Here is a 72,089-nt window from a genome sequence, read left to right on the forward strand (position 1 = left end):
AAACATGTATAGTGGCTTAGAATGCGTGGACTGACCATCACAGCCAGACGAACATGACCACAAATTTCCAGTCGATCCCCCAACCCTAGATAATCCTCCAACTCTTGATGACCCTGTTATTCTTGGCAACTCACAGAGCGAAAATAGCCCTGATAACGAACTTCCATATTTGTCCGTGATTTCCTGGAACATCGTAGGGCTACGACCAAAAGTTGAGGATGGGAGTATCATGCATCCTGTGGACAGACACCAAATAGTCTGCTTACAGGAGACATGGTCGCCAACAGAACTCCACCTGTTGGGGTACAAGACGTATTTCTCCCCAGCACTAGTGGGACAAAAGGGTAGGCCAAAGGGAGGACTAATCATTTATATAGCCAATACCATTCAAAATATAAAAATAAACATCATTGAGCTGGAACATAATTACCAGATCATCTGTCTTTCCTTACCCAAAAATGAATCTGTTGTCCTCGTTAATTTTTACAACAACCTCGAGGAATCACAGCTTCAGAAAGTTTTGGTGCACTTGCATGAGAAATTAACCACTCTAAGGCAGAAACAAGGAGCAAAGGGCTCAGTATCTATAATATTTATTTATTTATTTATTTATGATTCTTGTAGAGCGCACAGCTACCCCCGTCGGGGGTGTCCCGGCGCTAAAACCGTCAGCAGAAAAGAAAGAAGGGCCTGTCTAAATAGAAGAGAATAGCCAAGTTTTCAAGCGTGCAGGGGATTTCAACCTCCATCACTGTACCCAGCCAGAGCAAAAATGTGCAGGAATGATGACAGAGGAAGGTAACCCCATTACTCACTTTCTCCACAATAATATCGGAGGAATAATAAATGACATTCTATCAGATCTGGATCTCCAAGTGGCAAATACTCCAGACGATAAAACTAATTCTTTAGAACCGACATATGTAGGAAGGGGATTTAGCACTACAATCGACTATATTATAATATCGGCTAGCTTACAAACTAGAGTCAGTCAGTTTGAAGTTCTGCCCAACACCTTGAGTGATCATTCCATCCTTAAATTGGAAATGCTCCTAAACCATCAACAATCACTACCTCTGACGTTAGCTAGTGCATTGACCCAGGAAAATATAAATCTGGGCCAAATAAATGGGTATACAATAAAGTGGGGAAAAATTAACCCAGGAGAACTCACCAAAGATCTGATAAAACTGGCATATCCCCAAATCAAGAAGTGTCTAGACTTACAGACAGAAGATGAGGAACTTCTTACCAACTTTGCCCAAATCATGGAAGAAATCAAATCTCTACTCACAGCAAAACATAAACCAGGCCCTCGACAAATCAAAGGATGGTTTAATCATGAATGCACCCAGGCTCACTCAAATCTCAAAATAGCATTAAATAAAGATGAAAGGGACCCCCACGTTATATCCGCACTAAGAAAGGAATACCTTGTCACCAGGAAAAAGAGAAAGGCAGAGTTAAAGCAAGCTTTGTGGGATGAACTTCACTCTAGTGCCCAGGAAAAAAACAGCCAGGCATTTTGGAGAGTAGTGAGAGCCCCATTTCTAGCTGATGATAAAATCCCAAAAATTGAAGTTGCTATTGACGAGTTAGAATAGGTATCACACTTTTCAAAAAATTTCCAAAAACAACTAACAGAACAAGAAAATGAAGATAGAAATTTAGTAGTTCCATCCTACCCTATCCAAATAGACTTTGAAATCTCCGAGGTCCTTCTGGCCCTGAAATTAAGCAAAAACGGAAAAGCTCCAGGACCGGATGGAGTTCCGGTAGATTTTTTTAAATATGACACAGATCTCTGGGCTCCTATCATCACCAGGGTATGCACGGCTGCGGCAAAGAAAGGAATCATGGAGTCTTGGACAAGGTCTGTGATGGTACCGATTTTCAAGAAGGGCAATCGCCAGGACCCTGCCTGCTACCGCCCAATATCTTTACTGGACTCATTGGGAAAGATAGCAGGCAGGGTGATCCTGGAGCGACTTCAAAAATGGGTGGAGCAGAGAGGCATCCTGTCCGAGCTGCAATTTGGCTTCCGGGAGGGGTTCGGTACTGTGGAACAAGCCCTAAACCTCTCGATTATCATTGGTAAATACGTACATGCAAAGAAGGACAAATTATATATGATCTACGTGGACTTGTCCTCCGCATTTGACTGCGTTTCTCATACCAAATTGTGGTCCCTCCTGTCACAAATGGGAGTTGATTTACCACTTCTGAACTTTTTGAGAGAAATGTACTCCAAACCTTCTGCCAGAGTCCGCTACGGTATGAACGGTGAGCTGTCAGCGCCCCTTAGAGTGGAGCGTGGAGTCAGACAAGGATGTGTCCTGGCCCCTTTCCTCTTCTCCCTCTATACTAACAACTTGGAGGTCGAGCTTTTGAAGGGTGCCCAGGACCTCCCACAGGCAAAACAACGCCCGATTCCCGCTCTACTCTATGCGGACGATGCTGTCCTGCTGGCGCGGACTCCCCGCGAACTTCAGAGGATACTCAACAGATATTCTCATTTCATGGGTACTCTAGACCTTCATATAAATGTGAAAAAAACCTTTGTGATGACGGCAGGGGCCGGGAGAAAACACCCTAAAGACATAACCCTCAAGAATCAAAAAATAGAATTTGCAACCGAATATTGTTACTTGGGTATTACAATAGACAACAAACTGTCCTGGAAAATGGCAGTGGAAGCAAGGAAACATTGCTTTAAGAGAGCGATAGCAGCCTTGGTGTCTTTTTCGCAAAAATTGGGAAAACGACCGCCCCTAGAATTACTAGCCATTTACAGAGCTAAGTGCCAATCAACAGCACTATATGGAGCTAGCGTATGGGGTCATATGGATGTTTCTTCCCTCCAAGTGGCAGAAAATAATTTTCTGAGGTTCCTCTTAATGGCACCAAGTCAAAGGGAAATCCCTGGGGTATGCTCGTTTGCTTAATATTTATCAACCACGGTAGTTACACTCAAGTATTGGTCCAGCAGGTTGCTGTACTCTATTATACTATAGTGTCAAAATAATAATAATTTCCACAGAGAAATAAAGTTTGTTCACACTCTATTAAAATAAAAGGCGATATTTATTTTTCCATACAACAATACACAAAAAATATAATGTTTAAAATTTCAAAGCAATGTTCTTTGAAAGATAAAAAGACATACAATCAATATCTCACGTGTTCAGTAATAAAAAATGCAAAACAGAATGGTACATATATCCCACATTTGTAATTCATCAACAGTAAAAAAAGATATCACAAAAATACATTATAAAATCAAAACTCCTGTTATAACTATGGCTCATGGATATTTTTGCCACTCTAGATTACTGGATCCAATAGCCTAAGATTACTTCCACTTTTGTACACCACTGTGGCCAAACAATTTTTATATATACATCCAGTGTGTACTAGGCTTCCCTTGGATTCACTGATTTACAGAATGCGTCGACGCGTTTCGGTGCAGTACATCTGATATTGTGGCACCTTCCTCAGGACTTCTTGTTAGGGGTTTCCTGTGTCAAGAAGATTTCGAGTTTTTAGTTGCTCAATCTTTAAATAGGAGTAATTCTCCCCTTCGCTAGATCTGGTAAAGGATACAATCAAGGTCTGCCTTCTAGTCTCTGCAGTCTCTTGTTGCTGTAGTCTTATTTTCTTTTGCAAGACTCCTTATGTGGGGATTTCTTTTTGTAGTTTTACTCCGTCTTTTTATCATTTGAGTGGGTGTATCTTAGAGTATTATAAAACTCTCTCCGAACGGGCATACGGTATCTATGGACCTCACGGGAACCGGATATGTTCTGCGTGTTTCCGGTATCGCGTCTCTGCCTCGTTCGAATCGCTTGCCTCGTTCCTCTTAATGGCCCCAAAGCGATCCTCTACGTATGCATGCCATGTTGAACTAGGCGTCCCCTACATTGAGGATTTGGCAAGAATACAACCGCTACTCCTATGGCGCCGTATTTGGACTTCAGAAAAAAACGCCCTTACAAAGACAATAGTGGCAGATGCCATGACACTAGATCATGCCCTAAAAATAAAATGGCTAGCTTACATCAGGAACTTATTTATTGATCTTGGAACCGAAAAATACTATTCTACTCCTGAAAAAATCAGTGAACTCTCAAAAAAAGAACTACAAACACTAGCCCTGGGGCACTTGCAAAATCTGAGACTACAAATCGAAGCGGGCAAACTGTCTGTCCAACATGCTGTACTGGTTCAATCCACTTTTTCTATTCAGCCTTACTTGAATCTTGAAATCAGTGCTTTTGATCGATTTCTTTTGGTAAGATTCAGATTAAACCTATTTCACAGGCTAGTAGCATTCCCAGTAGTAAATGCATGGGACACGACCCTACCCCTGTGACCCTGCGATGAAAAGTCATTACAAACTACTTTACATACAGTCCTGTTTTGTAAATTTTACCATGAACATCGCAAACTTTGGCTATTGACGCTGCTAAAATCTTGGGGATTCAGGCAGTGTCGTCCTGCTATGTTGAGCTTACAACTTTTGGATACTGAAACCACCTGTTACCATGTTCTAAATTTTTTAAAATGCATATATAGACACAGAAAAAATCTGTAAGGTAAGTTTCTTTTAACTCACAGTATTTGCAAATTGTTTTATGAAAACTGAGCAATATCTATGAAATTAATTTGCATTTTAAATTTATGTCTTTTTATCTTTTATTGTGTATTGATACTGCTTTTATGGATTTCTAATACTGAAATTCCGAATAAAGAATTTATATATATTTCGTTGTTAAAATGGTTCGAATGAGGTGAAATGTTTGCCCAGACAGTTCTACAATGTGTAATACTATCAAAAAGTGCTGCATTATACCGCATAATTTGCCTTTTCTTGCCACATAATTTAGTCAACCCTGTCTCATAGTTTGGTGTTCCCATGCCACATGATGCCAGCGGCCCTCCCTTCAGCTCAGGTGGATAACCTTAAGCCTGGCATGCATCTGGCCTTTCTGGACCTACATTGGACACTACTGAACGAAAGCGCCACTAAAGCTCATCGCGTTCTCAGTCTCCCAAAAGCCTCTTACAGTGAGCCGTTAATTAACCTTGAGAGACGTGCAATTATGTCATTCAAATTTACTATTTATCCAAACAGTATTGCGATAGAGAATCATTTACTAACAGTAATGTAAAAAAAGAGTCTCTTATTGGTTCTGCGTCACACGCTGGCAGAAAAAGAGAGTAATTAACAATATAATGGTAATTTTGCCTGCTGTAATACCTTGGTGACGAGTGGGAGCGGGAATCAACGCTCAACTAAACTGTAAATTAGATGAGGGTAAGAGCGTCTCTGGTGCTTTATGCACAGGTTCAAAATAAAAATTTAGCTCAAATTCGACTAAAATACTTCCCTGCTGTCTAAAAATATCTGCGCCACAGCTCCACTTAGCAGTGTCATTACTTAAGATGGCGCCTGGTGTCAAATGCATTTCATTTCTCGAGCTTGTATATTCTTGGCTCAGCCAGGTATCCTCCAAGCACTGCCTGGTAATAACAGGACAGAGAAAAAAATGGGAATCGTAAAGCGTGGAGAGAGAGAGAGAGAGAGCTGAGATGTGATAGGACCCAAACAGGCGAGACAGGAAAGAGACAGGGCAGAGAGAATGATGCTATAGGGGAAGTTTATGAAACTGATATTATGAAACAGAACCAATCAGTCGTATCCAGGTGAAGAGTGTTGTAAAACCGCTGCAGTCGATGTTGCTGCTACAGACTCCAAAACAACCTTTCCTCCCAAAAATGGTAATACATTAAAATAGCATTGAAATAACTGAAATAGGAGAAATGCAGCAAACCTGATTACGGTTAAAACCTCCACTTCATGTTTCACTCAGTATTGGCACTAACTAGTGAAAAGCCTTTAAGTAAATTGTGACTATTACTGTAATAGTCACAATTTACTTAAAGAGGTGCTGTAATAGCATTACAACACATCTTCCTGAAAATGTAAAGCCAAAAATCTCTCCAATGTGGGCGAAATTATTTGTTTTACTGCCCCATGTATTTCTGGACGCCTTTATGTAGGTAGGGATTTTTAATAAGTGTGGGCGTAAAATCCATTCCGCTCGCGGAATTTGCTGATTTTTGGCAATTTCGCGTTCCGCGAATAGCGCAAATTTGTCCTAAAATCCGCAATTCGCAAGCTGGCGGACTTTTTTGCTTGGTCGTGCTTGAAAAATACAATATCGCGTGCACGGCGTTGATTTACCGTGATTCTGAGTTCGCCGAGTTGTTTTTCTCCCGGTTTGCGTGTGCTGCGCCATTTTGGATTTTGCTGCGTGATCGCGCGAGAGTTTTTCGACCGCGAGTATGTCATCGCAGCCCGCCATCTTGCACAGCGAGATTTTGACAACGCTAGTACGTCAGAAGGGTCCGCGATCACACATCGCTGGAGAGAACAATTGCGAACACGTAGATGCGGCGCACAGCTGACTTCCATCGGGAGATTTGAACAGCTGGTTCTGCACAAGAAATGCACCGCAGGCAGCATAAACCTTCTGAAAATGATGATTTTGATCAGAATAACTCCTCAGATTGACATTTGGCTGCACTTTTTTGTTCAAGGAGTCCATTTTTGGGGGGGGGGGAAGGAAGTGCCCCAAAGTCTCCAACTTCCTGTTCCTGTCCAGCAGGCTCCTCCCAGTGCTTTGTCCATGTCCTGGTCACTTTTCATTTGGATCTGGAGCTGGAAGGATTACTTTTTGTGGCTGCTGCTGGATATTTGTATTTGAGGACTTTTTGGGCTTTGGAGTTTGGATCACTTTTGGATTTGAGATTTTACAAGTAAGTTTGTGTTGTTTGCTTGGGGCACTGCAGTTGCTGCAACTACAATTTTAAAACTTTTTCACAACTTAAAAAAAAATATATTGTGGGTAGCCACAGTATCCAGTAGGCCCAGGGGTAGTCATGGGTGCATGATACAACTGTTTCTGTGAGTTTTGTTGAACTTAAATCTCATTTATGTCATGGAATTTTAGCTCACTGTTATATGAGGATTTTTTTATTTTAATTTTGGGGTGTCTGTAAAGCCACACTAGCCAGTAGGCCCAGGGGTAGTGAGTGGTACATGGACCAAGTCTTTCTGTGGGGTGTCTTGAATTTAAACATCATTGAGGGCTTGGATGGCATTGGATTGTGGTTATTTGTATGTGTTTTTCAACTTTTTGGGGTATTGTTGGGGCCTGGCCATGTGGGTGGGGGCCATTTTGAGGCCTGGTCCAAGCAGGGCCTGGCCATGTGGTGGGGGCCAAGGGGGCATTTTGAAGCCAGGCAGTGTGCTCAGGCCTGCACCCAGTTTGCCTTGCTTTCATCCATTATGCCCAGGGGTACTCAGTGGTGCATGGACCAAGTCTTTCTGTGGGGTGTCTTGAATTTAAACATCATTGAGGGCATGGATGGTATTGGATTGGGGTGATTTTTGTGTGTTTTTCTACTTTTTGGGGTGTTGATGGGGCCTGGCCATGTGGGTGGGGGCCATTTTGAGGCCTGGTCCATGCAGGGCCTGGCCATGTGGTGGGGTCAAGGGGTCATTTTGAAGCCAGGCAGTGTGCTCAGGCCTGCACCCAGTTTGCCTTGCTGGCATCCATTATTCCCTGGGGTACTCAGTGGTGCATGGACCAAGTCTTTCTGTGGGGTGTCTTGAATTTAAACATCATCGAGGGCATGGATGGTATTGGATTGGGGTGATTTTTGTGTGTTTTTCGACTTTTTGGGGTGTTGTTGGGGCCTGGCCATGTGGGTGGCGGCCATTTTGAGGCCTGGTCCAGGCAGGGCCTGGTCATGTGGTGGGGATCAAGGGGCCATTTTGAAGCCAGGCAGTGTGCTCAGGCCTGCACCCAGTTTGCCTTGCTTTCATCCATTATGCCCAGGGGTACTCAGTGGTGCATGGACCAAGTCTTTCTGTGGGGTGTCTTGAATTTAAACATCATTGAGGGCATGGATGGTATTGGATTTGGGTGATTTCTGTGTGTTTTTTGACTTTTTGGGGTGTGGTTGGGACCTGGCCATGTGAGTGGGGGCCATTTTGAGGCCTGGTACAGGCAGGGCATGACCATGTGGTGGGGGTCAAGACTCAAGGGGCCATTTTGAAGCCAGGCAGTGTGCTCAGGTCTGCACCCAGTTTGCCTTGCTTTCATCCATTATGCCCAGGGGTACTCAGTGGTGCATGGACCAAGTCTTTCTGTGGGGTGTCTTGAATTTAAACATCTTTGAGGGCTTGGATGGCATTGGATTGTGGTTATTTGTATGTGTTTTTCAACTTTTTGGGGTATTGTTGGGGCCTGGCCATGTGGGTGGGGGCCATTTTGAGGCCTGGTCCAAGCAGGGCCTGGCCATGTGGTGGGGGTCAAGACTCAAGGGGCCATTTTGAAGCCAGGCAGTGTGCTCAGGTCTGCACCCAGTTTGCCTTGCTTTCATCCATTATGCCCAGGGGTACTCAGTGGTGCATGGACCAAGTCTTTCTGTGGGGTGTCTTGAATTTAAACATCATTGAGGGCATGGATGGCATTGGGTCGTTGTGATTTTTATGTGTTTTTTTACTTTTTGGGGTGTTGTTGGGGCCTAGCCATGTGGGTGGGGGCCATTTTGAGGCCTGGTACAGGCAGGGCCTGGCCATGTGGTGGGGGTCAAGGCTCAAGTGGCCATTTTGAAGCCAGGCAGTGTGCTCAGGTCGGCACCCAGTTTGCCTTGCTTTCATCCATTATGCCCAGGGGTACTCAGTGGTGCATGGACCAAGTCTTTCTGTGGGGTGTCTTGAATTTAAACATCATTGAGGGCTTGGATGGCATTGGATTGTGGTTATTTGTATGTGTTTTTCAACTTTTTGGGGTATTGTTGGGGCCTGGCCATGTGGGTGGGGGCCATTTTGAGGCCTGGACCAAGCAGGGCCTGGCCATGTGGTGGGGGCCAAGGGGCCATTTTGAAGCCAGGCAGTGTGCTCAGGCCTGCACCCAGTTTGCCTTGCTTTCATCCATTATGCCCAGGGGTACTCAGTGGTGCATGGACCAAGTCTTTCTGTGGGGTGTCTTGAATTTAAACATCATTGAGGGCATGGATGGTATTGGATTGGGGTGATTTTTGTGTGTTTTTCGACTTTTTGGGGTGTTGATGGGGCCTGGCCATGTGGGTGGGGGCCATTTTGAGGCCTGGTCCATGCAGGGCCTGGCCATGTGGTGGGGTCAAGGGGTCATTTTGAAGCCAGGCAGTGTGCTCAGGCCTGCACCCAGTTTGCCTTGCTGGCATCCATTATTCCCTGGGGTACTCAGTGGTGCAAGGACCAAGTCTTACTGTGGGGTGTCTTGAATTTAAACATCATCGAGGGCATGGATGGTATTGGATTGGGGTGATTTTTGTGTTTTTTTCGACTTTTTGGGGTGTTGTTGGGGCCTGGCCATGTGGGTGGCGGCCATTTTGAGGCCTGGTCCAGGCAGGGCCTGGTCATGTGGTGGGGATCAAGGGGCCATTTTGAAGCCAGGCAGTGTGCTCGGGCCTGCACCCAGTTTGCCTTGCTTTCATCCATTATGCCCAGGGGTACTCAGTGGTGCATGGACCAAGTCTTTCTGTGGGGTGTCTTGAATTTAAACATCATTGAGGGCATGGATGGTATTGGATCTGGGTGATTTCTGTGTGTTTTTTGACTTTTTGGGGTGTGGTTGGGACCTGGCCATGTGAGTGGGGGCCATTTTGAGGCCTGGTACAGGCAGGGCATGACCACGTGGTGGGGGTCAAGACTCAAGGGGCCATTTTGAAGCCAGGCAGTGTGCTCAGGTCTGCACCCAGTTTGCCTTGCTTTCATCCATTATGCCCAGGGGTACTCAGTGGTGCATGGACCAAGTCTTTCTGTGGGGTGTCTTGAATTTAAACATCATTGAGGGCATGGATGGCATTGGATCGTTGTGATTTTTATGTGTTTTTTGACTTTTTGGGGTGTTGTTGGGGCCTGGCCATGTGGGTGGGGGCCATTTTGAGGCCTGGTCCAGGCAGGGCCTGGCCATGTGGTGGGGGGTCAAGGCTCCATTTTGAAGCCAGGCAGTGTGCTCAGGCCTGCACCCAGTTTGCCTTGCTTTCATCCATTATGCCCAGGGGTGCATAATGGATGCATGGACCAAGTCTTTCTGTGTGGTCTCTCTTCTATTAATTTAAACATCCATTTTGGATTAGAATTGCAAATTTTATTTTGTGTCTTTCCGTTTTTGGGTGTGTTATTGTAATAATAATAAATGCAATGCCTAGTTGCAAATATTAATTGAAGCACGACATATGCAACATTTATTTAACTGGTGTTCCTTTGGCTTCCTTTCCTTTTATGTGCACAAGAGAATCACATCAGTCATCGTTCATCATCATTCGTGCCAGGAAGAAGTCCTGCAGCGGTGTGCAGCACAACGTCACGTGACGTCACGTGTGGCCACAGACAACTCTGCAACTCGTGCAACTGCGGCCAGCTGTTCTGACATCTGAAGAAGATGGGCCCAAAGAAAGGTGGCCATAGCTCCTCTAGCAAAAAATTTGCCAGTGCCACTGCCAGTAAGAAGGAGCAGAAGAAGCAAGTGGCGCCACTTACCAAGGAGACTGGTGAGCCTACAGACACATTTTTTGGGGAAAAAAAACTACGCCTGCAGCAGCAGCGGTGTCCGCCGGGGACCAAGCTGGGAGCAGCACCTCCGCTTCATTGGGCTCAGTGCCACCACGCCGAGTTAGGTCCAAGGCCATGAATGCTGCAGAGGCAGCCTCTTTAGTTTCTCAATCAACATCGATCAGTGATGTTGGCTCATCGCAAGAAAGTAGCATCCAATCAACGCAGGGTGTAACTCATCTGACGTGTGTTCAACAACCACAGCCGCAACGACAACCACAGGTGCAAGTAGTACAAGCACAAGTACATGCGCAAAGAGAGGCGCAAGGAGAGGCGCAAGGAGAGTCGCAAGAAGAGGCGCAAGGAGAGGCGCATGGAGAGGCGCAAGGAGAGGCGCATGGAGAGGCGCAACTAGAGGCGCATGGAGCACCACAACTGCCCACAATGCTTGTTCCTCCCGAAGTAGGGGAATATCAGGAAATCGAGATTTGAGCGGAGGTATCATACGAGGAAGCCACTCCTCCTGATGATGATCCATTGTCTTCCAGATCCCCAGCAAGAAAAAGGTCAAGGAGGGCTACTACTACAAGTTCTTCTTCAAGCGCCCTTCCTTCTGATGATCTTGATGTTGATTGGAACCCACCAATGCAGTCTGAGAGTGAGGCACGCCATGAGCCGACAAAGGTAGCTAAGCCTAAAAGGAAGGTTCCCGCAAGGCTTTCACTCATGGCTGATGATGACGACGAACAAGAAGTGGTGTATTCTGCTGATGATGAACAGTCTGACGACGACCCAGTCATCACAGTCGTCACTCCAGCCTCTGCGGGCATGCAGCAGACAGACATTTTGACCCTATCTCGAATTGCTGCTGAGCGTGATGTGGGCGGCGTGGCACTGGTACCACCACCAGTTAACTACTACACCAACACGATCTACAGCTTCCATACTTTCTCATCAGAAGTGCCAGCAGGGACCTCCATCCAGCTCGACCTCCATTACCTCAAGTAATGGTGCTGTAAGTGCACAACAGAGTCAAATTCACCCACGCCCATCCTCCACTTCATCTGGCATTGAAAGTAGCACCTCCACCACCAGCAGACATCACCAGTCCCCAGTTTGGGACTTCTTTAGTGTTAGCAAAAAGGCGGAAAACATGGTCGTTTGTTCGATTTGTAAAACTGTAGTTAGTCGGGGTAAGCTTGGTACCAACTATGGTACCGGAGGCCAGAGAGGTCATCACCAAAAACACCACACTATCATTTGGGAGGCGCACATAAGGAAGATCCGGGAAGCCAAAAGTACAACAAATCCAAATGTATCCATTCATATTGCATCTGATGATGACGAGGGGCTGACCGTGCAGGGGGGAAGTGAAGAAGCGACAGACATTTTTTCTGATATACCCAGTACCCCTGGCAGCAGCACTGCAGTGGTAGCGTCTATACCCTCTACCCCAGCAACATGTGTGAGGCACACTAAGAGTCTGGGAGAGACACCAATGCGTAAAAGTACATCAATGATCCTAACTGGGTTGAAGAAGTCTGGATCATCATCATCACATATGAAAACGGTCCAGACCACCATTAAAAGCATGTTTTGGTCGGAGGCGCCATTTGAACGCAACCACCCAACGGCACGTCTGTATAACGCAAAGCTGGCTAAAATGCTAGCGCTGGACCTTCTACCTTTTTCTTTTGTGGAAGGGGTGGGTTTTCTAGAATTTGTCGCAACAGTCTGCCCTAAATGGATGGTTCCTAGCCGTTCCTATTTTGCCAGAGTTGCGTTTCCAGCACTACATGAAGATGTGCTGGAAGTGATTGGGTCAGCTTTGCAGAAGAATGCTGTTCACACTATCCACCTGACAACAGACATGTGGACCAGTTGCCAAGCCGTGGATTACATGTGCAGCACTGCACACTGGGTCTCTTTTGCAGGGGTTAAAGAGTAGCTATCTGCAGGTGTTGACCTTGCCACAATTTTTCAAGCGAGTCGGAAACATGCAACAGTAGCCATGTTTGCCATGGAGAAATCTCATACTGCATTATACATTTTGGATGAGTTTAAGAGTAAGGTCTCTAAATGGCTGGTGCCAAGAAGTCGCATGATTGGTTATGCTTCCACGGATAATGGCAGTAATATAGTTAAGGCCATGCAAGATGGTGGCTACTTCAGAGTGAAGTGTTTGGCGCACTGCATTAACATTATTGTTCAAGATTTCTTGAAAAGAGAAGACACAGTCAGCAAGTTACTGACCACCTGCCGAAGAATCTGCACACATTTCAGCCATTCTTTTAAGGCCCGGAAGGAGATGAGGATCATTCAACGTAGCCGTGGAGTGCCAGTCAAAGGACTAATCCAGGAGGTGGCAACACGTTGGAACTCAACCTTCTACATGCTTGAACGTCTGTTTGAGCAGTACTTGGTAATCAATGAGTATGTCAATAGCATTAACATATGGTCTGCTGCTGTGAAAGACTTAGGCTAGAGCCTGAGGAATGGGACCTAGTTAAAAGCCTGACAGGCATGCTTCGTCCTTTTGAGGTCTTCACCCGTGAAGACAGCAGGGAGGACCGTAGTTTGGGCAAAGCTATCCCATTGTTGTTCATGCTAGAGCAGCAACTGAAGGCGGTGTCTTCAACGTTCCAAGCTGATGTTCACAAACAAGATGCATATCGGTTGCCGGAGAGCTTATTAAGCTGCCTACTTGTCAATGAAAGGCTTAAAAAAATACATTCAGAACAACATTATATTTGTGCCACTATTCTGGATCCACGGTACAAAAAGGCACTGCCCAGCAAAGTATTCATTCTTTTTGATGAAGAAGATGTTTCAAAGTACAAACATTGGCTAGATGTGTCAGCCACTCGGTTCGAAAAAGAGCGGCAGGAAATTGAAGGAAACGCCTCAAGTACTACTGAAGCAGCAGGCCATCCGGCGTCAAGGTCCACTTCTGTGGCCAAAGGCAGTCACTTTCCCTCATAGCCGTTACCGACAGCAGCAACAGTATCCTCGTTATCATCACCTGCACCAGGCCCAGCCCTAATATTGTCGGAAGCGGATTGGATAACTCAGCAAGGGTTTGCTCGCTCCAGTGTTGATGCAAAGGCAACACATAGTACGCAAAGTGGAGCACCACCCAGGGAGGCCCTTGAGTGGATGGTGCAGGCCTATCTGGATGACCCAACATAGGTCTACATTGATCGTGACCCATTGGTGTATTGGTATGGGAAAAGGCCTCACTGGCTACTGCTCAGCAGGCTGGCTATAAATTATTTGTCTTGCCCACTCGCAAGCGTGTCTTCGGAACGGGTTTTCAGTGCTGCTGGTGCCATTGTCACTTCAAAAAGGTCCCGCCTCTCGCCCAAAAATGTGGAGAGGTTAACAATGATCAAGATGAATCAGCACTTCATACCACCAGATTACAAAATACGTGAATCCATGCAGGAAGAAGAGGACACCAACTTAGGTGACCGAAGCTCTTCTCTTTTAGCTGACCTACCCCATGTTCAAGAATTCACAGGGTTTGAGGACAAGCTCTACTTCCCTGACAACTAGGATTGAAAAACTTACTTTTTGTTTTCTTCCGTCCTTTTTTACTTTTATTTCTGTGTGCCTTTCTTTGATTTGGAACTTTTAGCACAACAAAACTTTAATCACAACAAATCCATCAGCAGCACTGTCTTCGTCTTATGTTCCATATTGAAGGTGCCGCTGTCTGCATTCCTGAAGTTCACAAGTTCACAACTCAGTCATGCTCCTCTATCCTCCTCCTCCAGATTCCCCCTATCCATTTCCCTCAAGGCAGATGGCCGGATTCTGCAGAATCTAGAAACTGTCGCTTCAGTCCGTACACGAGTTTGATCAAAAGAAGTGGGTCTGGAATGACTCACTATGCTGACTGCACCTTCTGAAATTGACACAAGAGGCTGCCCTGTGGCCCTCCACTTAAGAATAAGATGATGACAAGTGCAACAGGTAATCAATGATGAGATGGCATGCAGTGGTGACACTGGATGTCTGGCTCTGATGAAAGCAATTGTTGTTTGTTTGTTGTGCATGGAGTGAATTCTATCTATGTGTTCTGTTATTATTATTTAATCTTTTACACACTAAATGTAACTCAAGTGTACTCTGTTACCTTGTTTACTACAAATTGTACTTGTACTGCAGGGGCCAGCCACTACGTTGCATTTTTTAATATGAAAAATGTCCTTGGACTCAGTGTGTAGACAACATTGATTTTGCCAATAACATACCATGATGATGATGATGAATCTTGATGATTAAAGTTACATAATATCTTTATTCTTTACACAGTCACTCACTGGGATGGATGGATCATCATCATTGTCGGTTTACTAAAGAAATATGGCAGTTTCGTGAGTGGCAAGACAAACAACAGGTAAACAAGTCAACAACAACCACAGCAGACCTACATGTCTGTCTAGTCGTGGTATGGGAGTGGTCGAGCCAGTGTAGTATATGCCAGAGACCAGACAGCAGTTCATGTAAAATTTTGGCTATGTGGCTTGCTGCATAAAATTAGATATGCTTTGTCGGGGGCGTGGCTAACCGAGCAGCGAAATGGCCGCTCTGTGAGCGAGCTCCGCCGGCTGCACACTAAAAATCCTGAAATGATCCTGTCTGACGCTGTTGAGGGACCCTGAATCGCGGATGGCCGAGCGCTGAACGACCTGGGGCACACTCGGTCGTATTTCTGTGCCATACTGACACCGGGCGCATGAGTTCTGGCGCTGACGACCTGGCCGACACAACCCACCAACTGCTGCGGAACCCGAGGCGGCGGCTGCTGCTCACCGGGCCCCGGGGATTATCGGGCCTATTCGGCTGTTCTATAACTGAACTGTAGGAGCCCCCGCGCCACTTGCTGAATCACCGCCGAGCTGAGGTTGCGGTGTCCGAGCCCAGCGGAGGGGATAGAAGCTGACCTTGAGCCTGCGAGCCGAACGGACGCCGACTCGAGGGTGCGGCCGCCATCTTGGTGAAGCGGTGCGGTGCGGAGCGCCGCCGCCTAAACACTCGGCTGGGTCGGTGAGGGACTGGGACCTGCTTAGCGATCCTCAGCACTGCTGCAGCCTGCTGGCCACGCGAAGAGTCGCCACACCCCTGGTGAGTGCACCCTAAGATCGGCTTCAGGGAAGATTAGGGGGACGCAGGCCCAGACTAAACGGGGCTCGGCTGGTGACCGTCGATGGGGGATTCGCCATTTACCCTGACCTGAGAACCACCGGCTAGAGCCGCACCCTCGCAATAGACATGTTGATGGGGATCGCCTGATCTGACACATAACGTATCCCCCCAAGTACACTTAGTTGGACCTTGTTCTGAGCTGGGCTCTCCGTGGTGGCAGACTTCACGGCACGCAGGAGGGGGTGAAAATACGCAACGATCGAGGTGGTGGACCCCCTAGTCCAAGATGGGAGGCAACAGAGATGCGAGACAGCCCAAGCTCACTTTTGAGCAAAAACAGAAGGCCAAACAGTCTCCGGCTGATCAGGAGGCAGCGACACCCCCTTCCACCAGTCCTACACCGGACATAGATTTTGGCGCCTTAATTATGGAGGTCCGTTCTAGCCTCAAAAGCATCGACTCCAAGTTAGATGCCATGGCCTCACAGCTGGAAGCGGTAAAGGCTAAGGTGGACACACATGAGACGCGCCTGGACCGACTTGAAAACAGGCAAACGAAATGCAGTGAGTTCCAGCAACAGACTAAACAACACATAACTAATATTGAGCGCGAACTGGAATTCATGCGAGCCAAGACAGATGATTTAGAGGCTCGTTCCCGCAGATCCAACATTAGAATCACAGGCATTCCGGAGACGGATAACACTGGGAAGATGGAGGTATTTGTAACGGATCTCCTGCATGAACTATTTGACCCCGACCTTTCCCAGGTGTTCACGGTAGAGAGGGCGCATAGAACCCTGGGCAAGAAACCACCGACGGGGGCCCCTCCTAGACCTATCTTGGCGAAATTGCTAAATTACCAAGATCGAGACCGTATCCTGAGACTGGCCCGGGAGAAAGGCAAGATCACCCACAAGGGGAACCATCTCTCATTCTATCCTGACTTCACCCCTATGGTCCAGGCGGCCAGGAAGGAGTTTATGCCGGCCAAGAAACTGCTGATGCAAGCTGGAGTTTCATACTCCTTATTATACCCGGCCAAATTGAAAGTACTACACGAGCAGGAAGTGCACTTCTTCACGGACGCGAAATCTGCCCTGAAGTTCGCCAAACACATTTGTGGGTCTGGTGCTCGCCGCAAGTCGCCTAGACTGGAGGAGGGCGCTGACCAGATGAGCGACAATGATTAAATATGTCGAAAATAGCTGGCCGAGTGCCCCCTTATATGGATCCTGTGTGGGCGACCCTAACCTCATCACGTAAGTTGGACACTGGAGTAGTTCGCTGCCAGTAGCCTGACCTATTTGCCCTGTCTGGGGAACGACCTGGAACCGAGTGAGACCCCGGGTCTAAGTCACTACTGTTTCCTATATTGGTTCATTAAGGGCACCTTCGCGAGACGGGCTATCTCTCGAGGGCTGCGGAACTCCTTGGATGTGCAGCCACCCCGAGCAATCGGGGGTGTAAGCCGGGAGCACCTCGCCCCCATGGGGTACCTCCCGTTGTTCTTGTTTCTACTTGACTGGAGTGCTGGTCTAGGCACGACAAGGGTTTTATCGCAACCTGATTGGGGGGTTGGCGTGGGTGGGGGGTGGAGAGGGTGGTTGGGTGTTTGGTTTTTTGTTTTGTACTGGTGCACAATAGACTATGACTTTGCTGGTGTGGTGCGCAAGGGGCCATTAGATGTATGGTGCGAGGGCTTTCCGAAAATGTTGGGGTTAGGGGCACTCAGATACTTCGACCAAGTTGCTGGAATGGGGGGGGTTAAGCTATGGACCTGGAACATTCGAGGGCTTGGGGACTACAAAAAAGCTAAATTGATGCATGGCGTACTGACCAGACACAATGTGGACATATGTTTCTTGCAAGAAACTCATATAAACGCGACTCCGTCGCCCAGGCTGAAGAACTCTAGATGGTCGCAGGTGTACTCCGCCATTTATTCTAATTATGCTAGGGGAGTAGCTGTCCTTATACGCAGAGGGCTGGATTGGAGGGAACATAAATGTGTGCTTGATAAGGAGGGCCGCTTTGTCATTTTGCATGGATCACTACAGGGTAAACCACTGGTTCTGGCTGCTATATATGGTCCGAATGTAGATGACCCGGACTTTTTTCGCGATGTCTGGGCACAAATTACACTGTTAGACTGTAGCTCGGTTGTGATTGGAGGGGATTTTAATGTTGTGTTAAATGATGAGCTAGACAGAAAAGGTGTGGCCAGGCCCACGCACGTCAGAGCAAGACAGGCAATACTTGATGTGATGGATGAGGGATTGCTGTCCGATGTGTGGAGAGTTAGACACCCGGGAGATAAAATGGGTACTTGTATCACATGCCATCATGCTGCTTGGTCCAGATTGGACTTTTGGTTGGTAACACCTGAGGTGGCAACATGGGTGGAAAGGGTCGACATCCAAGCTAGGTCGCTTTCAGACCATGCCCCCTGTGCACTAGAGCTGAAGGTTCCTGGCAGCACGAACAGGGCGTTTTCTTGGCGCTTGCTCCCGCATGCCCTTACAGACCAGGTGTTCACCGAGGAAATACGCACTGACATTGTGAATTACTTTAAAGATAACGAAGGATCAGCCTCCACGGAGGCTATTGTGTGGGACGCCTTTAAGGCAGTGATACGGGGACAGTGTATAGCCAGACAAGCGGGGGTACTACACGACATCCGCCGTTCTCTGTCACAGTTAGAGCAAGAGCTGAGGGAGTTAGACCTAGCCTTCTGCCGAGACCCGACACTAGAGCTAGCCAGTAGCCTTAAAGCCAAACTGCTCATATTCAATGAGGAGGCGCAACGAGAAGTAAAATGTCTGGGTAAACAAGCTGAAGCCCGCAGATACGGGGAAGGAGACAGGCCGAGCAGAACTCTGGCCAGGTTGATCGCCCCTCGATCGCAAGCACATCACATACACACTATCCACGACAGCGCAGGCACCCTGGTGGTGGGCCAAGAGGCAGTCTTAAAGGCCTTCACTGATTTTTACTCATCCCTCTACAAGGCTAAACAGACGGAAGTCCCTGATTCCCTAGATAGCTTTCTTGATTCTATTGCCCTAGTTTGGTTCAATGATAACCACAGGAAATACATGGACCGCCCCGTTAATGCTCAAGATATAGCACAGGTTATTAAGAGCATGCCATCGAACAAAGCCCCTGGCCCGGATGGGCTGACGACTTCCTTTTACAAGACTTATGTGGAGGAATTGGCCCCGAAGCTGCACTCGCTGTTTGCTGAGGCCCTCGAGCTGAATTCACTACCTGACTCGATGCGCGAAGCTCTAATCATCACCCTACTGAAGCCCGACAAAGACAGCATGGCACTTGACTCCTACCGTCCCCTCTCCCTCATAAACGTTGACGCTAAGATCTTTGCTAAGGTCATCGCAGACAAGCTACAACCGTTCTTACCCATCATAGCTCTCCCTGACCAGTCCGGGTTTATCCCGGGCCGCGCGACTTCCCACAACCTCAGAACTCTTTTCTCCGTCTTACACTATCTACACCTGTCTGTTCAAGCTGCGGTGGTGTTCCTCGATGCCACCAAAGCCTTTGACTCCTTGGAGTGGCCCTACTTTTTCAAAATCTTAGGAAGGATGGGGTTTAGTCATAACTTCATCACGCTCATAAAACTGCTATATGATGCACCCAGAGCGCGGGTGAGTGTGAATGGCCTGGTGTCCGAACCCTTTAACATCTCCAGGGGGACTAGACAAGGGTGCCCACTGTCTCCACTCCTTTTCGCTATTGCCATGGAGCCGCTCGCGGCCAGAGTTCGTCAACATCACACGGCGAGGGGGATAGGATTCAGCTCCCGGAGTCTGCTGATCTCCTTATATGCAGACGATGTTACTCTGTACGTTAAAGATCCCGCTGACAACATGAACCCACTGCTCTGAGAATTTGTGCGTTTCGAGGGTCTGGCTGGCATATCAATCAACTGGTCAAAATCTGTAGCATTCCCCCTAACTGACGCAACTACACAACCTCCCTCGGACTATCCCCTGAGGTGGGAACCTGATGCGGTGAAATACCTGGGAATCTGGGTGAGTCGGGACATGCAGGAATTATGGTCCCTGAATTTCGGGAGAGTGGTTGACTGGCTTGAAAACAAAGTAGAGATCTGGAACAGGCTCCCCCTCTCCCTGGTTGCACGGATCGCCTTGGCAAAGATGGTAGTACTCCCCAAATTTCTATATTTATTTGTCAATGTTCCGATACCCATGACTGCACATTTCCATGCACGTGTGAGATCACTGCTTTTGAACCTGGTGTGGGCCGGGGGTCAAGCTAGATCTTCCTGGGCCCTGCTAACCCTCCCGCTACGGCAGGGTGGCCTAGGAGCGCCAGATCTAAAACTATACTCGTTGTGCGCACAGGCGCAGTTCCTACATTTCTGGGTCTTCCCCACCCCATACCAGCCACACGTGGTGGTGGAACTGGCCGCTGTCGCCCCATCGCCTCTACAGGTGGCGCTATATGGCAGGGTTACACGCCCATCGAAAGACATAGACACAGTGGAAATGATCCGCTGGTCTTGGCGCGAACTGCGGAACCGGGCGAAACTTCCCTTGCTCTACGCGCCATCAATCCCATTACGTGGTAACCCGATGCTACCGTGCCTGTGCACCAGAGGTGACACCATCCTGCTCCGAGGGAAACGCGTAACGACATTTGCTGATCTCTATCCCGATGGGAAATTCGCTGAGTTGCAAGTGCGAGAGGACGGCCAACCTGACTCCTTCTCGGATGCACTGCTACACCACTCCCTTCGGGAGTCATGTAAAAAGCTATGGCCCCAATTCCCTGAGGAACCGCCACAACTAGATGCACTCCATAATCTGCTGTCAAGACCGTCCCCCGCGAAGCTAGTCTCTAGACTCTATAACTGCATGCAAGAGCAGGCCCCGATCACTGTGCCAGCGGCCAAACAGGCTTGGTCTGCCGACCTGGCCGACCCCCTCACTGACGACACATGGGACTACTGCTGTGCACAACTCTCAGCACTGTCTCCGAATTATAGGTTAAGACTGGTCCACTTTAAGTTCCTGCACAGATACTACCGCACACCGACACTGTTACATCGCATGGGCATCAGGGCGGATGCATCGTGCTGGAAATGTAGTGGGGCGGATGCATCCTTCCTGCATGTGGCATGGGACTGCCCTAAATTGCATGAGTACTGGTCGGCCGTCTTCACTGCAATTAACCAAATACTACACAGAACTGACGAGCCCACTCCGCTCATAGGCCTGTTAGGTTATGTGAGGGACACTGAGCCTTGTGACCGGAAACTGCACGCGCTACTACTCCTTTATGTGAAACGTCAGGTGGCAATAAACTGGGGCCGCAGGACCTTACCTGCGTTCGAGGCGTGGATTAAAGACGTGACTTATGGTCAAACGCAACTAACGCATTACTGGGAGTCGATGCCCACCGCTACCAGGCCTAAAGACATTTGGGAACCGTTCCTCCAGTGGGCCAGAGTGAGAACGGGCTCTGCTACCTCTGAGGGTTCCCCTGACGTGGGCGTATCTGACGACATGGGTTGAGGTCCCTGGACTGCGTACACTCTTTCTCCGGTGGGTTGCTTGCTATTTGAGCGAATGCGCCTCGGAGCTGCGAAACGCCCTACCCCTACCCTGGCTGTAAGCCACCAAGCGCCTGCCCGACCTAACATTATGCCCCATTCAATGATTACGCGACCCACTGTCTGATCTGTCCCCCCCCCCGCCTTACAGGAGATACCTGGAGTGCTCCTGACACTGCCCCTGCCACAGGTTTACATCCTTACACGACTGCCTGCGCCTCGCACTCACGGCCCCGCGTTTGCCAGTTACGATATGTAGTTATTGATTCCGCTAAGCACCACGAACGTTCTTTGTTACCCTCAAGTTGTTGTGGGGGGTTGGGTGAAAAGGTGCCCGCAGATTTGTCTATGCTGAACTGATGTTTAAATAAGCCATGGCCACCGTGCTCGTCACTAAGATGAGGCGATGCCCAGTGATTGTGAGATCTTGACTGTTTGCGGCACCAACTACGAAAAATGTGAGACTATGTGCTTTGCTTCCGTTGCACTGTATGTTTAACTACCTTTAAACTGTTTACAGGCATCCCCAGTTACGACATCACCAGATACGCTGGAAAATCCCTTGCAGTGGACCTGTAATTGATTAACACTTATACGCATCGCGGCCTGCCTCCGGGTTGTTGGCATGACGCAGTGTAACATTTCTTTAAGAGCAATAAATGTCTTCCACCAAAAAAAAAAAAAAAAAAAAAGATATGCTTTGTCTGTCTGTGTCAAAGAGGTATGCTACATCATCAGGTTGGTTCACTCAGTGGTGCTTGCCTTGACCGTCTGGATGGCCCTGGCCTGTTGTGTGCAATTACTATCCTTGAAAAGGAGACGAGTACGCACTTTAGAAATGATGCCTGTATGTAATACTGTCGCCTCTGAAAGTGTTATTTTTGCACTACACACCGTACCTTATATTTTTTTCTCAGTGCTGTTTTAATATCCCTTCCTGTTTTTCCATCAACAATTATAGGCCGGCTTTTACCTTGTGCCATGGGAACAACATCAATCCGCAATTCCTCATCCGGCAGGCAGGCAGTGGACAGTGTGTCTGGTCACCAAGATTGATTGACGGAGCGTCAGATGGATGGAGGAGTACCGCGAAGAAGAAGAATGGCTGGATGCATGCAACTTCCTAAATTGAACAGGAAAACAACAACATACAGTTACAGTATCCTCTTCACTTCTCCTTATCTTTTAAATAACCTATTGTTGTGAACTTCTATGAGTGCGACTCTCTGCTTCAAATTCATACCTACAGCTATTTCATAACTTTCTTTGCTATTTTTAAAACTAATGTAATGTACTACTAAGTAATTCTCTCTGAGTGAAATTGCGTGATTACAGCAGCCCTGTACTGTCTAATAGTTTAGTACTACTTAGTAAGTTGTAGTTAGTACTACTTTTCAGTAACTGAACCATCCATTTAGCAAACAACTTCATGCATGCACTTCATTTATGTCCCTTAAAAGATTTATGGATATCTTCGTATCCAAAGATTTGTTTTTCTTCATTTGTTGTTTGTCCATTCTGTGTTTTTTTTCCCTCTCGCTTCACAAAACCTTCCCAAAAATCCCCATTCCCATCCAATTTTCAAACCCTAACCCTCTTCCCCTGGGCTGTGTGGTTTTCATTGAGGTGTGACTAAATGACAACAATAATTCCACACATTTGCTGGGGAGGATAAGGTCAAAGCAACTGAAAATAAATTTCAAGGATGGTGAAGGAATCCGAGGATATGTTCTTACTGTGTACTGTACTATCTATCGTACTGTTCTAATGCTACGCTCAGGCCACTCAATGTTTCATTTCCTTCTTTTTCATATGCTGCTACTGCCAGTGTGTACCACTACTGCTACCAGCACAACGATGACATTTCATCCGTCCAGGATTCCATTCCATACCCAACCTTAATCGGCATTTGCCATGCAGCCAGCACTGTGCTTAGTCCTATTCTCAAGCACGAATCACAGGTAAGATAAGCATTTTGGGGAGGTAGAATAATGGGCTAGGACTCGGAGGAGAGGAGAGACTGACAGTAGTACTAGTAAAGTACTAGTAGACCAATTGAATTCACTAACTCTGTTAGTGGCACTTTTGTAAATTTTTTGGACCTTTTAGATAATTCATGCTGGTAAGTTTGAGGAAACCAAACATTTCAATGTCCTGCAAAAAGTCCCTCAGAATCCCCAACTCCCAATTCCCACCCCCCAACAGTCTTTAAAAAAGGGGCAAGGGACACAGTCTCTTCCGGTGGTGTGCTGTGGACAATTGGTCCCTCAGCTCTCTGCGGAGGTCCTGGAGCTGGTGCTTCTGCTTCTCCACCGTGCGCTCCAGGTAGTCCACTCAGCGGTGTAGCCGGCGAAGGTGTGCCATTCAGGCTCTGCGGGCGGGCACCTGCTGGTTTTGTTGCAGATGAGCGGCGGCGGCGGGAGGCTGCTGGCTGGTGGACCTGGGGCATTGGAGGAGGATGCAGCTGTTGTCGCCTCCTCCTCCTGTTCCCGAGCCTACAGCCAGCGATATTTAGCACAAATGGCCTCCAGTTTCCGGGCCCTGGCCCGGACAGCCATCTTCTTTCGGGTGAGCTTTTGTGGAGCATCTATATGAAGAAAGAAAGAGAAATACTGTAACCAAAACTCTTTAACAATTACACGAAATAATTCAACAGAAAGTTGTCTCACAGTAACATTAGCAACTTGCAAGCACAGTTTAACATTTTGGCATATATCTTTCCGCCGTCTTTGTAGGCCTGTAACATTAGTTGGAGTTTCAGGAATTCTACTAGCAGCACTATGGACTCACTACATAGTCAGAGAGTCAGAGAGTACACCAGTCTTCTTCTTTTTTTCTCTAGTTTTGCAAAAGAAATTACTTGTACGCGAACTTGTGGTAGCCGGCATAATACCAGCTCAGTCAGCTTGCACCCAAGAAAAACAGACACAAGCCATGATGACGTAGACTCGCATTACTTTAAGCAGTACATGCAGGTGGGGATAGGGAAGCTCTTACTTTTCTATAGGTGTGGCACTGGCCATACTTGGTTACATCAAGGGCTACTGCTCAATGTAATTTATATTTCGCACTGCCCCCCCCCCCCGGGCCTTCAGTACTACAAAAGGAAAATTAAGATTATTAATTTCTGATCATGTATCCAGCCGATCACATAATCTTTGCTTATATGATGGATGACTTTAGGTGTTTTGTTGTGATGGATTGAGTGAAAAACAGCGATAGTCCACCCATGATTGACACAGCTGAAAGAAAATTATTAACATAGGGAGTGAGTGTGCAACCCATAATTGCCAGAGGAAGGGAATTGACTGGATATAATGTCAACTATACATGAATAAATATACAATATATGCTGTGCTTGCAAAGTAAACTACTGTACTGTTAGTCAAGGGAGAATTCCTGAACAATCACAACTTCTAGTATTTGGATTTCCTCTGCTTTGCTACTCTGGCACGGACATGCTGTTCAAACAAAGTAACACTCTTCATTCACTGAGCGTCTGCTCTACATACACCTCTGCTATCTATGAATAAGAAGATACCATCCAGGCTTCCAAATTAAACGTCTATCATTCTTCTTAATGTCTCAACTGTACCAACCTTACTTTTTCTCAACAACCAACTAACCCCCTTTTCATTTTATTTGGTAAACCACCGTCTTGACTTGCATTTCAGTTTCACCCAAATGATATATTGCAATGCACACCACACATGCATTTTCTAATTCACCCACACAGGCAGTTATCTTTTCTTTCTCCTCCAACCATCCTTGCTTCAAGCAGCCATGCGTCTGATTCCTTCCTATCAGCCACCTCTGCATGCATTCAAAAACACGTATCATTCTTTACAGTCATAAATATTACGACTCGCTCGTCCTTCCTTACACCCTTCTTTCCCTTTTAGTTCATCACATCCCTCAAGTTCATCTGATCTGACTTGGCTTCATTATAAAAGTTTCACAGCTGAGTTGAAGTCAAATAGAGGGGGTCATTGCTTACTCGAGAACTACCACCGCTAATGCTATGGCTAAGTCAAGGGTGATTGGCAAAAATGTATTTCTAAATTAGTAACTGTTCAAGTACAGTGAACTTCTACTAGTGTACTGTCTACTGTACAGTACATCCTACACCCCTTTTCGAGTCATCCTACTCTAAAATGTCAATAAGTAAGGAGTATAATAACTTACCACCGTCCGCCGCTGCTGGGCCATCCCCCTCAGCTCCTCCTGATGGCACTTGTGGCACTGCCGCATACACCCCTGGAGGGGACCCCTCCGCGCTGCTGGCCCCGGCACTGGTGGTGGGAAGTGCCGCATCCGATGTTGTGATGACGCCTAGAAAAAACATGTCATATTTTTAGATGCCATACACCACTCCCTATTTCGTCTCGTAATGGAGGAGAAAATGTTATACATAAACTCTTTTTAATTATTGGAACTGAAAAAAAGTCACGGTTTTGGGGAGGGTGTTAACTTATATGCTTAGCCATGACATGCAACACTTTTTGGTACAACTGATAAATGCTTGCTTTTTAACGTGCAACATTTTTCTAATTACAGACAGAACCACCTACTCCTCATCACCACCAGGAGGACTTGAAGTTCCAACAAGGTGAGGGCTCCCGAGTCCCGCACAGTTACTATTAATAATTAGATGTGTTAAGTTGAAGTATATACTGGGGAAGGGTGTTTAAACTTTAACGTCATCTATCACCACTGCTCGATGGGAATACTGCGCTATTAAAACTAAATTCTTTTTTTTATTTCTTATTTGAAAATAAAACTTTAAAACTAAAAAACACTGTGTGGTTTTTGTTCACGAGTGAGTGAGCGGAAGGGTTTGCAGTTGCACTACTGCACTTTGCAAGCATGCTTCCGTGACTCTGATAGGTCGGGACTCGGTAGTCTTCTTCTGCACTTCTGGGTCGTATAATCATTGGTCAGACACACTAGATAGTCGGTCAGGGGATTGGGGGTTCAACTCTTGTTCTGACTGAGGTATGTGGAAAGTCGAACTGCACCTATCATCAACAATGTCCTATTTCTCTTGTCCATACTTCTGTATGTGCAGAATAGTCCCTGAAACACTAGCGGTATGGTATGTGCTACTATCAAATCAAAAAGACAACTACTAGCTTATTCTTGGTGGACATTGACATTTTGTTGTTGGAAATTGTCAAAGCACTAACATTAATAGGACTGGAATAGACAGCAAGGGCAACCCAGAGGACTGCACTCAGTGCCTCTAGAGCTATTGCTGGATCAGAGTTTTGTTTAACACCGTTTGCCGACTGGGCAAGCTTAGCTACCTACACAGACCGACTCATAATAATAGTAAATAGTAGTAGCACAGAGAGTGATGGTAGAGGCAGGATAAGAATGTAGAAACAGTCTACAAGAAGATCAAAGACTATTTTGTAAAAAATAGAATTAGGAAACAGTTTGGAATGAATAGGAGCTGTAAAAGTTAGGGAAGTATAATTATTAATATTAACAACAGAACAACTTACGGGGGCCAGCAGAAGAGCCTTCAGAGGACCGATCCTGCCCACCTTGTTCCACCGGAATCTCAGGTGTGGTCGTCTTGCCCCTGGGAGGTGCTGATGATCATGAAATAAACACAAACATGGATGATTGTTTTTTTGAAATATTTGATTTCTTTGACCACAATCTAAAATTATCTCGGGGAAACAAATTACCAACAATTGTTGCACTACATGTATATTGATTGACCTATCTGATCTGGTCAACTAGGATAGATAGTACAGTATTGCTGGCTTTGCAGACCGTCTACTTGGAAAGTTATGTAAATCACTAACTAACAACAAAAAAGTACTACTACGACTGCAGCAATCAGCAGCATGCGACGTGACAGACACAGTCCGTCATCATGTTTGCAGACCACTAAAAAATGTCCTACTACTAAATAACAAGTCATAATATACTCAACCTATCAATCCACCACTATCTCTTCTTAGTGGCAGCAGGAGTACAAAGGAAGGACGAGACTTGAGTCTCTAGTCTCTCTAGCATTACGCAGTACTGCTCAAATAAGCACTAAGTTGCAAACAAGTAAGCATAGTAGCAACGCCACTGAGCAGGCGAGCACATGCAACCGCAGAAGCTATTTAAACATTAATTTACCTGCAATGTAATGGAAACGGCAGCATTCTTGCTCTTCGAGAAAAACATATATTAGCAATATAACACAGAGCAGAAGAAAACGAAGTAGTTATTAAATAGCTACTCATCAAGGCCAGGGATCTCCACGCCTAGCAGGTCGAGCTGGTCCTGCTCCCGGTCAAGGAGGTCAGCCCACCGGTGCGTCGCCTGATGGTAGGTGTGCCGGACCCCCGACTCCCTACACATGGCCCGGCACACCTTATCCCACAGCTGGCGACACGCCCGGAGGCCATACCCTGAACCGGGCCTGCCACGGTCTTCGGGAGGTGGCGCTGAACATAAAAGATAAGTGCGGCCACCTCCACCGCGCTGAAGATCTCCCTGGCTACTACTTGCTCCCCCCTTAATCGCCCGCAAGGGATCCGGGTACGGGGTGCGGGACCCTTCCCCTTGTTCTTCCCGGCTCCCTTTGCCATGGTCCTGGACAGGAATGGAAATAATAGAAAGAGAATAGAGAAAAAGTAAATAAAAGAAAAGAGTTAAAAAGTAGTTTAAAAGTAACCAAAAGAAGAAAAAACACAAAATATAGATGTAGAAAAAGAGAGGGATAGATAATGGGCAAAAAAGATCAAAAAAAGTTCAAAGAAACAAAGGATTGCAAAGATTAGGGGAGGATTGAAAAAGCATGCCCAGAACCATAGCAATGAATGAAAAACAAGATGGCCGCGCCCATTGAGGACCAAGTGGGTAAGTTTGCGCAATATTTCCCCCGCGAGCACGCAAAAACGCACGCGACCTTGTAATCTTGCCCCGTGCACAGCACAAGAATGCAACTAGCGCCCGGAAACGGAAATACGCAACGCAAACAAGATGGCCGTGCCCATGTACGACCGCATGGGTAAATTAGCGGTCAGCGCGCTGAAAGCGGCCTGCGAACACGCAAAGCGTCCAACGAACACGCAAAAAAAATTGGGCGAATTCGCAAATTTCGCCCATACTTAATTTTTAACCAACAGCCACTAAGATATCAATTCAACAAAATGGCACGGGTTGACAGTGTGACATCATACACCCTTTGTCCATATAATGACATCACAAAAAGTGATATCAACTACTTGTGACACAAATGATATCACAGGAAAGCTATGCTTTTTCACCCTGATGCCATCACAGGAATTGACATCTTGCAGCATTTACAAAAACAACTATTAGGGGGCAGATTTATTTCAGATCACAAAAGTGACAAATTGAGGCATTTGGTGGATTTTCAAGACTTGCGTCCTGGCCAATACATTCAGTGCTTTTGGCAAAATAGCCCCTAGGAAGTAGAAATGTCAAACAAGTAAATTCTTTGACAATGTGATATAAGACAGTGAATCGATGGCTGCATTGTAAGGTGGTGCACATATGAAGTGTGACAGACTAAACAAGCTTATCCATAATTGTATTGGAAACAGGTAAACATATGCCGCAGGCAAGTACTTTGTTTTGAAAAAGAAATAATGCATTCTAATTAGTGCAGTGAGCAGATTTTATCCTTGCCTTCTAGGAGGCTGTGGGTATTGATCCTGGAGCACTACCTCTCTGATGACACCTCCACTGGCTTCATTGATCTGAACCTCAGTGTTGCAGGTTCGTTAGTTTTCCCTCAAAGTTTCTGCTACAGGCCAGGCCAATGACTATGATGCAACACTGGCTGCATTGAGCCAGGAGTTGGTGGTTCAATCCAATCCTGACTATAGGCCTGATTTAGATTCCAGCCGACGGGTTACTCCATCACAACGGTGACGGATATCCCGTCCGCAGAAATTGAAATCCCGTAGTCTAGTATGGGATTTATATTTCAGTGGATGGGATATCCGTCACTGTTGTGAGAGAGTAACCCGTCCACCGAAATCTAAATCAGGCCCTATGAGTGATTAATCCTGAAGTTGGCAACTCATGTGGCTTAAAACCAATTAATATCTGTCTGTATATGTGTGATATTTGTATAGCACAAATATAATGAAAGAGTGTAGTGCATTACAAGATCTTATAAATGTGGATACAGTCTCTGAAAGATGAGAGAAGTAGCTTTAATCTGTGAGTGGAAAAGCACTGTTTCTTTTTCGAGATGTTTTTTTCTTTTAAGAAATGTTTCTTTAGATATTTCCTAAATTGGAGCAAGGTTGGGGTGGTCTTGATGGACAGAGGGATATTGCTCCAGATCCTATCTACACAAATGAAGGCAATCTGCTTGTCATCCATGCATGCTGAGCTGGTGAGCACTGGCCAAATCACCAACCAGCAAGAGGACACACCCTTAAATCTCCAAGGGATTCAGCTCTATGAAGCTCATACATCTCATACCAAGGGAGTTGCATTGGCCTTTGCAGAACAAGCTCAGGATTGGTAACCGGCGTGAATTTTTATAGGTTCAGCCGTCACACATGGTGGTGCCTTCCAGTGAGAGAAGTGACTACCCCCCGGCTAAAGAGCCATGCCACAAAGACATTGTGCCTCAGCCTAATATTGTGAGAGATCCCTCCTTTGTGCTGTGGTACCAGAATATTAATTCCAGAATATCATCTGACATAAATATCATGTCCTAAATATATTTTACAAAAGCGTCACTCCATCAGAGTTTATTAAAGAAAATCAACACCCAATGGGGTGATATTTTTGTAAACAATATTTACTCAGTCTTTCTTATATGGTTTTCTGGCATCCAACTTCCCTTGTGTTCCATTCTGCCCAGCAAAAGGGAAGAAAAGCTCTGCCCTTGGGAAACCTTACCATTTTTCTTGGTGCCAATCCTCACAGACCTACCTATCATTCCCCAGACCAGGTGTGTGTCTTGTGAGCAGACACAGCCTGAAGGTGATAAGTAAAGATGAAACCAAGGTTGCTAGGGATGAGTTAGATCTTGAGTTGGAGGAAACCTGGACATGATCACATATTTGCTGCCGGAGCCGACAGCGCAAAAGCCAACAACTCAATGAAAATGCAGAGTCGGCCAGTCACCACTCTGATTGATAGCAATGCCTCTGTACGTGTCACAGCAAAGAAGGATTTCAGATCATAGCCAGGATTAAGTTCACATCACTTAGAACAGGACAGACTTTGACACAATAAATTGAATTGCTGCTGGCATGCTGACGGTGTACTTGTGCTTCTCCTCTGTCCTCTTACCTTCCACGCTAGTGTTTAACTGTTTAAGTGGTAGTGTTTTACTCAACAGTCATGCTTGTTGGCTGCAGCCGGAAGAGGCTCCGACTGCCTTCAGGATTGTTAGTCCTTATTTTTAAAAAGAGCATACCAGACAGCTCAAGCTTATGGTTGCAAAAGATATATTGTGGGCTTACCCAAATCATACAGGGGCTTCCAGCCCACCCTTTGCTTATCACTGGTTCCCTTTACTCTCACTCTCATTTGCCTGCTTCTTACTCAATGGCTTTTGATGCCCCAGCTTGTCAATCTCTTGTTTGTCCCACCAGTGGAGCATAGCCTCTTTACTATTGCTGCTGCCGTTCCTGGTTTTTCTTTTTGCTGCCACAAACAATGACATACAGAGGCTCAGGGAAATCGCATACTCTTGGGAAGCCAAGGTGTTGTCTGGCCGGGTAGCGCACCCATGGACTTTCTGTGGCAGTGAAGTAGTTGCTCAGGAAGAGTGAAAGAGTAGAGTAGTGACACATGCAAGGAGAAAGCACAGCATTGAGCCACATGAAGAAAGCCCTGTCACCTGTAATTGTTCATATTTAAATAATTTTAACATGTTGCGTGCGTCGGACAGCCACTCATTAATATGCCCTCACCGCAGCGAAATTTGCGCCACGGTCAACGGGTTAAGACCTTTGAGGCCTTTGAAGCTTAATGTGAATAAAGAAGACAGTAAACGCTTTGCTTTAGACAAAATTAGGGTGAGCGGATGAAAACAGGAGGCGAGCAGTGCCAAAAGGATCATTTTCCATGCTTTCAACTTAATGGTGGTACTGTGTCTGGATGGCAGATGACATTATCTCCGTCACCCAAGGGACATCCGCCTGCCATATTTAGAGTTGTCCAAGGGCCTGCAGACAACTCTGTACATTGACAGGAACAGCAGTCATTTCAGTTTCTGTGTATATATGTGACCCTGAGGAATTATAAACATGAATACAAATGGAAAGCTTCATGCAACAAAGAGGAAAAAATAGATGAAAAAATAAGGTAAAAGAACAAGTAATGGAAGATGAACAACAATTAAGGAGAGACCAGGATGAAGAATCAGAAGGCTCAAACTAAATTTTTAATTTTATAAAGCAAACTTTGAAGAGAGGACTGCAAGTCAGGGGAGGCATCTTTGGAGTCAAGAAAGGGGAAGAGGAGATGGCCCCTTCACCCAATAATCACCAGTTAGTGTGCCTACTACACCCGCTGCAAGGGCGAAGCCCAATCCAAGGGAGGGTCCGTCTTTGGTCGTCAAATACTCATAAGAGTCCTGGCTGGGCCACATCTCTTGACTTGATATTATAAACTTAAGGTACTGTTGGAGATATTTGTTTTCTTTCTTCATCCTCTGTTGTGAATTGCAGCTAGTGTGCTTTGTAGTTTGGCTTGGGAAAGAAAGATGAAAGCGTCATCTGAGATTACGGCTCCCAGAGGGTGTTTTCTAGGGGACAATATTTTGATACCTTTGAAATTTGAGCCCCTAATATCCTGTAGTAGTAGGAGTGTATCTAATGTCAAGCTAAATTCATAATCTATTTCATTCTTGAATAGTACATTATGGGCAAAAAGAAACTAACAAGCACCAGACTGTAAAACCTAAAAGCCGCACCCTGGACTAATTTTTAGCTCCGGCTGTAGGGATCATCACAAAAGAGATTGACCTTGCAGAAAGGTGCCTGTCATTGGATTTGAACATGCCCCTAGTTGTTTTACCATGGAGAGGATTCAACAAACAGGCTTTGGGTGTCAATCGTACTGGCAGCCCACCACACGAGTCTAACTCAGCTGTCCTAGACTGTTCTCATCTCAGCCAGGCTGGCCCCTTTCCCAACAAGAATCAAAAGGCTAGGTCAACCTGAAGCCCTGAGTGATCTATCAGCTAATGAACCTTTAAATGTTCTGCAGGGCAATACCGTAGGGACAATAAGGGCAGATATGGATGGCTCCAACTGGGATACATTTTTCTCGACTTGCATGATCATGATTGAGTCTTATGTCAGGCCATTGGTGGAGCGCTTAGATGCCCTGGAAAAAAGAAATTGCAAATGTGACACCATCACAAAGAGGTGGTTAACCATTGCACAAGGAAGATGCTGCCTTTTCCAATGATGTCAGCCATTGACCCCAACAATGGCACCTTGGTCCTCAAAAGCCCTCCACTTCCAGGCAGAAATGAGCAAGCCCCACTGGCATCTGTAGTGCAAGGAGAGGAGGCCACAACTAGAACAATTCTGGAAATAGAGATAATATTGAAGAACCTGGACAATCACGGAAAGAGTGCCTTGACAAGCAGAAATATAAAAGGATGTATGACATTACAACGCGGTCTTTACATCGCACTACCATTACAACGCTTGTTTTACAACGCAAGTCATTACCACGACTTGCTCTGTAGGGTGCTGGACTTAGGAATAGTAAGATTTACTATTCCACCACCAGCCTACGTACAGTAGGGAAGGTGTTGGAATAGTAAATCTACTATTCCTTAGCTTAGAGCGCCCTCCAGCGCAAGTCGTGGTAACAACTTGCGTTGTAAAAGCAGCGTTGTAATGGTAGTGCGGTGTAAAGACCGCGTAGTAATGGATGTTCCCCATACAAAACCACTAACCCCCATGTTTAACCTTCACACAGGAGCATGCCATTATGTGTCTCCTATGGCCAATGATCCCGACCAGTAGAAAAACAAGGCGAGCCACTGGTTCTCTAAATATGTCTATTGTAATATCTCAAATTATTCAAATATCCTATTTGTGAGAAGAGTGAGCTGGTTAGACACCTCAAAGAACTGTGTAGTTATAAATTTTAGATATCTAGCTCTGGCACGCCACCTTCTTTACCAAACCTTTGCTCACCCCTACACAGATAAGTGTATAAGTCTTTTTCCTGCGGGTTTTCTCTATAAACATTTGCAGCAGTTACCAGTCACACATCATGGGGCTCATAAATCAGCACCCTTTCCTCACTGTTACAGCACCGACTCCACTCCCTTTCAGAATTGAACGATAAGGATTGACAAAGCAAGTGTAGCAATGTCCACATATACTTGATACCTATGATTACTGGAAACCCTCCTGTTTCCTTGCAGTGCTAGCTGGCATCTAAGGGGAAGGGAGCGGGCAAGTGCATGCTTATAAAATAAAAAAACAAAAAACTTTACTCACAGGACCTCCTAGCTCTGGACGTCCTTGTTGCTACTGCAACCCGGACACTAGGAACGCCCTTGAACAATCAGGGCGCTACTCTCACCAGCATGAGAGCAGCGTCTTGATTGGAGGGAGTGGCCTCACTTGGCGCTCCACAGTGCTTCGGAGGCATTCACTCACTGTAACCCAGCAGTGTTAAGACATCTGGGTTAGAGATATGTAAAGTGTGCATGTGTGGCTGGTGTCGCAAGACAACAGGCCAAAAAGACATGCACATTTTAAACAGTGCAAACACAGCTGCCCTCCTCCCAGCTGCTGTCACTCAGCAGTGGCCCCATCCCCGTCCCCGTCCTGACGGGCTGTTTATGGCGGGGGTGAAAAATAAAATGGTAAGGAATTATCATTTTATTTTTCATCTTGGGGGTATTGAAGTGAGGCATCGCTCCTTCGCTCCAACAGAGGAGTCGCCCCTGTTTCCTTGATTGTTCAATTTGACTCCAGCAGCAAGGTGCCATGCCTCAACTTGATTTGTTGTAATATAGCTTGTATTGCTTCTAAAATTGCCAATGAAGATTGGCTTAATTATGTCAAACGGCAATATTATTGGGTTACCAGAAGCCTGGCCCACTGAGGGTATTGTATGGGGTGGCTATCACAGTCATTATACACCAGCTGATCCCTTCGCAACAGACAGAGCCAAGGGGTGGTTAGTAACTTTTCTTTGGGCGTCCTTGGCCCTCAAGGTGGTGCTGTTTTACTTTTACACAGGGGTATTCAAATTCTCTTGATCTTTCAATCAGTGCCTAATTTGTAAAACAATAAGTGACATGGCCCTCATCAGGATGCCATCACGGCGTACACCACCCCTTTTCACCGCCAGTAACAGTACCTACACAACTAAAAACCATCACACTACTATAGGTGAGACATTTCAGATTGCCAAAGCCCCCAAAGCTATAAGAATGGCTTTGGTGGCTGGTATTCGTTCTTTTTAATGTATATCGAATTAATAGACAACTGTTGTTTTGCTCATCTTTTAATTGCACAAGCAGCAGATGTCGTAAGTGCCGGTGTTGACAGTTAAGTGCCGGTGCCAAGCATTAGAAACCACCGGCTCAAATTAAACACTGCTTTCAATCTATTCATTTTGATTTTCTTCTGATAAACTCTTATAATGTTGTAAACTGATGAGACAAATGTTGCAACATCTATACATTGTTCACTGTCACTGGGATTTTGAAGTAACAGTCCTCCTCTATCCTAAAATGTTTTAATGTAATCATGGGGTGCTTTAATGCAAAGATCGGATCCAGTACCACCTTTTGGAATCTTTTTTCCATAAGATACACAGTAATACACCAATCCAAAATGGATGTAAGGGCAGCTAAACTTTATAAAAGTGTATTTGATTTTCATCAAAGCAGTTATGTCGAAATGTTGGGTGAGTTGAATAAACAAACTCCAACTTTCATTGGCCTGGTACAAGGAACTATGATCAATTACATATTTACCTCATGATCCGTTTACCCGTAAATTCAATCTGGGGAAACCATTACAAATAGCTACAGTGATCACAAGCCTAACAACTTAGAGCCCAATTTATATGTTGGTGGAGGGGGAAATTTGTTGCAATGGCGACGGTGTTCCCGCCCAACCAACATAGTGGTCCGTCCACACCATTTTCAAAGCGGGCGGACATAAAGTTTGGTCCCAGCGGTGACTACTCTATCATGGCCAAGGGCAAATAAACTTTTCCAATGGCCCAATGGAACAAGGTCTGTTGGAAAAATTACTATCTGTCAGTCTGCCCAATTAGGATAGGTGGAATATAGTAATTTATTTACTGTCCGTCACTGCCTGACAAACCCTGGTGGTAAAGCAAACCAGGAGGTAAGGGACATTAAAAAACTAAAAATGCCCCCCCCCCCATTGCTATGGGAGGTGACCCTTATCTTTCTTAATTAAAAAAAACCAAAACAAGGGATTAGAACTAAGGTGGTCGAGTAGTCAACTTTCAAATATTGCTGTGCAGTTTAAAACCCATTCAACTCCCAAACTACTGACATCTTCGTCACCCTGGGACAAAGTATCAGAGAGTCTCTTTTGTCATCTATTAACTATAAAAAATAAAAGGATACCCAGAGTAGCGGTTTAATAGGCCCAGCTATGGGGCAAATAGGCACTTGAGAACTACCTTGAATAATATACCTCGAAGCAGGGCAGACAATGTCAAACTGAGGGCTCAGTATAAACAGGCCATTAAGGACAGGAAGCTCCCCATCAAAAATGAAACCTGGGAAATGTAATTGGTGCTTGTGCAACCAACGATACCAGAATTTATGGGAAAATGGTGAACAGTAGCACTCCCTTTTTCTTTTAGTCAGACAGCCCGGCCACTAACATCAAAGCAGAAACTTGTGTTGAGCATTTCAGATTATTTGTTGCATTGGAACAAATGTGGAAAATGTATCAGCCAAGTCACATCCACACTTTCCTATCAACATCATATATGAAATTCATGAAGTAGAATCAACCATTACCCAAAGTCCATCTCTTAAAGCACCTGGCATTGATGTAGACCCTATGGATTTTTATAAAAGCTAATATTTAGCTCTCGGCACCCGTTATCATCAGTGCTATAAACTCAACAATAAGCTCTAAATTACCAAACTCTGGCGTACTGCAGTCATAGTTTTATTATTAAGGAAAGGCAATAGGCAAAATCCCTCTTGCTACAGGCCCATTTCTCTGCTGGATTCTGTTGTCAAAGTTGTTTGCTGCATGATCCTTTACAGCATCGTGGCCAGGACAGAAGATTCCAGGGTCCTGTCACTAGCCCAAAATGGCTTTAGAGAAGGGCTTGGTACTCAGGACCAAGGTGTGAAAATACGTTTGCTCATGAATAAATCTCTGTAGCCAAGAAGGAGGCTTTATATCTCTCCTTCATGGACTATTGTAGTTCTTTTGACTGGGTGAAAAAGCTGAAGCTGTGGCGCATCCTAACGAGGTTGGGTTTGGAGCGTGATTAAGTAGACTTCCTCCGAGTTCTACATCTTGGTGTAACAACTACAGTGAAGTACGAGATTGATGGAGTATGTACCGACTCCATTAAGCTTGAACTTGGGGTACATCAGGGATGTGGGTTTGTGCCCATACCATGCTTGCTTTATATCAATGGTCTAAATACCTATACATATCCAGGTAAGGAATTGACTACAGTAAAAAAGAGACCGGTTCCTGCACAACTCTACACAGATGATGTTGGTTGAATGACCTGAGCCCCACCTTGGCTTCAAAGGATTGAATGATAATTTTGTGCAGAACCACGGCGCTCTGACCAATCACATATCTGCATGGCAGCATCTCATTGGCTTAGGGGAAGCCTGTGTGTTTCCTTCTTCCATTCAGGACTCGTCGGAAGGGAAGCGGAAGAGAGATGAAGCCAGCCGAAGCGGCAAGTGACTTTTATCTTTTCTACTCCCCACACCTCCATCACCATCACACCCCCTCCACCGCCCGCCACCCCGATCCGTGCCAGCAGCCGCTGTGAAAAACAATATAATGAAGAGTGAATCAAAAAAGGCTGAGGGATTTTTGAAGAAAAAAACATGTAAACAGAGAGAGAGATTTTTTTAAACAGAATGTAGCTAATTTGGAAATTTGTACCACTGAAAATTAAAAGTGAAAACGAGTACATCAAAACATTCGCAATCCAAACATAAAGATGCAAGGAGATAAAAGTCCAGGTGTACTTAAAATAGGGCTGAAAAGTCTGAAAATAGAAGTCTTGAACTAAACTCAGCAGAATCTAACAACATATTATCTCTGCAAAAGGAAACTAAGGTAAGCAATCATTCAAAAGATACAATGGAGGCAATTCACAAAGGCAACTTACAACTGTGGGTAATTTACATGTGTAATTTACTCTTACCTTTTTGAGTAAATTTACTACTTTGAGCTACTCACATAATATGTACTCAAAAGTGTAGAATTACACGTCTCCTGTCCCAGAAAAAGGGGGCATAGTCAAACTTACAAGTATCAGTTACTACTGAAAAAAGACAGTAGTATGTCTTACACCACGCATGGCCAACCACTGGTACTGCAACACCCTCCCACAGAAAAGAATGGAGGCAGGTACTTAAATTTAAACTTATATAATAGGGAGCGACCCCACTACCCAAGAGAGGGGTACCACATGTTAATGAAGATTCAGAATTCTCTGGGGACAACCAAAAGTTTCTCAACTCACATATGATTCATGTAACTCTCAAGATTCCATTGGCCAGATGCACACAATCCTTACACACACAGTTAGAAAACTGACCCTATTTGGCAATTATAATACACACACTGATGACTACCAAAGGTATATGCAAAATTTATATATATTTATTAAAAACAATTTAACTATTCTAAAAAGATCATAACCTGATCAAAATCACAACAATGAATTAAAAACCACAATATAATACATATGTAATTTATGTCTGTTCAAATGTCCATCAATAAAAACATCTATTGGGTATGAACATGCTCCTTGGATACAACCGCATAAGTAGAAAAAAAGGCATTGACGCGTTTCGGTGGTATTCCCTTGATAACAACCACCTTCTTCAAGACACACAGAATAATAGTCTCCCTTGTATTTAAGCCCGATAAAAACCTCATCAGTTCCAGAGGTAGGTTTTATAATAATATCCTTAATTCACTATACGCGGGGCTCCTTAGGGCTGCAACGCGATGAGAAAATCTAATAAGGATTCAGAAGCTGCACCTCAAATGTCTTAGCTCCAGTTGACCGACCGTTGCTTTGAGTAGTTCCCAGAAAATAACGTCTCAAGGCGATGTGAACTTCAGCATTTATAAAGGGGCTGGCAGCAGTATACCTGTTGGTCCTAAAAACTCCCGTATGCGAGTAGGGAACCTCTGATTTCACCAATGTGCGAGGGAACCTTACACTCTATCTGATGCAACCTCGGTCCTGGGCGTGGTGCGCGTCAACTTCAATTCACGGATATTTGTGTACATGCGGTAGTATCCAAGGAACATGTTCACGCCCAATAGATGATTTTATTGATCGACATTTGAACAGACAAATGAAATGAATTCCATGTGGAATAATCCAAATGTGATATGACCAATAGATTGCACCTTTGTTTGTCTCTCATAAATTACATATGTAGGGTATTATGGTTTTTAATGCACTGTTGTGATTTTGATCAGGTTATGATCTTTTTAGAATAGTAAAAAAAAAATTAAATAAATATATATATGTTTTGCACATACCTTTGGTAGTCATCAGTGTGTGCATTATAATTGCCAAATAGGGTCCATTCTCTAACTGTGTGTGTAAGGATTGTTTGCATCTGGTCCATTGAATCTTGAGAGTTACATGAATCATACTTGAGTTGAGAACCTTTTGATTGTCCGAAGAGAATTCTGAATCTTCATTTACTTAAATTTAAACCTCATAGGAAAGAGTGTTAAATTAATTTAAAATAGCTAAACTCATAAATAATTATAATGTAATGTTATAAATTTATTTAAAATTAGTACATATTTATTATTTAATTAGAAAACATTTTAATAACTTTTTTAATTCAGAAATTATTTGTGCTACCACATTTTTATTAAATATAATTACACTATTCGTAATTAATTATGTGCACCACTTTTAATACTTATTAATGCATAATTTTTCTCACTTTAGGTGGAAATAATGTTATTATTTAAACATCAGAAAACTAAATTTCCTTCTATTCAATATATTTAAATAATTTGAATCTTAGTTCATATTAAAGTTAGTAGTGTTTGGTATTGTGTTTCGTAAAGTTAGTAGTGCTTGGTATTGTGTTTCTTTCGTTCTGTGTTCAAAATAAACATGTAAAATTAATTTTCATTAATATTTAATATACAAATATGTTTAGAAATATTTTCTAAGTTTAATAAACTATTTACACATTTCCTATACTTTACCTTTTGGAGATTTCCTCCACCTGGTGGAGTTTCCTTATGGAAAAGTATAGGGAAAGTCCCATATTTCTTTAGTAATGATTGATTTTTTTATTTTTTTATTTAGCAGGTAAGTTACTTTTATACAAACAATGAACATGCATTGGTTGGCCATAAATTACCTGAAATGCAATTCCGATAAATCTGAGATTTTCTTTTTTGGAGCTCCACCTTCTGAGGACCTCCATCAACCGCTCTTCAAAACTCAATGAAAAACCTGGGCATTCACATTGATAATTCTTTATCCATGAAACCCCAAATTCAAGCGGTGGTAGGCACGTGTTTTTCGCTGCTACGAACCCTGAGGTTCTGTCTACCCCTTTTTCTACTGACACAAGAAAAATAGTTATTCAGGCCCTAATCACATCCAGACTTGACTATGTAAATATCCTATACTTGGTTCTGCCAGACTGTCTTCTGAACCACCTGCAAGTGGTTCAAAACAAAGTGGCAAGACTAATCCTTAATCTGACTGGATCCCAGAACCTATATATCCCCACATCTCAGGGACCTGCATTGGCTGCCAGTGAAAAAGAGGATCACATTTAATACACTGGTATTGGTTCAGAAAGCCCTACATGGTAATAGTGCCAGTTACATCAGGAGGAGAATATTGCACCACACCACTTCCAGAACTCGGCAGTCTTCATCCAGCCATCTGGCTATCATTCCCGACAACCGCCAGGTTCGAATCGGAGGCAGATCCTTTGCATTCCTGGGGACCCAAGCCTGGAACTAACTCACTCTGGCTCTTAGAGCCACAGCGGAGTTGTCCTCTTTCAGGCAGCAACTAAAAACCTGGCTATTTTACAATTAAGTGTTCCCTAGATATTAGTGGGGAGATACCTGACAGCGCCGGGACACTCTATGAGTATCATGTGCTTTATAAATGCTGATTCATTCATTACGTCATAAGCCAGCAAACATAAGCCAACATGTATTTCATCTCTTATGGGACTGTCTTGCCTGGAGATTTGTTGAGGCAGTCTTGCCATTAACGGTTCTTCTGTTTGGTAAAATTCACACTTATCATCCACTATATGTTAGGAAATCCCCCCTCCCTATTCACGGTCACCCTTTCCTGTAAGATGTCCCTTTTTAGACTTCTTTGGGTAATTGTGGCATGGTCCCCTCCCTAAAAGCAGCTCTCTGGGTCCTAATAGCCTGGGTGTGGTTTTTAATCACCTGCCCTACCTACTGTTACCCAATACTGATGCAAGCGTGGGCTAAACATTATCTGGGCCAGTTAGGCAAATGCCATTATGTTTCCCTTGACACCCCTCTACCTCCTGATCTGATTATTCCTTGAGCCCAGAGTGTGTGACAGGGCATGGTGGGTTGGGATCGTTCGGGATGAACATTTTTACTCAGAAGTGGGTCTTCCTTTTTCACTGGTTGATGTCAAATACCCACCTTTTAATTCTAGATTGACCAGCTGCGATTTCAAAGCCACCAACTCAGTTACTAGACAATTGTATTCTAAAAATATTTCCCTTGTAGACCCTGCTCTGACATCCAGCTACTGTTGCTGCCCCCACTATAGCCACACCGTTGGTGCTCTCCATTGATTCAATTAATTTCTGACATTAATTCTTTATCACCCTTACTAGATTTCTTTTAAAAAGTGAGATAAAAAAGCTGTTTCTCAAGAGTAGCGATATTTATTAGCGTGTGCAACAAGCACAGCACTCCAAATCAACTGTCAGTAATGGAATGTAGCTACAAATAATGTAGCAATAAAACACAGGAAGAATGTTGACAGATGCTCGAGCTAGAAAGGAAGGCACAAGCATCAAAGAAATAATATTGTAAAGAATCACAACAGAACTTCCTCTTTTAAAAATCTAAGAGACTGGGTTCTCACCCTTCCTGAATGCTTAACACGGGAAGCAACAGAATCAGCAACACATTCCTTGTTAGCATTAGCAACACATTCAGCATGATCACCATATTCATAAAGCATCTCATTAGGATTCAGAGAGTTTGTATCGCATGCCATATTATTCTGACTTTGGTTGTACGTGGGCAGCTTAGTCTAAACTTTTACTTAACAAAACGATTATATGAGTCTTATCTGAATCACAGAAGGCACATAAGGCTAAATCCATTCTGGCATTATCAGACCTGCCTTTCCACACTCTCCTTTCATCTTGCACCCTTCCGCCTTCAGTCATCACACTGTTCCTGTTCATTTTTGCCATTTAATTACCATTCCTTATTAGAATCTTCTTTCCGCACATTGCTTGGCTTAAAAAATGTTGACCCACTCACCATGTTTTACATCTATTATATTTCCCTTTGTTTGACCTCCTCACATTTGACAACTTTCTATTAGGAACTCAGAAATGTCATTGGCCTTGTTATTCCAAGTTCTTTTCTCAAACCACCAAGCAGATACTCATGAAGTAGGTTCCCTTCTTTTTAACATCTTAAATGGAGACAATTCAATGGTGCTATGTGATGTGGTAAGCACAACTTCTTTCTAATATACGTTTTTCAATCAAGACCAATATCTAAAGCCCACACTATGGTGTCCTTGGTAAAACAATTGAACCTGTGGACCTGGCCATTAGTTTGGGGGTTGTATAGGACACTGGTCATATGCCTTATGCCACATTGTTTAAGGAAATCGCTCATGGTGAGAGACACTAAGTGAATGCCATTGTCAATGACTAATGTCTCTGGTCAGTCTTTTCCAGGGAAGAGCTCTTTGAAAAGCTCAATAACCGCTTCCATGAATGCTTACCCAACAAACTTAACCCGGCCACTTAGAATGATAATCAATAGTGTCAAAAGAGATCTATAATCAGACAGCATCTGGTAAAATGGTCCTCAAATATAAAAGATAACTTTTGCCTGGGATATTGCGGCCAAGAAACAGGCGTGAGTGGTGTTTGTCTAGTCCTAAAAGATCTGTCACCACTTGAACAATCTTCATATTCCCTAGCCTATTTCTTAGCACAGCATCTATGTCAGGCCATCAGAAATATTTCCCAAGTGCTTTTTCATTAAAGGATATTCTGGTATGACCATAATGAGCTAACTCCAACACCCCTTTCCTTACTTCTTTCAGAAGTACACATTTGCCTTTTTCTTGCAACAAATTCACAGGCTACTTTAAAAAATACAGCACACTCATGTTAAACAAGTCTGAATTCTGGTGATCCATTATTCACATACTTCTTCACATACTTGAGAAGTTAGTGGTGGCTGGTGACATTTGAAAATGGTGAGGCATAACATTTGTGGTGGAGCACACCGCAGCAAGGGAGTGTAGCGCGCAAGCCCGAATTACCTAAAAAGTGTTCGGGGGGTTCTCCCCCCAAAAAAAATTTGAAAAATGAGTGGGCAAATGGTGCCTTTTCAAGCACATTTGAGAACACATGCACTTTACTCTTCACAGTCAAAAACGAGGTGAGGGTTCACCTAAACTAATTAATTATTAGTCTAGGCCAACGCTCACCTCCTTTTTGACTGTGGAGAGTAAAGTGCATGTGGGTATGTAGATGGTTAAATACATACATCCCATCCTAGTCAGACTAGCCTGACACCTCAGTGTAATAACTGGCAATGAGCGGGTTGGACCAGTTCGATGGCTTAGTGAAATAATGCGTCCACTGTAGGACCTATGTTCGACCTCGTTCACGTCCTGATGGGTCCAATCACCCTTTCATCCTTCGGAGGTCGATAAAATGAGTACCATTGAGTTAGGTAACAGCAAACAATTGTTATTCTGCACCAAGATACCCTTGGGTGAGGGTGCCTTTACGAATACACATTATATTATTCAGGTCATAATCGATAGTAAGGCGCTCGAGGATATGACATACAGGGCTGCAGTTGAAGAAGAGATTAAGCACTATTTCCACACTAATACAAGTTTGGTTGCCGACCCCTTAATCATATGGAAAGCATTGAAGGTGTACATATGAGGCACCTGCACTAAACCCTCTTCAGAAGTGGGGCAGCTCTGCGAAACCAACAGAGATCGGTAGAGGGACACCTGCACTCCCTTCAATTTTAAGAGGTAGAATCTGACACCCAAGATACAACCTTGCACAAAAAAAGAAAGCAACATATTAGTCTGGATACAAGACTGGCAAAACACGGCTTTAGGAAATATGTTGCGCACAGTCATGTGGAAAGAGACAAATCTGGCTTATGATCAGGACTGCTCAAAGTTGAAAATCGCAAGCCGACCATCATGGTTGTTTGCAACCCGGAAGGTCACCAATTACACAAACAGGCTAGCATCAACACAGTATTCACCGCCTTATATGCAACAATACACACCCCAGCCCTAACTGAAGTTAGTCTCGGAAAGCATTCCTTGGACACAGCCCAGTTATAGTACCTCGGCCTAAATAAAGAATTGAGATGGGGTCAGATCACACAACTCAACATTTTCCTTGCAAATAAACAACTTACATCAGAGAAAACTCCCAGTAGCGATGTCTCGCCTCTTGAGTCTTTCAAATGTGACTATTCGAAGCGAACAAAGCGCCTCCTGGGGCTGCCCATCTCGACAATGAGGCAAATTGCCACTGTCATTTCGTGAGGCATTCATAGTCAAGCTACACAAACCTGGCAGAGACCCACTCGACTAGGGCTTCTACCACCCAATGTATTTCCAAAATCTGGACTGCAAAATAAAGGGCAAGATTATAGTGAATCGCACTCAACACACACTTACACACTTTGTCTATCCTGACCTAAATGGATTTGTTACCCGGCAGGGGCGCACCTCCCTGAATGGCTGGCTGTTTCATGTAATAGATGGCACCCCAGCAGACCTGGCAGAGGCCATTGTGCCAGCTGTAGACATGGAGAAGGCATCTGAGATTGTTTCCTGACCATTCCTGATAGAAGTTTTGCAGCATACGGGCTGTGGAGAGACTACAGTGTCCTGGGTCAGGGTTCTCTGTTTGCCGATCCCATGGCACAGGTAAAAAACAGAGATGTGTGGATTTGTGGCAGATCCATAAAAATACCAAACTGGTTGGACTCATGTCACTCCTTGTTTTTGGGCTCACGGATGAACTATTAGCTAGTAGTAAATACAGAGCAGGAGTACACTGCGGCCTAGTAATAGCCCGTCAAACTCAGAGCCATTCAATTTCACTACATAATAATAGGGATGGTGTATTGGTGTGTTTGACAGACATCACCAAGGTCCCGGGCCAAATACTTAGGATTCTCGACATTTTCAGTTCAGTGTCAGACTTGATTATCAATCAGGCTGCGTCCTGTATATTACACCTTACCATTACCTATGCCTGCACAAAGCAGTCCCAGCGAGAATTGCCCTTTTGAAACGTGCATCGCATAATCATTATAGATATTCAAACAGTCACAGCCAGCATGACGCGGGGATTACGCAGAGAGGCTGTGGGAGGTTAATTTTAATTAGATTTAAATACATTTCTTTTTTTTACCTTATAAAGTAAGTAGAGGGTGCACTGCTGTGTTCATTCAAAAAGAGTTATATAGGTGAGGAATTCTTTTTTTGTGTTGGTAGGGTGCTCTCACAGGTTGCGCCACCGTCCGTCAGGCGCATACGTAATAATGTAAAGGTGTGCACGCTAGAAATGCAAGTGCATCCCTGTGTATGAGGCACTGCCTTGGTTTTTAGAAAAAATCCAAAAGTTTACTGATAAAGTTTTTTTTAATTTTTCTTGTTATTTAGTCAAAGTTCATTGGGTTAAGTGATATTGGTTGCATATCATTCATTTCCGTTTCTTGAATTAATAAACGTAGTAATTTTCACACAAAATACACATCCAATGCATTTCGGGCTATCCTTGCCCTTTGTCAAGGAGTAGGTTCGACGAACCTCGAGACGACACTACACGGCCACCGGCGTTCACGCTTCCAAATCGCTATGTCTCCCACTGAGGCCGGCGAACCTACTCCTTGACAAAGGGCAAGGATAGCCCGAAATGCATTGGAGGTGTATTTTGTGTGAAAATTACTACGTTTATTAATTCAAGAAACGGAAATGAATGATATGCAACCAATATCATTTACTTAACCCAATGAACTTTGACTAATTAACAAGAACAATTTAAAAAAACGTTATCAGTAAACTTTTGGATTTTTTCTAAAAATCAAGGCAGTGCCTCATACACAGGGATGCACTTGCATTTCTAGCGTGCACACCTTTACATTTTTTTTACCTTAGCCATTCAACCGGTTCTGCGTTGTCTCTGCTGCTCGCAACTGCAGGAAGCAAGTAGGCCGCCTCCCTCCCCTCAGCCAATCACAACGCTGCAATGGGATTGCAGCATTGTGATTGGCTAGGACGCAGTCCGTAAAGGTGTCCTTGGGGAGGCTGTTTTCCCCATGCAGGATGCATGCAGCCTACATGGAAAAAATGGTAGAGTGTGCATGACTGGTTTGGTCGACCCAGGGGCCGACCAAATAGTCAGCGCCCACAACATTGGGCTAGCCACTGCTCCTCGACCCGCCACCCGCCCGACCCCAACCAAACCCTTCTTCTGCTTTCTCACAGTGCGAGAAGCAGTAACATAAAATGGTATACAATTATATGTTAATGCTTCTTGCACTGCGAGACAGCAAGTGGGGCGACACTCCTCCACCCACGTGGAGGAGCCACCGCTGTGAGAAGTTTATCCCGGTTCTTGACCTCTAACTATTCTAATTCACTCAGCTCAGCACATTTTCCAGTTATCATTTTGCTCACTATGGCACCAAACTCTGTGTCATATTCATCAACATTAGTTTCTTTAATTTAACTTCTTAGGTTAGGATGTAGCAAATTTAGTTCACATAAAACAAGGTGGCATAGCAACCACTGCAACCAATAACATTACACAATACAAAATATAGCGAAATACAAAGCAAAGCTGAACAAGAATCGGCACATATCCTATTTTCATCTCCATTTGGGGGCAGCTTAATACTAAAAGACTAGGTGAGACAAAGTGACATGTCAAACATTTCTGACAGCTCCAGAGGGCGCATAGTGAAAAAGCCCTTGCTGGTGCATCTTGTGACTCTTGCTTACTCCCCATATAATTTCTGGAGTACCCAAGGAATAGCTAGTCGTATAGTTCCCCCCTTCAACCAGCCTCACCCCTGAAAGGCTTCTCACTAAGGAGGCGGGCAACTGGGCATCTTAGTGCCCTCAGGAATCAGTGCCGTTATTCTGCTACAATGGGCTCTAATTTAGACATGTTGGGTGGCAAAAAATTCAATTAGTGACTCCCGTAGAACAACAGGGGACAGAGAAGGGGCTACCAGGTGCGTGCACACTTTTAATGGGTCCTAACTCTGCCACTCCCCTCAGTCGCATACCCTTCTGGTCATAACGCACTTCCACAGCCCCCCACCCCTCCATGGTGGAGTGGCTAATAACGCTCACCTACAAATGGCGTGTGGCAAGTAGCTGAGATGAGACCTTCAAATATGTCATGCCAGAATAATGGGCGAGAGCTCAAGGAATGTCAGGTTCTTGGTCAAGCAGCTCTCAAACCTTCCTCTGGCCAGTGTTGCATATACCACTTGTTCCCCAGGATAGCTCTAAAGCCGACGCTCCCTATTGCAGCTGTGTACAGGTCTAGTTCAGCATTACTTAAAGCCAGCTATGGCCAAATAACTGAGCCATTAAAATCTTGCAGATACTCCACCCAGACATGCTGATCCTCTATAACCTGTCTTGAGAGACGGGCGTGGTGATGCATGGCTTTCAAGCCCAACATGGCCCTGGCAATGTTCCTGGAAGAGACCCCCCACATGGGGATGATCTTGAGAACAAAGTTAAGCTTCCCCACCAACCTCGGTACCTGATGGAGGGTCACTTTGGTTAATCTCAGGCAATTCAATAAGGTTTACTGGAATTCCTCAACTTTAGTAGATGGTGGCCTGCATACTCCCACCTCTGATTCAATCTCAATGCCTAGAAATGTCAGCCTAGTCCTGGGGCCCTCTGTTTCTCTGCAGCTAGTGGAACTACTTTAGCTTGTTCTTGGAAACCTTGCAGGGCGCGCTTGCAAGCCTAGGACCCATGAAGAGGAAGTCATCCAGGTAATGAACAATGTTCTCTGACACCACCAGATCTGGAACTGCCCATTCTAGAAAACAACTAAAATCTCGAAATGTGGACATGCACAGGCCATGGGCATGCACTTGTCAACGTAGAACTTGCCCTCAAATGTCAAAGCTAAGAGATGAAAATCTTGTGGATGCACTGGCAACATCCTGAATGCTGACTGGATGTCAGCCTTGGCCATAAGGGCCCTTGTACCCAGTGCTCACAGCTCATTATGGGCCTCATCAAATGATGTGTACTGGAACGCACACATGCTAGCATCTAACCCATCGTTGACTGAATGTTCTGAAGGAGAGGAAAGGTTGTGAATGGGTCTGTATTTGCTAAGTTCTTTCTTAGGCACCACATCCAATGGGCAGCAGACTAGATTCTCTAATGGTGGCTAGAGGAAAGGGTCAGCTACCCTAACTGCCTGTATCTCTTTCAAAATATTTTCCCTGGCAATATCTATGCTATGACAGAATTTTTATTTTTAGGGGGGAGAGGGTTGGGAATTACATTGGCTAGTATGTGGAACCCATCTCTGAATCCATAGTAAAGGGCAGGAGCCTCATGCATCTTGTTATATCTCCCCAGCAGGTGAGCCAGGACATGCAAACAGATAGGTGATAATGCATCGGTTAAGGAAGGCTGCACCAAAATCTGATTTTGGGTATTATTCCCAGGGAGAGGCATGTCTCCTGAAGTCTTTATCTGGCTTTTCAGTGTGTTGCTATGACTTGGATGAAAGACTTCCTATGTTGCTTGAGATAAACTAATAAGGTTCAGCTCCCTGGTCCCTAGGCTTCCCAAATTTCTTGAAACATTTAGCTACAGGGTGCCTTTTTCCACTACAGAAGGAGCAGATGTGCTTGAATTCACAAGCAGACCCTTTTGCACATCCTTTCCAGTTGAATTGCCAACATGTGTTTTCTTCTCACACCCTTGCTCAGAAGAAATGGTTCACCTTAGCTGCATTGCGCGCGACTTCGAAGTCTGCATGCCGCAGATTTATATCCCTCTGATCCCTTGCGACTTCGAAGTCTGCATGCCGCAGATTTATATCCCTCTGATCCCTTGCAATTTCTGGGTGGAATGTCTTCATCTGCCTAAACTTTGTCAAATCCAAAAAGCACACAAAACAGCAGACCAAGGTCAAGCACAATGGTTCTAAAAGTTCACAGTATTTGGTGGTGCAACGACTTCCAAACACCCGCTGTTTTAAGGGTGCTAATTCAAACAATAAGCAAAACCCAAAGCGGAAGGTGCATTCAAATCAAAGTCAGTAAGGCAGAAAAAGTTTTTAGATGGTTATTTCTTCTTTATTCAGTTCAAACAGGTATTTTCATAGAGCACAGGCACAGCCAACGCGTTTCGTTCCCTACGTGCCGTGGGAACTTCATCAGGGCATCAATCGAAATTACAACAACTAGGATGGCTGGAATAGCAAATGGCGAAGTTGTGGGAGTTTTAAAAAAAAATGCTAGAAAGAACATCCCACGTGCCATGGAGTGTAGATCCGTCGCGACGTATCAAGTGGACCCAAATTCGAGCAGAAATATTCAGAAAGCTGAATTTGTGAGGAGAAAATTAAATTCAGAAAATGCGTGCCCCAAGACCGCTCTATTATAAGCTTGTATCAAAATAAGTAATACGTGAGAAGTAACATCAAAGTGTATTAAGAATTAAGCAAGACGTATCAAGGGTCCAAGTGCGATCAACTCCATGTGTAAGCCAAGGGTACGGCACCTATATTAGGGCGCCCAATACGGAAAATAACAGCAAGTCGTACGGATCTACACTCCATGGCACGTGGGATGTTCTTTCTAGCATTTTTTTACTGACTTTGATTTGAGTGCACCTTCCGCTTTGCGTTTTGCCTAAACTTTGTGTCATACTGCATTTAAGCTGTCCCATGGAAGTCTGATACCGCACTATGAATGAGGGAAATCTAACCAAAGATTTGGGGACCCAAGGAGGGAAACTTTTCAGAAAGGATCACTGCATAAATGGTGAAACCTGTCACCCAGTTCTTCAGTGATCTCAACCCACATTTTCTTAGGACGAAAATCCCCTTTCTTACCTTGCCTCCCCATCTCCTGCACTACCCCTGTATTGATAAGTTCAAAGACATCACAAAACTCTCCCTTACATATTCTTTCTTTCATTTCCACTGATACATGCCAAGCTATGGTCCTTGGTGAGCAGACTGTTGGATTAGCACTTCTGTAAACTACTGCTGGAAAATGGGAAATCTCGCCACATTGAGGGACTGTTAAGACCCCTGCCTGTCCATATGCCGGCATCTGCTGAGTTCTCGGTGGTGCTGGTACTATGCTGGTGGAAGGAGTCCCTAGAACTGCGACCCGGGCATTAACTTCTTTGCCATTGCCCAGACAACCACCTGGAAAAGTACTGGGTGTGTCTAGCTGGGCTGTCACACTGGACACTGCAGTCCCTCCCATACCATAGCTGCTGGGTTAGCATTGCCCTTCACCATATCAGCAGGACTTGTACTTCTAAACACAAGCTGCTGAGGCCTGAGTGAGCCCGTAGGCAGGGCCAATGCCGGTAGTGTCACTGCCAGCTGGTTCGTAACCCGCTGATCATGCACAACCAGAGGTGGTGCAACCTGACCCCCGGTGTCTAGCAGTTTAGGTTGTTGATCCACCTTCCGCTCAAATGTCTTGTCATGTTTGGTAGGCAAAATAACAATTGTTTGGCTTGTGTACCCACATTGGATCCCCTCCTAGACTGGATGCTGGCAACCCACCCTTTGCATTTATTACTGCTATGCTAGGGGATTTTGCTGTTAACATGGCCTCTCTTGAGCCTGAGGAGGCCTATCTGAACCTAGCTGGTGCCAACTTTGCCCTCTTAGGCGGCTTCATAGAGCTGTTGGCCCCTTTGGCTGCCAGGGACCATCTTTGACTCTCCTGATTGCCCAGTCCATTCCATGTTGCTGTGCCGCTACCCATAATTTCATGAGCTGCATCTGCATCAAGCCTTTGTCACCAGCCAGCTGGACTACGGAAACACCCTCTTCACTGGAATCACCACCCATTCCTGAAGAGACTCCAGATGGTACAGAACTCAGCTGCCAGACTCATCCTCAACCTCCCCAAACAGACCCATATTACTCCCATCTCAGGAACCTCCACTGGCTCCCTGTCCAGAAGAAATGTCAATTCAAGATACTGACACACATCTACAAGGCCAATCATGACCAGGGACTAGCATACATCAACCACCGCCTGAACTTTAACCAACCATCCAGACACCTGCGTTCTGCCTCCCTCGCATATACTTCTTGCATCTGCCGGAGCCATAGTGGAGGCTATTACTTCTCCTACCTCACCGCCAAGGCCTGGAATGAACTTCCCCATCACCTTCGAACATCATCATCTCTAATGGAATTTAGAAAAGGACTCAGAGAACTAGCTTTTAGACTGAGCCCAACAAGACTTTAGGATCTGCCCTCACAGGTGAGTAGCTGTGCTTTATAAATACCGAATGATTGATCGATTAATTGATTTTGCCGTAGGGTTGACCCCATCTTGGACCTCTTGAATTGCAGCGGTCGGATGTTTCGCTGTGGAGTGTGCTTTGTTACGTGCCATCCTAAAAGGTAAATATTGATGGTACCGAGAGTGTGTACAAGATAACAAACCCTTATTAATCGTGGTAGACAGTATAAACTAGATATAGAGCCTTTTTACGTGATGGTACAAGGCATCTGGACAAAAGAGAGGAGGGGGCCTAGAGATGTACCCCGAGACACGATTAATGACATTATGTTTAGTTTTCCCTTGTTTAAACCCAGATAAAGTCCATCTTAGACCATCCTCGGGGGTGTGCCACTGATCACCCACAAGGTACCACTCACATGAAATCCGAGTCCAGACAACATGGACCCCTACCCATAGCCAGACTTTTATCCTAATCTTTGCGAGCTAGACACCTTACCTAGGGAAGTGGTTCTAGCACCTCAAGAACAATTTGCATTGAATAAATTAGTTGTTAAACATTGTTAGCAGTTTGTACAGAATGATCGCTGCCACAGTTAGATGAACTACCTCACCCCTCTTTTCAGCCTCCAGTAAGAGGATCTACTGCACCCCTTTTCCTAGCCGAGCCCTACTTTGACCACTGGATGCAAGCCCCTGCTAACCATAGTATTGCTGGTATTGGCCACTAGATATCACAAATGGTCTATTTGTCCATGCAAATGTGACACGAAATTTCAAATGCAGACAAAGATACATTGCAACCAGGGGTATACAATACGGGCACTTCAAACGTTCACCAGGGCTGCCTACGTAATCCATGACTGATAAGTGAACAAGCGTAAAAGTTATTCTGCTAATAAAGTAAGTGTTTTTATATGAGCTGTTTTTTAATATTGCTTCTGGGACCTAAGAGCCTCGTAAAATAAAGACATTGGTTAAATTACTAATAATTTATATGGCTCCTCGATCAAAAGACACTCTAGCGCCAAACACTCTATGCATCTTTATTTTTTGATCTGGCACAAGGACTGGCACCTTCATCATTTGGTTGCAAAGTCAGAAGCTCTAACCACAAACCCACATCTTCAGCTCTATTCATGGCTGTGTCACACAGGCCATAACAGATTGGGCAGTACAGTCCTGCAACACCATCAGAAAATTGCTGCCCTGGGACATAGACATGAGACACAAAATGGTCACAGCCGAACAGCTTCCCCTGAATAAGTGCCATGTCATGCCACAGAGACTCTAATATATTGGGACAAGTAATCTCTCAAAAAGCTCAAATAACTTTAGCGGCTCACTTGCAATCAGTGCGCAGCTGGAGTGTCACTTTTTGTGACGTTGAAGTGGTGCACAGGGCTTAGCCATGTCTACAAAGCTACGTAAAGCCACCCTGCATGGCTTTTCTTGGTCTAGTAGATATGAAGTGTGGCACCGCAGCTCATGTTGCTGTGTTGCCTCACACTATGATGGGGGGGCGTGCCATGAGCATTACAGTGGGTCGTCCCACGTAACACCCATGGCATATGACACATTCCCAGATTTACAACAAGCTGTAAACCTGGAAATGCATCTAAAGCATATGCCAAGGGTGGCACAGGGGAGGTACAACAAGGAGAAATAACATTATGTCTCCTCGTTTTTTCATCTTTCTATGGGCCATATTACCAACAAAATGCAATATATATTGCAAAACTTGCTTAGCGTGTTTCCTGTTATCGCCATCTATTGCTGGATCACATCGCGCTCTTAGAGGTGTATTATCAACGCTTTCCTAAGAGGTGATGGGCAAACCAGCGATAGCGGTGAGAAACCTGAAATAGCGGGAGAAATCCTGCGATAATTTGACAGCGATAAGAAAAACCTTGCTAATACGCAAGTATGTACTTCCACCATCGATCTAGCTTCCATTGACAAGACTTGTAAGTCAAGTTGTAATGAGGTGTTAGATTCCTGCGATAACCGCGGTAAGCAGGACTTTTTCTATTGCTTCGATGGTCCTGCGCCGTGTTGTAGATACTGCAAAGTTGTGTTTGCTACAGTTTCCTGTATTTTAAGTCAGGAACGCCTCCTTTGCATGTCATTAGCGATAAATATCGCTGACATGCAAAGCAAGTAAAAAAATAGCGCTATCTCAATAAAATAAGCGCTAAAGCACTTTAGCACTTGCTTGATAATAGGGCCATAAAAATATTGCCACTTTTTCGGCGAAAAGTGCTGCAAAAGCGATATTGCCCTGGATAATATGCCCCTTTTTGTGCTGCATCCTGCAGCACACATAGAAAGATAAAAGCGCCTCCATTTATTGCTTTTGCGCTGGAAGGCGTCCCTTCCTGGATAAAAACAATCATCCCTACAAAGCAGACACCCCTGCGTTCAGTTGTGGCTGGCATCTATGGGGAATGGGGGAGGTGAGTGCTGGGCAAATACAATTAAAATATTAAACACTTACATTCAACAGAATGTCCTCTGTGCTGGACCTCTTCTTTCACCTGCTGAACAGGAACTAGGTGCTGCAACTCCTTTGCCCAAATCTGGTGCTGGTCACACCATGACAGCAGCACCCTTATTGGATGGAGTGGCCTGTCTCAGTACTCCACAGCGCACTGGAGGTCTGTACTTCCTCTCAACTCAAATGTCTTCAGACAGCTGAGTTGAGAGGTTTAAAGTGTGCATGTCTGCTTGGCCGTTGTAAGACAGCTCGGCAAAGAGACATGTGCACTTTGAAAAGGGCCCAGGCAGCCCACCCTTCTTCCTGCTGTCACTCAGCAGGCACCGCCCGTCTTGATGCTCTGTTTGGGACGGGTGGATGAAAAATTATCATTTTATTTTTCACATCTGGGGCTTTCTTTGGTGGGCATTTCAGTGGGGCTCACTTTGCCACTAGATTCAAGCTAGCCTGACTGATGAAGGGTGTTACCCAGAAACTGGTCCCAGGATGCTTGTTTCTGGTTCAGGGAAGACCTGGCTTTGCAGTTCAGGCTAGACTGTTCCCATGAGGCACAGGGTCAAGACTGATTTGCGTATAGCTGAATCTGAACTGAGGTGGGGAAGTGAGCTAAAGAATGATGATGAATTCAACCCAGATCTGTGACTGGGGATGAGTGTCTGAAAAGTTGTAGCACTTCATCCATCATCTCCTTGTGTTTGCTTTGTTCGCCCTAAGTTGACAGGGTATGCCCAGACGTGGGACCCTTGCTCACTTTGCCACTGGATTCAAGCTAGCCTGGCTGATGAAGGGTATTACCCGGAAACCGGTCCCAGGATGCTTGTTTCCGGTTCAGGGAACGCGTGGCTTTGCAGTTCGGGCTAGACTGTTCCCATGAGGCACAGGGTCAAGACTGATTTGCATATAGCCGGGTCTGAACTGAGGTGGCGAATTGAGCTAAAGAATGATGATGGATTCAACCCAGATCTGTGACTGGGAGTGTCTGAAAAGTTTCAGCACTCCGTCCATCATCTCCTTGTGTTCACTTTGAAAAGGGCCCAGGCAGCCCACCCTTCTTCCTCCTGCTGTCACTCAGCAGGCACGGCCCGTCCTAATGCTCTGTTTGAAATGGGTGGATGAAAAATAAAAAGGTAATACATTATCATTTTATTTTTTATCTCTGGGGCTTTCTTTGGTGGCATTTAAGTGGGGCGATGCTCCTCTACTCCAACGGAGGAGCAGCCCCTGCATGCGTTGGCCCATGGCAGTCAATTGAGTTCCAGCGCAGACAAAGAATACAGGAATGCGCTGTATATGATAGATACGACACATTCCTGGCCTTTTCTTTTGCCATAGGGCAGCAGGAAGGTTTGCGGTGCAAAAATATTATAAATGGGGCCCTTAATCTTTAAACAATACCGGGGTATACCATAAACTGGCATAAATCCATCCTGTATATCCCGCGAGTGGAAGTAATATGGCCCCCCTTGCCTAGGGCCCTCCAGGTCACTCAGATGGGGTTCACATACCTAGGCATATATCTGACAACTGACAGATCTGCGTTCTATCAAAAAAACATCGCCCGAGTGATCACAAACTTTGTGAAAGACACTCCGAGGTGGAAAGCCCACCCTCTCACAACATTGGGCAGAGCTGCAATGTTTAAAATGTTTACGCTACCTCGCTTCCTGTATGTTTTACAGAATGAATACTTTCTGTTCCCCAGACAGACCTTTGTGACGCTTCACGCAGAATTGCGCTCCCTGCTGTGGATGGGAAAACAATCTAGAATAGCTCTTGCCACGCTCCAGAGGAACCGGCATAATGGGGGGATCTCTCTACTAGATATAGAAGCTTATTACTGGGCAGAGCATCTGGTGCCGATCAATGACTGGCTCCACGCTTCGGCTGACCACCCTACATACCGCTTGGAATGGGACACCATGGCACGGCATACTAGCTTGCACTATTTATACGGGGGCACTGGCAGGAGGTGATTACTCCCGGCTGCACAAATAACCATAGCAGTCTGGGACATGGCAACAGAGATGATGGGATGGGTACATAAGCCTACAAAACAGATGCCGATATGGTCCTGCTCTTGGCTGAGGGAGCTCCACACACTCAAAGGGTTCAAGGGATGGAATGATATTGGAATCTCCACGCTGGGGGATCTGGTGGCAAGAGGGGAACTTAAATCCTACAAAACCCTGGCGACAGAGAATGGCCTACGTCCTACACAGTTTCTTAAATATGTGCAATTGCCCCATGCGTGGAGTGCTGAACCGGGTCAACCAGCGCTTACCTCTCCATTACCGGAGTATGCCCCACTAGAGGGGCGTCTGTTACAGGAACAGGTGACCAACAAGCTGGTATCCTTGACGTATAAGACCCTGAATAATAACACACATGATGGACTGGGGAAACTGAGGGCAAACTGGGAACAGGACGTGGGTGAGATGGACACAGTAGACTGGGAGGGAACCCTAATGCATCACAGAGAGGTGGCGATAAAATCAAGGCTACGACGCATCCAATACAAGATACTACACAGGGCATACTATGACACGGTTAGGCCACACGGCCTAGGATGAGCCAGGGACTCTTGTTGCCTTAGATGTCGACTACCGCAGGGAGACTTCTATCATGTTATATGTCCTATTATACGTACTTACTGGATGCAGATACTAAGAGAGTTGAGTGAGTTGCTAGAGACGGAACTTATTTTGGACCCTAAGTTTGTTTTGCTAGGAATAACCAATGATGTGGATTTGAGTCGCCCGCACCTGATCTTCACTGTGCTGTCCCTGGTGGTGGCGAAGAGGGATGTAGCGAGGGAGTGCGGAGCGCTGTCACTACCCCGGGTGGAGGAATGGAGACGAGGTATGGATCTGTATATGGCGACGGAAAGGGTCACCTATAAAGCTAGAGGTTGTCCCCGAAAATTCTGAAGAGTATGGGGAAAGTGGAGAAGGTATCATGACCTTGACGGAGGGTTGGGTTCTGATTGATGTGGTGAGGGTCCTTCTGAATGGGACAGTGCTCTGGGGTCTTGAGAAGTGACATGGTGGCCCCTGACTTGAAGAGGGCCGCCGGCCGTTTAATGGACTATGTGGACTGATGTACTGTAGGCGGGGGTTGGATTTTGATATGTTGATGACTCTGGTGCTGTTATTGTGGTGGGTGGATGGGAGGTCAGGGGAGCGCAGAGGTGTATGGTTAATCGCTTGTGATGTGCCAGCTGTGTTTATGTTGGTTGAAAATGCAAATAAAAATCTTTATATAAAAAAAATCTTTAAAAAATACTTTTGTGAAACTTATTGTAAAACAAAACCCATTGCTATGCCAACCCCCCTGTGCTGTTGACTTACCAGGAAGACAAACAAAATTCAGTCAGTGACTCCCGCAGTACATCAGTGGACAAAGAGCAGACCACAAAGTGCAAGTCCACTTTTAAAGGGTTAAAGGGTGCGACCGAGGAAGTGGGTTATGTGAAGAAATATAAATCGATATTGTATAATGTTGGCCTAATGCACCCAATATATTAGCATACCGCCTTAGGAAAACCCCCTCGTAAATATATTCAAACCATGCATACACTAAGAATTGGGCCTCAACGGAACAAACACCATTTTGGTCTCATTCTCCTGTACCTCTTCCTATTGCTAGAAAAACACGTGACCTGCTACTGTGTAGAGAGCCTGAGAGGTCGGCCTGGGCTATGAACGGACCATTGATTCTAACTTAGGAAACTCAAGGTCGCATCTGTCTTTCTTGTAGGATGAGCACATTCTTGCAGACGCCGTGCCTGTACTCCCATGCCTGAGAACGAAAGGGAGGCACCTTTACTGACCTACCCCCGGAATAGTTTGAGCTGAGTTTCGAATGAATCAATTGTGCCTTATATCGGTATTCCTGTTGGCTTCACAAGAAGTGGTACTTTTCCATGTACGGGGTTTTTATGAGGTATGCTGAAAGTAAATATGCACTGTTTTGAATGTAATCCAGCAGTCTCCTCTGCGCACCTTCGAGGGTGAAGGTGAGAGAGAGGCTCCCCTATATAGGGCGCTTTGCAAAATATACAATTGAAATTTCTCCATTGCCGACTGACTTATTCTTGGTAAATAAGGTACATGGGCTATTGGTAAGTATAGCTCTATAGTATAATTTTCTAGTACTTCAGTTGGCGACTCCGCCGGGACATTACGCGATAGGGTCGTCCCCTCCTGTAAATAGGAGAAGAGGGACAGGGAGGGGTTCTGGTCGAGTGAAAAAGGATCCTAATTGAGAAACCAGTTTGTGGTAGAAAAGGAAATTCCACTCTCGAGCCCAGTGACCTTCCCAGCTGCTAAATAAAGCTTCGCCGGAGTCCTTTGGGCTTAACCCGGAACAGCTGACTGTGTTGGTCTATAAAGGAGTCGGCAGTGGAGAACACACAATCAGACCTGAGTGCACCAGGGGAGTGAATTGTATTGTATTTTGACGTCTTTGGAACAAGCACTTTGGAGAAGTGGCTTAGTGAAACAGTTAACTGTATTTGGAATTCGGTGGTTAGTGAACCACAGGGAATTTGGGGGTCTGACGAGGCAGTGGAGTGACTGCACGGGCAGATGTGCCACAGACTTGTTCGGTGATTAGCTGAGACAACATCGGACGCCTTAGTGTTGCACAGGGAGGTGCTCATTCGGCCGGATCCTCTTTGGAAAAGCCCTAGGAGCAACAGGATAAGCTTGGGGTCTGGAGCTACGCTCACAGTTGCCCCGGCCCAACCAGCACAGGACTATGGGATGGTCTGTAAGAGGGTTCGTGGTTCGCCTATCTGATGATCTCAGGGCAGTCTTTCGACTGCCTCTTTTGTGAAATCTTTGTGGTCTGGAATCCGGCGTGATCAATTCCCCGAACAGGAGTCGACGGGCTCTGTTCAATTTGGAAGACATGTCATTTTGTATTGCGGAAAACGTTGCTTTGTAAAAAAAAAAAAACGTGATGGAATTGTACTTATCGATCGAAATTTATGAAGTTTATGTATGAGTGGCGAGTAAGACTGTATGATTTAGGAGCGAATGGGTATAAAACAAACAGAGCGGTTATGTGAGTAAGTCCTATTGAAACAGTATGAGTTATTGAATTTATAAACATGTTGTGTTTTAGTAAAATGTGTTTCGGATGTTGCTGTTGCCGGAGTGGACGTCTGGAAGAAAGACAGCCTGCTCCTCCGGAAGGCAGCCCTAGCTTTGATATGTATGTAAAACATGGTATCTCTCCCATTTTGTGTTTAATACATTATGGAACAAGTATACCAAGGATAATTCAGAGTTACAATGGCCTTTAACGGGGTCTTTTGATGAAAGAAAAAATAATTATTTACAAAACAAATTGTTCATGAAGAAGAGCCGTCAAACTATGTTTGATTCCTTGAACCTATGGTTAAAGGAGGCAAAACGACGGCGAATAAGAGAAGAAAAATTGGGAAAAATTAAAGCAGGACAGACTGTTACCCAAAAGGCAGTAGCATATGAAAAAGAAAAGGTAGAAAAAAATATTGAACAAATGGATAGACAATTTCGATTAAAAACAGATAAGAGTTATGTGACACGACCTGAGGCAGAAGATGATATAGAGGAATTATTAGAAGCCCATCCGCCACCTCCGTATGCCCCTCAAGGTTTATATCCTGCGGTTCCAATAGCTAGGACGGGGATGGCTGGAGCTCCATCTTCCGCAGCGGTGCCCTCTGTCGCTACCGCACCGGTAGCTGGGCACCCTCCAGCTCTGTTGTTTCCTCCTCCTACCCTTCGTCCAACTACCTCAGATTTGATCACTTTGGTACCTGGGCCGATCGCTGCTTCTCCCTTGTCCCAGGTAGTTTTAACACCCCCAGCCGTAGGATCAGCGGTCTCCCCTATGGGAATGACCACTGCCTCTTCAGATGTCACGCCACGACGCCCCGTGGGGGGTTTGGAAGGCCGACGAGTTTTTACTCGATCGTCCTTAGGATCTGAAGAAAGATAGGCTATTGTGATTCAGGCATCCCAATGGATGCGGAGTCCGATTTATACTTTAGAAGATATTTGGAGTACGATGAAAGATTTTGAACCAGTAACGCAACAATTGGCATTAGAACACATGGCAATCCGATTCATTTCCTTATGGGAACAATGTTTTGAGGAGGAGCTAGCTCCTCAGATACTATGTGATATCAGGGATCGAGCTTTTAAGGTTGAATTACAAATTGAAGAAGTATTTCAGAATGTCGAGACACTGATACAATACCGGGAGCGCATGCATAGGAAATGTCCAGACTGAGGGCCACAACATCCTATGAGAGAAGTGCACCCCCTTTTCATTCCTGAGATCCCCGAGGTAAAAGATGTTGGTGGAGCAGTGATTAGAAATCGTGTAGTCACGATTCCAAGAACAATGGGTTTATACCCCTTGGAAGCGAAGTGAGGTTCTTACATTAAAAGCCCAACTTCCAGACCCAAGTAAAAATCCTACAGCCTAATATAGAGAATTAACTGAAGCCACAAACTCTGCCGTCATGACTTTAGCTGATATTGAGCTATTTTTCGGCCTCTTGATCCCAGTAGATATATGGAAACAGGTACATAACTCGGAACTTGGAGGGACCTGGGATCAGATTAAAGTATGGGATAAAGATCGGAAGCCGGGTGATAAACCTAAAGATGAGATTTTAGCTATACCCGCTCGGATCATCACATACATGCAAACTCTTATTCCCCCCCAAAAAGTGGATTGGGATAAATTAACGGCTTGTAAACAGAAAACGGATGAAAGTGTGTCTGATTTTTTCAACTGGTTTGAGAAAGTATTCATTGATTTTAGTGGACAAGACAAACACTACTCGCTGACGCAACACGGCACTCTAAAGACAATATAGAGGGGATTAGGCTCATTTTGGCAGAACTACAAGCCGGACTAAAAAAAACATTGAGGGAAAGATTTATCTCCAAAATGCAAAAGTATAAACTAGACCAGTATGAAGGCGGCGACCGCATCGGGAAGATATTAGCTTTTAAAACTGCAGATAGGAAAGCTAAAACTAAAATTAAGGCAATAATTGGATCAGATCTAATCACGTATGTACAAGAAGACCAAATACTGAAACAATTTGTTCAGTTTTACCAGCAACTATATACACCCGATGTGATTCCGACCAGAGCGGATATTTTACAGTATCTTGATAAATATCTAACCCCATCTCGGGCTTTAAATATTGATGTACTGCAACAATTAAACTCAAAAATAACACTAGAGGAAATAAAACTTGCAATTGACAATCTGCCCTTGGGGAAGGCGGTAGGGGAAGATTGCTTACCCGTGGAAATTTACAAACTATGTGCTCAAGAACTGTTGCCGTTACTAGAGAAAGTGATCAATTCAATTATTGTTTCTAAGCAAGCTCCATTATCATGGAAAATCGCCAAAATTATTTTTTTTCTGAAAAAGGGGAAACCTGAAAAAGAATGTGGGTCATATCGGCCAATTTCTTTACTTAATTCTGACGTTAAAATCTTTGCTAAAATTCTTGCCAACCGCTTAGCCCCTTTAATGCCCAAGATTGTTAACCTTCAACAACATGGTTTTGTAATGGGCAGAGACACCACTACACATGTTAATACCTCAATAACAGCTTTTGATGTAGCAGGAACTACCCACACCCCACTCGGTATGATTATGTTAGATGCAGAAAAAGCATTTGACCGAGTGGGGTGGGAATATCTGTGGGCTGTATTAAACAAAATGGGAATATCTGGGTCCTATCTAGAGTGGGTTAAGTCACTTTATGATGAACCGCAGGCAATGATAAGCTATGGCGGCCAAGATTCAGCTAACTTTAAAATCGCAAGAGGCACGAGACAAGGATGTCCCCTTTCCCCACTACTTTTTGCTCTTTCTTTAGAACCCTTTTTAAATGCTCTTAATGATCAAGCCAACATTTCTCCAGCGAAACACGGGGGCATAACTCTAAAAATAACTGCCTTTGCCGATGACATAGCAATCTATACAACAGACATTAATAACGCTATGCCGGAAATCATTAATGAAGCACAAAATTATGGTAAAGTCTCCGGGTACAAATTGAATGTGAGTAAAACTCAAATTATAGTTAACTATACTCCCGATGCGCAGATCTATAATACCTGTAAAGAAGCGGTTTATTTAGGAATCAAACTAACTTCAAAAGTGGGGAAGATTCTGGAAATAAATTATGATACATTTTTAAAAGAAACTACTAAAAGTCTCAAGAAATGGCATAAAATCCCTCTCAGTTTACTTGGTCGACTTAATCTGATAAAGATGAAAATACTACCTAAACTACTTTATTTGTTTAGAGCTATACCGCTACAACCTAATAATTTTTTTTTTAAAAGGCTTGATAGTATATGCAGTAACTTTATATGGGGTTACAAAAAAGCACGAAGGGCCATCACATTTTTGACACTACCCACTTCTAAAGGGGGACTTGCTTTTCCAGATTTCAATCTGTATTTTTTAGCTTCCTTTTTTTTTCGAGTTAGGAGTTTACTCAAAAATGAGCCACCTTTATTTTTCCATCAATTTATGTTAGGTGCGGATTCCAATCAATTTCTACTGCGTGCTCATGATCCAAATTACTACAAGCGGGTCAAATTCAAGACTGCCAAACATGCGATTAAAATTTGGGACAAAATCTTGCATATTAGTACAAGTTCGTTCTATAACGCCGAGCTTCGACTATGGAGCAATCCTGGTCTCCCGGATGTTTTTTCGGATGGGACGGGGAACCGCTGGATAAGACACGGAATAAACACGCTAGGAGATCTTTATGGTAGTAATGGTTTGATCGATTTTGAAAACTTGAAAATTACAAATGGTGTTACTAATGATATGCACTTCAAATATAGACAACTAAGAGACTTCTTCTTTAACAAAATGAAAATAACGGAAGTTATACATTCAGATATTTGTGAGTGTATTTATTCGGTTAAAACCAAGTCGCTAATAAAATTGGGATATCAATTGTTGAGTAAAGACAAAGTGGAAAATACTACTAAAATTGCAGCTAGATGGTCCCGTAGATTAAATATGGACGTAAATTCAACACTGATTGGAAATGCTTTAACACACCTAAGTGACATAGTACACTCTTCTAATCTTAGAATGCAATTGTATAGGACAATTACTGAGTTATATTACACACCACAAAGAATATCTCTATGGTCGCAAGGGAACTTGCTCTCAGATAAAACTAAATGCCCTAAATGCAATTTGCAAGCTGCTGGAATCGATCATATGTTATTCTCTTGTCCTGCATTTTCTATTTTCTGGAATGGTATAACGGACTATTTAAAAAACAATGAGATAACGATTCCTGAAATTACAGTGCATCTGGTTTTACTGGATATGCAAGAGTCCAATTCTTCTAACAGGGACCTTACTACGATTTTGCTTTCATGTGCAAGATTAATTATAGCAAGGGCCTGGATCTCTAAGGATCCACCCACTGTAGCGGATTGGCTGGCTCTAGTTAGCAAAATTAGAACTTTGGAACTATCACTAGCTAAATATCATGGCCCAAAAACTCTTGCTAGAAAAGAAAGGATCTGGAAACACTTTTTTGAAGTACCAGTAGCAGAGATTATTTGCTAAAGCCATACTGTGTATGAAATTATTTGTCTCTTCTTAAAGTTTTATTCTATGCTATTTTTGAATTGTCTTTATAATCTTTATTCGACATTTCTGTACTTTTTCTTTCCTCTCTATCTATAATTCTACTGTATTTCTAACAGAGTTATGGACAATGTAGGAATGTACTACCATTGTTTTTGTTGAATCCTGTCAATAAAAAAGTTTAAAAAAAAAAAAAAAAAAAGATTTTAGTGGACAAGACTTGTCCACGGAAGGTGGCATGCAATTATTTGTGAATAGATTTGTCACTAATTTGTTGCCTGAAATAATGACACGATTACAGGCTGCCGAAAGTACATGGACCACTTCGACCCCTTCAGTTATTCTTAGCATGGCCCAGTATTATGAGCATCGGGAAAATGAGAGCAAGGATAAGTCTGCTAAAAAGGTTAAAGAGTTAAAAACCCGAGTGCTGCTGCAACAGGTTAGTAGAGGACAAAATGATAGAAGGGGAGGAAGGGGTTAATTTCCAAGAGGGACAATGATGAGAGGAAGAGGAGGAGGGGGTCCGGCTCCTGATATAGGAATAAATCAGTGTTCCAATTGTAGACAAGAGGGGCACTGGCGAGCTCAGTGTCCATTATTATATGGACGAGGTGGTTTTAACAGAGGAAGAGGATGAGGAGGTAGTGATCGGAATAGTATGAGACGCAGGGACATGTCCCATGTTGAGTCTGGAAGGAATTATTTTGATAATCCTCAAGGGAGACAATATTACAATGAGGATTATCGGGAGGATGGATATGATGGAAATGGTTATGCATGAGACAGCCACGGACAGAGCAGGGGCCACATATATGTACCAGTTGATCAACAGGGGCCTTATGTAACGGGGCAATTGATGGGGATATCTGATAAGTTTTTGGTGGATACTGGAGCAATGAATAGTTCTGTTGCTCATTCACTGGTCCCAGGGGCTGCTCTGTCAGGGCAAACTAACGTATCAGTGGGTTTATCAAGAATCCCGGTAGTAAGCCCCATTTCCAAGCCACTTCCATTTGCTATCATCCCAATTACTGTGGACTCTCCATTTTTTCTTACTTCTAGTTGTGGCGAGAATCTGTTAGGATTGGATATCTTAAAGAAACTGCATGCTCGCATTTATTGTTCTCCTGATGGTGTTTATTTAACCATGCAACATCCCACTAAATGCAAGTCTCAATGTTTTGCCAAAAATGAACATCTTCCCCCTGAATTTTCCGAGATTCCCCAGACCCTTTGGGCAACGGGGTACACAGATGTGGGATTGTTAAAAATACCCCCTGTATCAATTACCTTAAAACCAAATGCGCATTTTCCACGTATTCCACAATATCGAATTTCGTCAGAAGGCGAACGGGCCTTATTACAGATCATTTGTGACTTGATTAGTAAGGGAGTGGTAGAGGAAACAGCTGCTAATGTTTGTAATAGCCCTATTTTACAGATTTTGAAAAAGGCCCCACTGGATGGTGACCCTGTCTATAAAGATACATATCGTTTTGTGGTTGACCTCAGAGAGGTTAATAAAATAGTGATTCCCCAATATCCTGTGGTTCCCGATATCACTACAATTCTTACTATGTTTCCCCCTACTGCCCAGTATTTCTCAGTGATAGATTTGAAGAATGTTTTCTTTAGCATCCCAATTCACCCTGACAGCCGTCATATTTTCAATTTTCATTATCTGTCCGCAGTTTTAGATTTTGTCGTGCTCCTCAAGGCTATACGGAGAGTCCTAGCATTTATAGCCAAGCACTTAAAGCAGTATTAGATGAATTAGACCCTTCCCCCTGGTAATGTTCTCATCCTATATGTGGATGACATACTGGTGGCATCAGACACAGCAGAAGGTTGCAAAGAGGCCACTGTTAAATTATTGACTCATTTAGCGGCTAATGGTAATAAAGTATCCTTATGTAAATTTCAATATTGTCGACAGGAAGTGACCTACCTTGGTCATTTGCTGTCGAAAGCGGGGAGACGACTAACTCCTGAACGAATAACTGTTATTACTAACATGTCTGTGCCCCGTACTCAACGTGATGTTCGTGCTTTTCTTGGCATAACCTCTTACTGTCGCCAATGGATTCCTAATTTCTCTCTTCTAGCTAAACCCTTGTTGCATTTGACTACCAAAGATGTGCATAAACCCTTGTCCTGGACGGATGAATGTCAGGATGCTTTTGATTCTTTGAAATCGGCTCTTTGCTCTGCACCCGTCTTGGGTTACCCGGACTACCGAAAACCTTTTGTACTCTATGTACATGAGGTGGACGGTTGTTCACTTTCAGTGCTAACACAGGGTTTTGGCGGAAAGCAACGACCTTGCGCGTATTTTTCGGAAGTGTTGGATAATGTTGCCAGAGCCCTTCTTAGCTGTTTAGGGGCTACTGCTTGGTTTGAATACCGACCTCACAGTGATGGTACCGCATGCTGTGGATATACTATTGAATCGAACAAAAACCCAGCACCTTACGAGTGCACGATTGACTGGTTACGAATTAACTCTATTTGCACCCCACATTACTATTAAACGATGTGCCACTCTGAATCCAGCCACGTTACTACCCTTCCCTTCGACTGATCAAAAGTACGATGTCCATGATTGTATATTTCGGACTGAAGAAGAAACGAAGGGACGAGTAGACCTCACCGACACCCCTTAATCTGAACCCCAAGGGGAGTTGTATGTGGATGGCTCATGTTTTAAGTTACCAGATGGCACCACAACAGCTGCATATGCTATAACTACCCTCAGAACTGCAGTGGAGACCGCTCGGGTTTCCCATCACTCAGCGCATGCAGCTGAACTAATTGCATTACTAAGAGCATGTGAACTGAGCGAAGGTTTACGAGTAAATATTTTTACAGACAGCCACTACCTTTGGCGTGGCCCATAGTTCTGAGCGGCTGTGGAAGGAACGAGGATTCCTTACCTCCCATGGTCAGAGGATACAACATGGCCCTTTGATTGAAAGATTATTGAATGCTTTAACTTTACCAGAGAAGGTGGCCATTATCAAGTGTAGCGCCCACAAGAAAATTGTCGATACTACAGGGGAGGGAAATGCCTTTGCCGATCAGGTAGCAAAGAATACAGCGCAAACCAAAATGTCTGCTATGTTCCCCAGTGTATTAGGCAGGTGGGTGGCGGAGACAACAGTGTTTGACAATACTATTGAAAGTGTTAGAGAACTACAGAAAGAGGCTACTCCTGATGAAATAATAAAATGGGAACAGGAAATAGGGAATTTGGATAAAAACAATTGTTGGATTGATTTGACTGAAAAACAGCATTGGCTTTCGCCCAATGCACTGGTGTATGCAGTAGTTGTGATGGCCCATGGTCCCGCTCACATTGGAGTAAAAGGTATTTGTGCATTATTAGACCCTGTGTGGAATAACCAGAATATTTCAAAAACTGCTGCCCATGTGGTTAAATACTGCATGGTTTTCTTGCAGTATAATCCTGGAGGGAGGGAGACAGTCCTTAGTGGGAATTTTGCGCCTCCTTTATTACCGTTTGAAGTAATACAAATGGATTATATTCAACTCGAAAGGGTGAATAACCTCAAATATGTATTGGTGGTGGTATGTGCTTTTAGTAAATGGGTTAAAGCATAGCCTACCAAAGATAACACCGCTATGGCCACTGCAAAAACCCTAATCAAAGAGTTCCTGCCCCGATTCGGTTTGCCTCTAGTCATTTGGACAGACAACGGGGTACTCTTTAATGCGGACCTTGTCAATCATATTTGTAATCGTTACAGAAAAACAGAAATTTCATGCATCCGCAGTCTGCAGGACTGGTTGAAAAATACAATGGTATACTGAAATTAAAGATGGCAAAGATTCAAGAAGGCACAGGCTTGAGCTGTCCTGATGCTTTACCCCTAACGTTAATGTCATTAAGAGTAACCCCCCATTCAAGAGCCGGGCTATCACCTTATGAGGTCATTTTTGGTCGACCAGCTATTCTGTGGGGTGTCCCGAGACCTAGGTCCTTCCGTGATATTGATTATCCTATGATGACAGATTATCTGTACACTTTAACTAAAGATTTGCGTTCCACTCATCAACAGGTGTCAGCTGTACTGCAGCCGCTGCCGGATGGTCCCGGACATCGTTTGGAGCCAGAACAGTGGGTTCTAGTCCGAAATTATCAGCGGAAATCGAGTTTGGAGCCAAGGTGGAGCCGTCCCTATCAGATTCTTTCAGAAACACGGACAGCAGTGAAAGTGGACGGGACGAAGGCGCTGGATTCACGTTTCCCACGTAAAGAAATTGTCCCTTCCGCTCCCTTTTGATCAGCAGAACCGAGATGGAGTTCGAAAGCAAGAAGGAGAGCGGAGGTTGAGTTTTGTGCCTTTCTCAGATGCCCTTGAAGTCGGGCAAGAGGAAGGATTGTTGACACTACAAGGAGACGAATCAGCCCCAATCCCTGAATCTTTTGATAAGGCTGATTCCCCAGAGGCTTCTGAAAACCTTGTTGCACCGATTGTCTCTGCTGCTGTATTGTTTCATGACCAGGAACAACCTGGCCATCTTCGATACAATTTACGGCCCCGAAAACAACGCGGTACCCCAGTTTCGGATTTTAGGAGATAGGGAAAGACTTGAGCTGTAGGGTTGGAGATAGCTCTTTAGTGGGGTACTGAGCAAGACACTGGACGAACCCATTGAGTGCTTGGAACTGTCACATTGCTCTGTTCAGAAAGAAAGACTGAGTTACATTAAGGGCCTAAATTGCAACGGTGGAATTAAAGTGAAGCTGTTCCTTTTTGATGAACAATAGGAGCCTGCCTGTGAGGCTCTAGACGGACACAGGGAGAAGAAACCCTCTGGCAGTTGGCTTGCACCCTTTTCCGAATGTAGTTTGGACTTTTAGTTAGGATGTACCCCTTTGCCTGATTTGCCCTTGAAGACGAACGACATATTGCTCCCTGACCTTTCTCGGAAAATATTCTCATGTTTTCTGGTTGGGCTACCATAGTGAAGGTAGCCTTTGTAATAATTATTGCAGTAATCATGATAATATTAATGAGTGTGTTTGTATATTTAGAATTTCAATATCCTATGCATAAGGTATTAGGTACTACAACAGCTCCGCCTGAACATTTATTTTATACTTTGCCTCCCCATAAGGAAAGACATTGAGAAACATATGTTAAAAATGTGTTCATTGAAATGCTACATCAAGCCCATAGCACCACCTATAGGACAAACTGTTGGGTATTGGCCTGTTGGCATCTGCAATGCATCGTCATGACTTATTCATTTCTTTGCCATTATCACATTTAGCGAGTTGTGAGGCCTGGTTTCAGTTGCTATCTCTTATGTATTTACATTATGTAGCCGACCCCAAAAGATATACCGAATAGGATTATGAAGCTGTTTTAAGGTATATAGAACAACATCAGGGATTCAACGCATTGGGAAACCAAGAAGAGGGATCTTTAGCCCCAGATGCCTGTATGAATATGTATACCACTTATGAGAATGCTACTTGGTTGAAGGGAGAAATGTTAGATTTTGAACAGTTTAACTCCACGCAATATTTTCAGTATTTCCAAGATTGTAATGTCACAGATGATAAGGCAATGCCGGTTCCCATTTTAAATAGTACTGCTTCATTTTGTATTCGAGGTAGAGGTCATGTTAAGGTAGGGTATAGTAGATGTAACTACACCTACACTTTGCCTACCAACAGCACTCCGCCCTTGATAAATCCGCCTAATGTGTATTTTGTATGCGGGGAAAACGCTTAAACTTGGCTTCCCCGAGGATGGGCAGGGCAGTGTTACCTGTCTTTCCTTTATCCTCCAGTATATATAGCCCCTTCTAACTACCATATTAATCATCAGCTAACTAAACGAAATTCAGACTTCATATGAGCTAGTAGAAGTATCCATACTGATAGTACAGTCAGACTGACACCGCCTTACAGCAGTTTGTGGATATGGCAAAGGGTCTCTTTCCTATATGGGGTCCTATTTTTACCAGCAGAGATGTTAGACGTCTCTCCAGAGTGGTGGAAAATGTAGTTCAAACCACTGCTGGAATTTTGGCTAACCTGACGGTAGAGCTTCAAGCCACGAGGCTCGTTTCGCTTCAAAATCAGATGGTGCTTGACGTCATCCTAGCTGATCGAGGAGGCGCATGCAGCGTGATCGGCAGCTCCTGCTGTGTGTACATACCTGATTCTGCTCCAACTATACACTTGGCCAACCAGAAATTGCATCGCTTGGCTGCAGAAGTTCATGCTGACACTGGTACATGGTCCTTAACAGGGCGGTTCTGGAACCTCTTGTCCACCTGGGGTTGGAAGTTCTTTATGATCCTTGCTGGTGTAATTGGGGTGGTATTTACTTGTTGCCTGTGCCGGCATGTTGCTCTTACTGCGCTGCCAAGCTTACTTCCTCGCTGACAGTTTCATGCCAGGCAAAAACAGAGAAACAGTTAGTACAAAAAGAAGTTACAGATCTAATGCTAATAGATGAAGGTGTGTTCTTGGATTAAAACCTGCCCTTTCTTTGTATATATTGGCTACATCACGCCAAAAGGGCGGTCTGAAGAAATATAAATCGATATTGTATAATGTTGGCCTAATGTACCCAATACATTACCATACCGCCTTAGGAAAACCCCCTCGTAAATATATTCGAACCATGCATACACTAAGAATTGGGCCTCGACTGAACAAACGCCATTTTGGTGTCATTCTCCTGTACCTCTTCCTATTGCTAGGAAAACACGTGACCTGCTACTGTGTAGAGAGCCTGACAGGTCGGCCTGGGCTATGAACGGACCATTGATTCTAACTTAGGAAACTCAAGGTTGCATCTGTCTTTGTTGTAGGTTGCCCACATTCTTGCAGACGCCGTGCCTGTACTCGCATGCCTGAGAACAAAAGGGAGGCACCTTTTTCTGACCTACCCCCGGAATAGTTCGAGCTGAGTTTCGAATCAATCAATTGTGCCTTATATGGGTATTCCTGTTGGCTTCCCGAGAAGTGGTACTTTTCCTTGTACGGGGTTTTCATGAGGTATGCTGAAAGTATATGTGCACTGTTTTGAATGTAATCCAGCAGTCTCCTCTGCGCCTCTCTCGCCTTCACCTTTGAGGGTGCAGGCGAGAGAGAGGCTCCCCTATATAGGGCGCTTTGAAAAATAAATGATTGAACCTTCTCCATTGCCGACTGACTTATTCTTGGTAAATAAGGTATATGGGCTATTGGTAAGTATAGCTCTATGGTATAATTTTCTAGTACTTCATATGATCACCTCTGGTCATAACACACTTTCTCCGTCCCCACCCCTCCACGGTGGAGCAACTAATGACACCCACCCGCAAATGGTGATGTGCCCTTAGCAAGAAAGGTAACCCGCCAAAAGATGTTTTTTTCCCAGGAATGTAGATCATTTTGAAGCTATATTCCTGTAGCCTTGTGTACCATCTAACTGTCCTTACAATAGCATTACAGCCACACCCGAGGGCAATATACAAATAGTTTATGGGTAGATTTTAGGTCAAATAGTGCTTCCCAAACATTGTACCGGAAATGTTCAATTGTTCAACTGTACTTACTTGCACCCACCATTTTCACCCTCTTCCTACCCTCAAAGACAGGCTTAAAATTGAGTGTTAATCGTGGTGAATGCCAATTGTTATTCTTCTCACCACACACATTCACTTACTTTCCTAGCGAGACTCTTTTTCTACAAACTTGCTGTAGTCCTAGTACAACCCTCCAAAGGACAGTTTTCCTTTCCTGTTTGGTACAGGAGCATTTTATATAGCAGTGCCTAATTTCATGCTCAGCACCAGCACTTAATAATCAACATTGCACTTTTCATGAGCAGCGCTTCAGGACACATTCATCTACAGAGAGAATAACTGATTTACCCAGAATCAAAGGCTGTTGAGCTGACGCATGCACTTTACCCTACACTTCTATATACCCTGTTGCTATCTTTGTAATGCCTGTTCTATGAATTTTGGACCTTGTCCCTGCACACTCCCTGCCACCTTTCCTCACGGGCCGCCATCCTCTCTCCTTATACTACACCCATTTTCTCATGTATGCTCACTTGTTTTCATCAGCCGTGCAGAAGCCTTGGCCAGCAGGCCACTGGGCAAAACGTGTGTTGGCTGTTTCTGTTCACACCTGCATTTTAAGAAAATTATAAATAAAAAAAGACTAAACTACAATTATTGTTTTGCTTCCTCCCTGAACATCACAATGACAGACCATGTCAAGTCGCTTTGATACCAACTTAAGTTTTGGGGTTACACCAACTCTGAGATTGAAGTGAATTGTTTAGGCACAAAACCCTTCATTTTGTGAATACCTGCTATTTTCTTACCTGCTTGTCCACGGCATCAGAAATGAGCTCTGTAATGATTTTCACCAGGATTTTACTTGGGATTGGCAGAAGGGTGATCCCACGCAAGTTGTTACAGTCATCCATCTTTGAAATCTGGATGATAATGCCTTCGTTCTAGTTATTTGATCATTTCTTTCCTTTCCAAATCAATGTAAACAGTGGTTGGAGCATTTTAACTGATGTCCCATGAGGAAATGCACAAGCTA

Source organism: Lissotriton helveticus, chromosome 9 (genome assembly GCF_964261635.1).
Source record: "Lissotriton helveticus chromosome 9, aLisHel1.1, whole genome shotgun sequence".
Classification (NCBI taxonomy): domain Eukaryota; kingdom Metazoa; phylum Chordata; class Amphibia; order Caudata; family Salamandridae; genus Lissotriton; species Lissotriton helveticus.